This window comes from Triticum urartu, chromosome 4 (assembly GCF_003073215.2).
Source record: "Triticum urartu cultivar G1812 chromosome 4, Tu2.1, whole genome shotgun sequence".
Lineage (NCBI taxonomy): Eukaryota > Viridiplantae > Streptophyta > Magnoliopsida > Poales > Poaceae > Triticum > Triticum urartu.
In genome coordinates, this window is record NC_053025.1 from 359920449 (window position 1) to 359992537 (window position 72089).

The 72089-nt window shown below is 47.4% G+C and overlaps 1 protein-coding gene across 1 annotated transcript; it reads left to right on the plus strand.

Moving 5' to 3' along the window:
* The first annotated feature begins 14331 nt into the window (after positions 1-14331).
* On the plus strand, positions 14332-21420 carry LOC125551678 (protein krasavietz-like). Its single transcript, XM_048714958.1, has 8 exons — positions 14332-14466; positions 17346-17369; positions 17912-18017; positions 18580-18648; positions 19333-19829; positions 19938-20199; positions 20786-20994; positions 21086-21420. The coding sequence occupies exons 1-8, from the start codon at positions 14462-14464 to the stop codon at positions 21150-21152; spliced, it is 1239 nt and encodes a 412-aa protein (XP_048570915.1). The 5' UTR covers positions 14332-14461; the 3' UTR covers positions 21153-21420.
* The last annotated feature ends 50669 nt before the right edge of the window (positions 21421-72089 follow it).

Genomic DNA, 72089 nt, shown 5'->3' on the forward strand with positions numbered 1-72089 from the left:
CAGATATATATCCCAAGTGACTAAAAGAATAGAGCTATGCTCCCCGGCAACGGTGCCAGAAAATAGTCTTGATAACCCACAAGTATAGGGGATCACAACAGTTTTCGAGGGTAGAGTATTCAACCCAAATTTATTGATTCGACACAAGGGGAGCCAAAGAATATTCTCAAGTATTAGCAGCTGAGTTGCCAATTCAACCACACCTGAAAACTTAATATCTGCAGCGAAGTGTTTCGTAGCAAAGTAATATGATAGTAGTGGTAACGGTAGCAAAAGGTAACAATAGTAAAAGTAATGTTTTTGGTATTTTGTAGTGATGATAGCAATAGCAACGGAAAAGTAAATAAGCGAAGAACAATATGTGGAAAGCTCGTAGGCAATGGATCGGTGATGGAGAATTATGTCGGATGCAGTTCATCATGTAACAGTCATAACCTAGGGTGACACAGAACTAGCTCCAGTTCATTGATAGATCCCATCCAACCCATCACCGTCCAGCAAGCCTACGATGGAATTACTCACGCACGGCAGTGAGCATCGTGAAATTGGTGATGGAGGATGGTTGATGATGACGATGGCGACGGATTCCCCTCTCCGGAGCCCCGAACGGACTCCAGATCAGCCCTCCCGAGAGGTTTTAGGGCTTGGCGACGGCTCTGTATCGTAAAACGCGATGATTTCTTCTCCCTGAATTTTTTCTCATCGGAACTCAATATATGGAGGTGGAGTTGGAGTCGGAGAGGCAACAGGGGGCCCACGAGGTAGGGGGCGCGCCCTAGGGGGGCAGGCGCGCCCCCCACCCTCGTGGCAAGGTGGTGGCCCCCCTGGCCTTCATCTTTGGCAGGTATTTTTCTTATTTTCTGAAAAGTGTCTCCGTGAAGTTTCAGGTCATTCCGAGAACGTTTGCTCCTGCACATAAATAACACCATGGTAATTCTGCTGAAAACAGCGTCAGTCCGGGTTAGTTCCATTCAAATCATGCAAGTTAGAGTCCAAAACAAGTGCAAAAGTGTTTGGAGAAGTAGATACGTTGGAGACGTATCAAGTCCCGGATGTGACCACGGACATGACGAGGAATCTCGAAATGGTCGAGACATAAAGATTGATATATTGGATGATTATATTCGGACACCAGATGAGTTCCAAGGGTCAGCAGATATATATCGGAGTGCCGGAAGGGTTATCGGAACCACCGGAGAAGTAATGGGCCTTATTGGGAATAGGGAGAGATAGAGGGGTTGCCAAGGGCTGGCCGCCGCCCCCCCCCATGGGCCTAGTCCGAATTGGACTAGGGGGAGGGGCGGCGCCCCCTCCTTCCTTCTCTTCCCCCTCCTTCCTTCTTCTCCTAGTAGGACTAGGAAAGGGAGGAGTCCTACTCGTTCTAGGATGAGGATTCCTCCCCCCTTGGCGCGCCTATGAGGGTCGGCCGGCCTCCCCTCCCTCCGTTATATACGTGGGGAGGGGGCACCTTAGGACACACAAGTTGATTGTTTAGCCGTGTGTGGTGCCCCCCTCCACAGAATTCCACCTCGGTCATATCGTTGTAGTGCTTAGGTGAAGCCCTGCGTCGGTAACTTCATCATCACCATCATCACCGTCATATGCTTAGGTGAAGTCGTGCTGACGAAAATCTCCCTCGGCCTCAACTAGATCAAGAGTACGAGGGACGTCACCGAGCTGAACGTGTGCAGATCGTGGAGGTGCCGTGCGTTCGGTACTTGATCGGTTGGATCGCGAAGACGTTCGACTACATCAACCGCGTTTCATAACACTTCCGCTTTCGATCTACGAGGGTACGTAAACATACTCTTCACCTCTCGTTGCTATGCATCTCCTAGATAGATCTTGCGTGATTGTAGGAATTTTTTTGAAATATTGCGTTCCCCAACACCGCGCAACCGTTACCCTTCATGGGTTGAAGTCTCCATCAACGTGGATGTACGATAGCACCACCTATCGGAACCATGCCAAAAATCTCCATGTCTTCATTGCGTTTGCACACTCCAGTCTAATCCCTTTACTTTCTTGCAATTAGCATGCTTTACTCTTTACGCTACTCATACTCTTGCCATGCTTGCTTGAAATGTATTGTGAATGCTTAAACCTATGCTAAAACTCCACCTCAACTTGAAGAACCTAAAAACTGCTATTTTTGCTTGTTGAGGGGTCTAATCACCCCCCCCTCTAGACACCTCTTCTCGATCCTTTCAGAATGCTTAGACACTCTATGTCTTCAATCATTTTTGGTCCTTCCTGACAAAAGGGGGAGAAGCATATGAGTTGATAGTCTTCAAGCTTGTCTATATGGGTCAGGTGCTTATTTTTGTTAAGTTTTGCAACTCCCGTTCTTGAACTGTTGGTTTTGACTTGTAACACTTAAGTATTGGTAGTCGTCTGCTACTTTTGCTGCTACCTTTTATTGCGATGATAAATTCCGCAAGAAGTCATTCTGCAGATGCCCATTTTTCATTGTGCATGTCATTATCTTCACTACATTTTTGTATGCATGATGAATTGTCTTCATGAATTGAAGGAGATCTCCACAAAGCAGAACCTGCCATGTGCATTTGCATTCAAAGGCAAAATACTTATATGCACATCTTCAGGGGGAGCCCTTTCAACTTCATGAAGCCAATGACTGTGTTCTTTAACTTTCACGTATCTTCAACCAGTTTGTCGTCAATCACCAAAAAGAGGGAGATTGTAAGTGCATCTAGTGCCCCCCTAGTTGGTTTTGGAGTATTGACGACAACGTGGTTGAGGGATTAATGTGTTTGTGAGAATTGCAGGATAACACAGGTAGAAGTCCCTCAATGATTCGGTTTACCTACTAGAGATGACTCATCAAAATGTATGAAGACATTGAAGACAATGATGGTTCGTGAAGACATTCATGTTGAAGATAATGACGTGTGAAGACATTCACTTGAAGACAATGGAGTGTGAAGACATAGTTTCTTTCGTAGTTTCATTTTCTTCTTTCTTGAGTCACAGGAACCACCAAACTGTTAAGTGGGGTTCAAGTGAACAAAGTCTGAAAACTGATGCGATGCTCAACCCAAATCCTATGTCTTTGAGTGAAGACAATGAGAGTAAATCTTATCCAGAGTTGGATAAGTCAGCTTTGCTTATAGCCCAAGTCAAGCTACCACATGTGTTTGAAATCCGACCGTTGGACACGTGTCGGTTCCTTAGTGACCCAGGGTCATTTTGTACATATCATGTGAGGTTGCCTATTGGCTATAAATAGCCCACCCCCTACACCATAAATTGGTGGCTGCTTAGAGTTAGTGCATGGATTTTGTCGTTTGAGAGCAACCCACCTCCGAAGCCTTTGAGAGAGAATCCTTGCAAGGACAAAACCAAAACACCCGAAGCCTAAAGAGTGTTGGCATCACTAAAGTCTTTTCCGTCTGCGTGATCTGAAGAATTATTACACTTGAAGACTGTGTATCTTCCAGTCGGTTAGGCATCGCGTTCTGCGGATCCAAGAGTCATTGTGGATCGCCGGTGAACGAAGTCTGTGAAGGTTTGGAAGTCTACCTTGAAGACTTACCAGAGTGATTGGGCGAGGACTAAGTGTCCTTAGCTCAAGGGGAATAAGGTGAAGACGCAGTCTTCTGAGTTCAATCTCAGCCTCCCTAACCAGACGTATAGTTGTCACAACAACCAGAATTGGTCTACCAAATCATTGTCTTCGTCAAGCAATTGGTTCTATCACTTCACCTTTACTTACTGTCTAGCTTTGCGAAGTCATTGCTTGGTTGCCCTGTTTGACTTCACTGTGTGAGACATTCTCTCTGATTGCATAATTGGCTTCATATTGTCTTCCTATTCCAATCCACTCTACCTAGCTGCTATTTGTCTTCGTGTTTACTCAGTACTATTTTCTTAGACTATGGCTTGGCTAGTGTAGTTTATATTCCGCTGCATACTGTGTATGTTGTATTTGATTGTCTGTCTTCGAAGACATTGACTATCTTGAAGACTTTCATAAAAACCACCTATTCACCCCCCTCTAGTCGATCACTAGCACTTTCAAATGTACCTTATCCAATGTTGAAGATGAATCAATGATCACTCAATAGTGTAACAAGGAAATAACACAATTGGTACCGGATCTTGTCGATTCCCATACCTACACAAAAAGGCTTTTGAGTAGCTTGGTGAGGGTGGTGGCATAAAATTTATGTGAATGTTAGCAAGATTCAATAATGTTGAAAAAGATTCACAAATTTTCAAGTGCAACAAGTAGACCAATAGCAATATGTGGCACACGGAAACACACGCACGAATAGATACATGGGGTCGTGCAACCAAGAAATGAGCTCAAAATGTGGAATCCACGGAAAATGCTCTTGTTGCACAACACAAGAGAGACGCTAGCACGATTGCTCAATAGACAGATACGAGATTGTGCACAACCTACAAAGCAAAAATGCAACGACTTCTATCCCAAGTATGCTATATGTATGGTGTTCCGGTGATATGATCCAAGATGATCAAGTATGACAATCTTAATGTAGTATGATGCTATGGTTCTTGTTTAAAAGCTCTTTGCTTATCTTTCTCTTTTGCGTAAAAGCTTGTTGGCTCTTTCTCTTTGGAGCTCTCTCTTTGGCCACTAATGCAAAACTTCACGAACCAAGATAGCAATTGTATATATGCGGTGACAACCATATGACACAAGAGATGATACCAAGATGATATAGTATGTATGCAATGGGAATGATGATCACCAATGTGCACAAGTAACTGTGATAGCCTGACTTATTAGGGATGATAGACTACTCATATCAATAAGGAATTCCTTCTTTTCCGGGAGCCCATTCAGAAAGAATTCCAAAGTTAAGCGTGCTCAGCTTGGAGTAATTTCAGGATGGGTGACCGACCGGGAAGTTGCTCCCGGGTGCGCACGAGTGAGGACAAAGTGCGCAAAAAAGACTAGTATTGATATGTGGGGCCAGTCTAGATCCCGCCAGGAGTAACGACCACCGGCGGGTGTGTTCGGAGCGTTACAAGTTGGTATCAAAGCCGACCCTCGCGGTTACACGGATGTTTGCACACAGGTGCGAGGCCATGTTATTCATGACGTTTGTGACCCATTGTGGCACACGACATGGCACATGTACCGGACTGGATGCACAGATGTATGTGCCAAGAGGGAACATTCCTGTGGCCCGACGAGGACGTCGGTTCCTCTGAGTGGGGGTGTATGTGATAGCCTGGCTTATTAGAGGTGATAGACTACTCATATCAATAAGGAATTCCTTCTTTTCCGGGAGCCCATTCAGAAAGAACTCCAAAGTTAAGCGTGCTCAGCTTGGAGTAATTTCAGGATGGATGGCCGACTGGGAAGTTGCTCCCGGGTGCAAACATCCGTGACTAGAGTAACGTTGCCGGCAATACTCACTGGCTTGTCTCGATAGGTAAGTGACGTAAAATGGGCTATGGGTTATCAATAAAATGGCAAGGGAGAATGTACGAGAGTGTCGTCGAGGTTACCACCCTTGCTTATGGTTGATGGTGTCAAAATGGTAAAGTGGTTGTTGTCGATGACGAGTCCGTGGCGAGGATGAGCGTTGGTTGTGTCGATGTCGAACCGTCCCTAGTTAGCCAAAACACCCTAGGAAACGGAGAACCTCAACTCAACTTCTCCAAAGAAAACGTGTCAAAATTGTCGGAGTTGGTAGCGGGTAAGTGTTGGTGGTTACGGAAAGTGGTGGTGATATGCAGAAATGCAACGAGGGGTATTGGAGTGGCAATGCGGAAGTGTGGGCGGTGGCTGAAATTTTTCAAGTGAAAAAAATTCAGTTTCATCAGGTTTGGTCAGACGTCTGGTATCGGTCGGACGACCGGTGGTCGTCGGACGTCGGTAACTACCGGATGTCCGGTGCCTGGCGATTTTGGCTGCAGGATGAACTCGGAGAACTCGGGGTGGAGAAGAAAATTTTGGTCAAAACTGGACGGATTTTGTGGACGAAAATGATGGGAAGGATGGGGGAAAGCTAGATCCACTTGTGGCAAAGCAAATTCATGGATCAAATCCAACAAAACTTCATCATACCAACAAATCCCCAAAAAATTGGGGCTATTTTGTGGGGATTTTTGGAATTGGGACAAAATCAACAAAATTAGGCTAGAAAATGAGGGGTAGGGACTCCAAATTCGTGATCAACCTTGGCTCATGATACCAAGATGATGTAGGGTGAAACCCTAGAGGCCGACCTTTCACAATTTTGAGGGGGATTCCCGAAGAACACGATGAACACACAAGGCAAAATATGAGGGAAAATGAGAGGAAACACTCAAATCAACAAGAAATGATCACACATGTGCTAGATGCATGAACACAAAGAGATATACATGATTCAAATACAACAAAGGGGGATACATAGGTCACTAGTTCATATCCTAGAAGGAGGTCTTGAATCCACTAGGGGATCTTCCCTCAAGAGGGGGGCTTGAATCCACTTGGGGGATCTTCTCCTAGGAGGCTTGGTTTCCAATGGAATAGGTATCAAGTGGACGAGCAAAGCTCTATCTCTAGCATGAGATAAACCAATGCTAAACCCTAATAAGAGGGAGGGGAAGGAGTATATATAGTCTAGGGGGTGAATGGGTACATGGGCCTCGCCACTAGTCACTGTGCGTAGACAAGCGTCGGACGTCCGGGAGGTTACAGACGTCCGGAGGCTCGTGCAGGTCCAGACGTCCGGAGGGCGTCGGTCTTCCGGTCGTCTATCATCCGGAGAGCTCGGATTTTCTCTATTTTCCTTCTGTGATGTGGCACCGGATTACTGGAGGGGCTCAGTCGTCCGGACGCTCAGAGGTGTCGGGCGTCCGGCCGCTGTAGCACTCGCTGGCTGGGTCCTTGGGCTGGTTGGAGTTCCAGGCATCAGACGTCCGGCATGGTCCAGTTGTCCGGTGGCTGTACTTTTCCTGGTAGCTCTTTCTCTTGGTCCTTGTACTTGGTGTGCTCGCCATCTTGTCCATTGGGTGTAGTTGCTCCGTGGCTATCCTCTAAGTACCTGATGACACATAGGGTCTCTGCTTGAGGTAGTAGCCATGCCTCACATGAAGAGTGTGTAAGTTTGAAGAGGAGTGAGTTCACCTTATCTTCGATAGCCCTTGCTCAAGCTCTAGTCATTGGTCCATGTGGTGTCGTGGGAGACATAGATAGGTCCATGGGGATGACCGTAGGATGCTCCTGACAACATGCGACCACCAACATAATAAACTTTCCCACATACACGCAAGATCCTTCTAGTTTTTTTAAAATCACACAACCGTTCTAGTTTTTTTCTAGAAACTCACAACCCTTCTAGTATTTTTTTTGAGGTAAACAACTCTTCTAGTATTTTTTTGAGAGGAAACAAACCTTCTAGTAGATTTTTTTTTGAGACAAACCTTGTAGTAGATGATGATGGTTTGTGCAATTTACTCTGTTTTTTTTGAGTAACTGCAATTTACTCTTTTTTTGAGACAAACTCGCAAAGCTTTTATTCACCCGTCACAAATGTTTACAGGGACGAAATCCAAATTTCCTGGGTGACCTAACCAGACATGGCGGCCAAAACCCAGGAATAACGCATGCTTTGCAAGCTTGTGAGCCTCAACATTCGAGGTCCTAAACTCATGATTAATCAAACAAGAAGAAAAAACTCTAGAGCGGTCTATTATTTCATGTATCACGGCTCCATATTGTGCACTTGTACCTCTCTTGATTGCTTCGACCGCCACTTTACAGTCCGATGCCACTGAAATATCATGGAGGAGCAGGTCCTCAGCAAGGGCCAAAGCTTCACGAATCGCCAAGGTCTCCAACGTCTCTGGATCATCAACATTATTGAACCGGATCACCGACGCTCCTTGGTACTCCCCGCTGCCGTCTCTGCATATGGCCGAAACCGTCCCAAAACCACCATGTCGCACAACAGCCGCATCAACGTTGATTTTCATGTGATTTTCAGGCGGAGGGATCCACTGATTCGGTCTAGGGGCCGGTGCCTTCTTCTCCTTCTCTGGCTTCTCCAAAACCTGTAGAACGCACAGGTAGCTTGATATGAAACCATGAGTTGAAAAGGGTGTTTGGAAAATCCCCTCATGTATTAACTTCCTCCGTGCAGCCCAAATCGCCCATAGGGTGACGATCATTGTGACAAGCTCGTCCTTTGGCAGAGACTCGAACATGGAGAATAACCACTCTCTTGCGTTGTCGCTTCGGTTCATAGACATATGCTGCACCATATCCTCATTTGACAAAGCCCATATGCTCCTGGATAGGGTGCAGTCCAGAAGTGAGTGGCGCCAGCTATCCTGCGCCCCACACACTGTGACGCCCGGGTAGTTAAGCTACAGTAAACCTCTATTAATGATGCCATGTCACGATGGTTACTGTTGCTAATCTCGCGTTAGTTCAAAACGAATCAAATTCAAATTTGAGATTAATGGCAAACATCAAAAGTTTTCAAACGTAAAACTAAAATTTTCGGTTTGCGGAAAATAATCCATAAATTATTTTGGTGAAGTAACCACACTTTTAGAAATTGTTTAAATATTTTGAGATAAATAAAACGGTAGCAGGAACAGATAATTCAATGCCCTATTCAATTAATGAAATATTAAACTAATTTATTTAATTGCCCGAACTAATGGGGCAGTGACATATTTATGAAACTAAATTAGGAACTAGTTTGGTATTTTATCTAAACTATAGCAATGTGAAACTAAAATAAAACAGAGAGAAAATAAACAAAGGAACATAAAAACAAAAATAAAAGAAACCACCCACCTCCCTGGCCCAACTGGACCACCGGCCCAGGCGCACCCCTCCTCTCCTCCCCTGTTCACGAACCACCCCGTGGCCATGGCCGATGCCTGCCACGGCACCGGTCGTTGCCGTGGCGGCCATCCGCCGGCACCCCCACTCCTATAAGGCCTCGCCCCGGGCCAAACCCTAGCTCTCTTCCCTCACTCCCCCCCCCTCCTCAATGGATCTGGGCGCCCCTCGCCCCTCTGCGTTCCGCTCGTTGCCCCCGAGGCCACCTCGTCGCCATTGCCGCGGTCAACCGCCTCTTCTCGCCGTCTCTGCCTGCCCAGGAGCTCCGCCGGACTCCTCCACGTCATCCCCGCCCTCAACTTCAAGCCGGGGCACTGCCAAGCTTGACATCATCTTCAAGCTCTGCCCCGAGCTCGCCGCCTTCGATTCGGTCGTCTCCGACAGCCGCCGGCCTCCCCGACCCCTCGAGCTCGCACGCGTCCTCCACTGTGAGGCCCTCCTCCCGTTCCCCTTGTTTCTCCCCTTGGAATCGGCGCCGTAGACCCGCCCCCACCTGAGTTCGCCATGGCCAGACCCTGCCGTAGCCACACCGGGCGCGCTCCCAGCGCCTCTGCCCGCCTGAGGCCGGCGCCCTCGCGCGTGCGCGTACGCCCGAGGCCGCACCCCCCTGCATACTGCTGCTCTGCTTCTTGCTGCTGCTGCTCTGTTGCTGACGCTACTATGGCGCTGCCATTGCTATTTGCTGCGCCCGCCTGGCCGCGCCGACCGGCCGCGCCCTGCTTCCTTCGCCGCACGCCCTCCAGGTCGTGCGTCACCGCGCCCGGCGTTGGCCGCCAGCCCACGCCGCCCGCTCGCCGGTAGCACCCTCGCCCCGACTGGCCGCTGCTTGCTACTGATGCATGCTGCTGCGCTGCTTTTTTTTTACTGCTCCTGCTATTTCTAGCCGCCGCTGCTCTTGCCTAGTGCTTGCTACTGTAGATGCTACTAGCTAGCTTTCTTATTTTTACAATGACTAACCCTCTATACTGTCTCTAAATGGTGGTTAACCAACTACTAACATGAGCAAAAATAGTATGAGTAGAAAGTTTGCATGACGAACTCCATTTTATTCCATTGGACCAAATCTCTTCGATGCCTGGATTAAATCATATAAAAATCGCAAAATGCTATGTTCAGATAATAGAATCAACTTCTAGCTACGTGATGTGTGTGTGCGGGAGTGTGTGTGGCCAGCTGTGCCATAGCCGTGTGTGGCCGGTCATGCTAGTTAGGAGTAGTTTAATTAGTAGGAGTACTAGTTAATTAGTCTAATAGTAGATGACATGTGGATCCCCGCTTCTAAATTAACTAGTTAAATAAACCTATTAAAATACTAGTCAATGACAGGTGGACCCCCTCTAATTATCCACTTAAAAGAAAATGTTGAATATGTGTCAATGACGCCTGGGCCCGATCTGTAGTTTTGACCAGTCAACAGTCAAACAATTGACTGTTGACTAGACTGTTGACTAAGTCGACTGGACCCCTTGGTCCCACCTGTCATCCACTGTGGCTCCCACGATGGGTATAGAAAGTATATCCTGTTTTTATTTTCGAATTATAATAAATTCAGAATTAAAAAAATCATTTAAAGCTTTAAAAATTAAAATAAAATAAATCGTACCTCGGATGAAAATACTTTATACATGAAAGTTGCTCAGAACAACAAGACGAATCCAGATACGCAGCCCTTTCGTCCGCCACACATCCCTAGCATAGCAAACATGCAACTTTTCCTCTCCGATTCATCTGTCCGAAAACGCGAAACACCGGGGATATTTTCCCGGGTGTTTTCCCCCTTCACCGGTATCACCTCATACCGCGTTAGAACATGTTTAGCTCTGCCTATTGTCCTGATATGCACTTGCTTGCTATGTATTTACTGTTTCTCCCCCCTCTTCTCTTCGGTAGACCCCGTGACGATGCTGATGTCCCTGTGGTCGACTACGTCACAGACGACCCCTCTCTCTTGCCAGAGCAACCAGGCAAGCCCCCCCTTTGATCACCAGATATCGCCTACTCTTCTCTATACTGCTTGCATTAGAGTAGTGTAGCATGTTACTGCTTTCCGTTATTCCTATCCTGATGCATAGCCTGTCCTTGCTATTACTGTTGTTACCATTACCTGCTATCCTACTGCTTAGTATAGGATGCTAGTGTTCCATCAGTGGCCCTACACTCTTGTCCGTCTGCCATGCTATACTACTGGGCCGTGATCACTTCGGGAGGTGATCACGGGCATATACGATTTACTTCACACAGTTACATTACATGTGATACTGTTCGGAGATGGGGGCTGAAGGGGCAGGTGGCTCCATCCCGGTAGAGGTGGGCCTGGGTTCCCGACGGCCCCCGACGGTTACTTTGAGGCGGAGCGACAGGGCAGGTTCAGACCACCTAGGAGAGAGGTGGGCCTGGCCCTGGCCCTGGTCGGCGTTCGCGGATACTTAACACGTTTAACGAGATCTGGGTATTTGATCTGAGTCTGGCCATTTGGTCTATACGCACTAACCATCTACGTGGGAGTAGTTATGGGTATCCCGGCGTCGTGGTATCAGCCGAAGCCTTCGTGACGTCAGCAACAGAGCGGCGCGCGCCGGATTGGACTGGAACGCCACTAGGCTAGGTCTGCTTCCGGCCGTCCACGCAACGTGCATGTGTGCTAAGGGCGATGGGCCCAGACCCCTGGGCGCTTAGGTTTAGACCGGCGTGCTGACCTCTCTGTTGGTCTAGGTGGGGCTGCGACGTGTTGATCTTCCGAGGCCGGGCATGACCCAGGAAAGTGTGTCCGGCCAAATGGGATCGAGCGTGTTGGGGAATGTGGTGCACCCCTGCAGGGAAGTTAATCTATTCGAATAGCCGTGATCTTCGGTAACAGGACGACTTGGAGTTGTACCGTGACCTTATGACAACTAGAACCGGATACTTAATAAAACATACCCTTCCAAGTGCCAGATACAACCGGTGGTCGCTCTCTCACAGGGCGACGAGGGGAGGATCATCGGTTAGGATTATGCTATGCGATGCTACTTGGAGGACTTCAGTCTACTCTCTTCTACATGCTGCAAGACGGAGGCTGCCAGAAGCGTAGTCTTCGACAGGACTAGCTATCCCCCTCTTATTCCGGCATTCTGCAGTTCAGTCCACATATGATACCCTTACCATTTGATACCCATGCATATGTAGTGGAGCTCCTTGCTTGCGAGTACTTTGGATGAGTACTCACGGTTGCTTTCTCCCTCTTTTCCCCCTATCCCTTCTACCTGGTTGTCGCAACCAGATGTTGGAGCCAGGAGCCAGACGGCCACCTTCGACGACGACTCCTACTACACCGGAGGTGCCTACTACTAACGTGCATGCCCGCTGACGACGACCAGAGTAGTAGGAGGATCCCAGGCTGGAAGGCCTGCGTCTCTTTCGATCTGTATTCCCAGTTTTGCTAGCCTTCTTAAGGCAACTTGTTTAACTTATTGTCTGTACTCAGGATATTGTGCTTCCGCTGACTCGTCTATGATCAAGCTCTGTATTTCGAGCCCTCGAGGCCCCTGGTCGTAATATGATGCTGTATGACCTTTTTATTTGTAGAATTGTGTGTGATATCTTCCCAGTGAGTCCCTGATCTTGATCGTACACGTTTGTCGTGTTATGATTAGTGTCCGATTAAATCGGGGGCGTCACAACACACGCCGCAGTTATCCGTCGTGGACATCTTTCTGTGTTGTAGCAAGTCTCCTGTCGGTAGTGAGTGTTGGGCAAGTCTCCAAGTGAAAACTTTGAACTTCGACGGCACCTGTAGCTTCCATAAGGCCGACCAACTCGACATCAGACCCCGAAGATTGGAGGTATGCTCTCCTTCCTCTAACCATGCTTCTCTTCCACTCTTTATGCGGTATATTATTTTGTACGCTGTCCTGACAGAGAAAAGGCCTCTCGGGTCCTCGGACCACGCCCAAAAATCATCAACTTGACAGGTGCAAATGGGAATCCTCAGGATAGCCTCGGCATCCATTGGAGCAAAAACTTGCCTGGTCAAACCTTCCCTCCAAGAAGAGGATGATGCATCAATTAAGTCTGAAATTACTTCTGGAGGGTTATGGATCAAGGAAGAAATCGGCCTCATCATACCTGCCCTTGGAATCCAATTGTGCGGCCAAATATTGGTCGAGCGCCCATCTCCTATCCGCATAATCGCACCCATTTTCATTATGTCCCTTCCATCAACAATTGCTCTCCATATCTGTGATGGGTGTGAGCCCAACTCTGCCTCGAAGATGGATGAGTTAGGGTAATAAGCCGCCTTTAGAATGCGTGCACTCAAGGAGAGCGGCTCTGTCAGGCATCGCCAAGCCTATCTAGATAGTAGAGCCAGGTTAAAAACTTCCATATCCTTAAAACCAAGACCACCCAAGTTTTTGGGGTTTGTCATGACGTCCCAAGATACCCATGCAGGTTTCCTCCTCCCATTTTTTGAGACCCACCAAAATTGCCGAATAATTGACGTTACACTATCACATAGACCCCTCGGGAGGCGGAAGCAAGACATAGAGAAAACTGGTATGGCATGTGCAACTCATTTTATCAACACCTCTTTACCTGCTGCTGACAATAATTTCTGCATCCACCCCTTCACTTTTTCTCACACTCTATCCCTCAGATAACGGAATGTGCCATTCTTTGACTGACCAACCTCTGTAGGCATCCCCAAATATTTTTCGCTAAGGGACTCATTCTAAACATGAAGGATGTTTTTTACTTGGTTCTTCAAAACCTCGGGGCACCCTTTGCTAAAGAATATTGAGGACTTGTCAGTGTTGATTCTTTGGCCGGATGCGTCGCAATAAGTACGAAGTAGGTTTGATACCGCATTTGCTCCCTTCACACTAGACTTAAATAGCAACAGGCTGTCATCCGCAAACAGAAGGTGATTCACCACAGGAGCTGTGGGTGCCACCCTCACGCCATCAAGCACCGATGACTGAGAACTATTTTTTAAGAGGCACGAAAGGCCCTCTGCTGCCAATAAGAATAGGTAAGGGGAAATGGGATCTCCCTGCCTTATACCTCTGGATGGTTTAAATTGCTCCAACTTTTCTCCGTTGAACAAAACCGAGAAAAACACTGATTTTATCATTCCCATTACAATATCAGTCCATGTTGTGGAGAAGCCCAATTTCAGCATGATCACATGTAGGTAAGCCCACTCAACCCTACCCAGCTTCAAGGCACATAGACTGCAATTTACTCTGCTACCGGCGAGTATCCAAGCCTCATTCTTCACGGCAGGCCGGGCTGAACAACCTGTGTTCAGCCCAACATGTTCCACTAGCCCGCACACGGAACTCCCGGTCCCGGTCAATCCCCACCACTCGTTTCCCCTCCTCACCCTGCCCCGTTTATTCCATCTCCCCCCTACGTACCTCCTGCCACCGCCGCAGCACATCCCCGAAAGCTAGGTTTTTATCACTCCATCCATCAGCGCTCGGCGGCCGCCACCGCCCCCCCCCCCCCCCCCCCCCCCCCCCCCCCCCCCCCCCCCCCCCCCCCCCCCCCCCCCGGGCCCCCCCCCCCCCCCCCCCCCCCCCCCCGCGAAGCCCCGATCTCCTTCACCTCTCCTCTCTTCTCCGTGCCAGATCGTTGTTTATGAGGTATGAATGGACTCAATCGCTGCCTTACTAGATCTCTGCCTTTCCTTGTTTGATGGCTGATGGATCCGCGGAGCTTCGTAGGATTGCCTGGATCGGAGGGATGGACTCTTCGTCCTGTTTAGCGTGCTAGTATTAGTAGGTTGTGCTTGGTGGCGATAGTTCATGATTTTCGCGCTCTCGGATGCAGCAATCGATTCTGGGAGTGCGAACAATGGTGTTAGCGCGACATTCCAGTATTCCACACTTGGTTTTGATCAGATCCAACTGATTTTGCGCGGTTAGGTTCTTGTTTATTAATCCGTGCGAGGTAAGTGTTTTCCTGCTTATTAAGAAACGTGCACGGGAGTTTTCTTTCCGACGTTTAGGGTTTCTTGATTTTCCTAGTTAAGAAGGGATTTGATGATCTCTTGATGTTGTGAATCGTTGGATGAAGTTGCTATGATCTTATCAGTTCTTTAGATTCCTTGATTCCTTGGTGCACAGTAATTGGTTTGCCACTATTATTATTATTATCTGAGATGAATATTTTTTCAATTTTTTATGGACACATGTGATTGTTCTATGTTACTTGCTACTTTTTTTTTGGGCCTTGGATTAATTGAAGCAAGGTCATCTGTTACATGAATTCTTATTTTGACAATTCTTACTGGTCTCCGTTTCTCTCGATAAATATTTATTTGGTCCCCCCTTTGTACAACTCCGAGTTTGTATGTGCCGTATCAATATTTCTTTGGTGAGCATATGAATTTTCATATCAACTGATTATTTCGTAATGTTAACTGCTGTGGTTTAATTATAACAACATGGGACTTTATTGGTGAAAACCTGTATTTTTGCGATCTATTGCATTTCATTGTGATCTTTTTATTGACTTGTATGCTAAATCTGCTCATCTTAGTTGTGACGAATGAGTTTCCGAATTTTGTTGCTTTGTCTATCTTTATTATAGCAAAGAGTCCTGGATTGGTGAAAGCTTCTTGCCTTTGCTTGACGTGTATATTTCAAGTAGACGCTCCATAGTTGGTAAGCAATATTTGCTAAATTTTGTACCTAAGCCAACTAAAGGTCGACAAGGAAGCCAATATCTATACCTAATAATAATAATATTGAAGGGAGGATTCTTTCTTCCCTCAAATTTTCGTCCGTTACCCTGCCTTTCATACATCGCAAATTTTCGTCCACCACCTCAACATGCCTTTCGTATGTTGCTGGTTACATCCGCGTTAATGGGTCTGCTTCCCCGCGCTGCTTTGCTAATGAGCCTGCATATCAACGCTGCACAACTCTGTTTGAGCAGCTTTCCCCAGGCCAAGGCCCAGACAGAACAGCATTACTATCCTATAATCAGCTAAAAATAGGCAGCTGTGGGAATCAAACTAGTGACCTGGAGTGGTAAATTCTTACCCGCTAACCATCTGAGCCAGCTGAATTTTGTGAAAACTGTACGAACTTCCCTTATTTTTGTATTGATCAAGTGGTGTTTTGTGAATGCCGCCCTACAACCAAAAGAGACTCTCTTAACTTGCTGCTGCCATGCTTAACTGCTTGCACTGCTCTTAATTGCCTTCTGATAAGCTGCTGCTTGTGTGCTAGATGAATGGATAGCAGGGAATCATATTGAATTGGAAAATATCGAGAACATATGGGCTTGATTGAAAACTTTTAAAAAAGAGACCAGAAGAGTATGTGTCTGAGAAACATCACCTGTTTTAACTCTTGAAACAGGCTTCCTCCTCGCTTTATATATATGAACGCCCCGCCAAGGGCTGAACAGATACAAGGTGATGAGAGAAACCTCTTACAAAGCAGATGAAAGATAAAACAAAAAAATACAGCTGGACAACATATTAACGCACACACCCAGTTGTCACCGGAGAAGGCTGCCTACTGTGTACTCTGAGCTGTGGAGTGTTGATCCTGCCTGCAGACAACAAGGATTGAGAGCGGAGATAACCTTGTCACGTGTAAAGGATAGGGTGCCACCGAGACTGCCTCACACCAACGCCTAAGATCTTTGAGAACCCGTTTTTAACAACTAGCCTCCTTCGTTTTTTTAGCAAAGACTATAATACACTGTAGTTTTATCTACAGTTATAGGAGTTTGTTACCTCTGTGTTTTCTATCGAAGATTAAATGCGAGTATTATATGCATTGTTGACTTAGTTGAAGATTTTAACAAAATTTCTATGAAATTAGTATAGGGTCCCTGATCAAGTTTGCCGGTAGAATAATGTATATATCTTTATTAGCCCGTTGCAACACACGGGCATATGTGCTAGTGTAAAATAATGTTAGCAAGCGAATTGCCAAGTGTGGAATCAAACCAAGTGAAGGACAACTGTTGTTGGCTTGCCGACAATTTACCTGCCAACCAAGCAGCCTCAGATATCTTTGTACGAACTGGTATGTTAGATCTAGGCATTTTAGGAGGGATTGACAAGTAGGAAGTAAGGGCATGTTCGTTGATTTTGTCAACGTTAACTCTGCCACAGCGAAGCTTAGGTAGTGTGTATGACTAAGCAAGTTGGCAAAACACTGACTCACACATGGGGATATGGATAATAAAGTGCAGCAGAGCACAACTGTGGGAAGGATCAATGCCTAAAAGCTTGTGGCGTGCCTACAGATAGCCATGGCAAGGCAAACTGTGGATCAAACCAAATATCCCTTAAGTAAAAGTCCTGTGGTTGTAATTTTAATTTACAACATTTTGTATTTCGGCTCTTTGTGATCTTTTTGTTCAACAAGTAGAAACCAATCAGGCACAATAGTGAATCTGTAGGCCACTATATTCATTCGCCGAGACGAAATTTCTAGCTATTTTATTTCCATATCATTTTTTCCTGGTATGCTCTAATTTGTGTTAATATTCATTGCAGCTCGAAGGAGAAGCCCACCCTCGGGTAATACTCCTGTGTTTACTCGCGCCCTTGTTCACCGTCGATGCTGAGATCATATTAGTTAATGTATTGTTGATTTGTGATGCAACCGGACATGTGTCTGCCCAGCTATTCATATGTGTCTAATAAATTCATTTCACCGATACTTTTTGTCTGCATGTTATGGATTTCTGACTTTTCAGTGCGGCACGCCTTGTGCAATAAAAGGTGGCATTCTTTTTTATTTTTTTGGCCGGAGTGCTTTGGCCTCAAACCCTAGTTCTTCTAACTCGGTTTGTCCCTAATCAACATTTCATGCGACACTTATACAAATTTGTGTTCACAATATCATAGTGTTGTTTGCATTTGTCTTGATATCTTTTTATGTTGTTCCAACTATGCACACTAACATAAGAAACTTTCTTCCTGTTGAACGATATTTGCTTTACGTAGTTATCTTATTATAATATGATTCTGATTTACTTCCTATCTGTTATTGCCTGCAAATTCTTTACGTAGTTATCTCGTGTGTACCATTATAATTTTTTATGTAAAAAATACTGCAGAGGCCAGCGGATTAAGACCCGCAAGCGGAATATCGCAGCTCCTTTGGACCCTTCGTCGTTCTCTGATGCAATTGTCCAGATTTATCTGGATAATGCTGGAGATCTGGTTAGCCACTGTTTAACTTACTGAATTTCACTTGTTGTAATGCTTGTAAGTTGTAAGCGTCTGCAGTTGGGAAACATTGTCGAACATCAAAATGTTACTTCCTCGTGAGATATATGCAGTTAGCATTTTTTGAAACATTGGGACATCTCAGGATTACTTCTATTTGCAATAGGTAGTTTTAGAAAATCCACCTTTGGAGTTTTGCCTGGTAAATTAGCTAAGGACTTTCAGTGCCTATCAATTGAAAATGAAATCGATCAGTGCTTCTCTCTTTGACAACTTATTTCATTAAATATGGTCAACTTCCAGTTCAGTCAATGCAACAGTTTTGTTTACATATCATAGATTTGTGCGAGATAAAGGAAGAGTTGCATATAGTGAATAAAAGCGGGGTCCTTTTTGAAGATTAGGCTGATTAGCTGGACTAGGGCGTTGCTTTTTTCATCTTAGTTAACATCTAATATGTATCTATGACTAATGTTATGAATCTGAAAAACGCCTTTGCCTTCTATCTTATTTTTCTACCCTGAGCAGTCAATATGAATAAAGTGATGTCTTGCAGGAACTTGTTGCCAAAAGTATAGAGTCATCAGATCTCAACTTCTCACGTTACGGTGACACTTTCTTTGAGGTATGCATGGTCCAGTTTCTATATTGAACATTTTTCATGTATGCCTCGTTTGCATATGGTCATGCCTTTCTCCCAGTATCCACATTTATGGACCGCTTAATTGAGCTACACTGATTATCTTTGTTTCTACAGTTTATATTGCAAGAGTCTTGAGATTGTTTGAAAGTGTCCTTTTCTGAATTTTATGCTTGTTTACAGTTGGCTTGTGTAAGATTTGGAACTCCTTTATGAAATTGCAATCTTCATGCTAACATTTTCCGAATATGCATGTCAAACTTTAAAATTGAATAGCTTTGAATTCTGTCTAGTTAAAATTTAAATTGTCTTAAGTGCGCAATTCACTACTTTCAATTTTTTAAGCATACATTTTATTTACAAAAGAATCGATTATTATATGTGAAGCAAAAGGTTCGACACGAGTACTCTTTCGTTATCTGCATGCTAGAAGATTGGTAGACAGTGGATCAAGTTATTGTTTGCTGTTTTTGCTGTTTTCCTTTTTCATTTTGCAATCTGAAATTTCTACTTCTGATTTCCTCTTATTCATTTTCAGTTACCCATTTTTATATGCTCAAACTGACTCATGTTTCAGCATTAACTCTTGCACAGTGGCATACCTATAATAAGTAGCCCCCCTCCATGCAAATCAGAAAGGTTAATGTTTGAGTGAATGCATGAATGCAGGTTGTTTTCATTGGTGTGCGTACTCAGCCTGGTACGATTAAACCCGAAGAAGAGGGAGAGCGCCACCCCTATTCTCTCATTGACTGTGCAGCACAACGTGAAGCAATATTACCTTATGTCCTCTTTATTCAGAAAACATTGCGCAGGAGGCCTTTCTTAATAAAAAGTCTTGAAAATGTTATGCGAAAGTTTCTCCAGTCCTTGGAGTTCTTTGAAGAAAATGAGAGACAGAAACTTGCCATTTTCACGGCACTTGCATTTTCTCAGAAATTATCAGGTCTGCCACCTGAAACTGTCTTTCAGCCATTGCTTAAGGACAATCTTGTTGCCAAAGGGATAGTTCTTTCATTCATTACTGAGTTCTTCAAGGAATATCTGAAGGAAAATAGTTTGGATGATCTGATTGCACTTTTAAAGAAAGGCAAAATGGAGGACAATTTACTTGAATTTTTTCCATCAGGAAAGAGAACCTCTGAGGCTTTGTCTGAGCATTTCACGTGAGTTTTTAGACGCTGTTTCTGTTAATTCAGTTTCTTCATTTGCATGAGAGTGTAGTTTTGTTGTTTATTTTGTTACCGGCTGATGTTTTTACTATTTTGCATCAGCAAAGAAGGTTTGACTAGCCTTGTTGAGTACAATACCAAGAAAATGTTTGAAGTTAAGCTCAAGGAGATAAAGTCAACTCTGACCACTATGATCAATGAAGAAGCTGAAATATCTGAAGTAACTGAGGTTGTCAAGCAACAGGTTAAAGATGCTAAATTTCCTGATATAGAGGTTGTTCGCATGCTGTGGGATGTGCTGATGGAGGCTGTTCAGTGGTCTGGAAAGAACCAGCAGCAAAATTCTAATTCAGCACTTAGGCAGGTAAGATCTGTCTTGGAATTATGTTTTTCTCTTGAAAGTGCTCATAAGTCCTAGGGAAAGAAGTACATCTCAAGTAACAACATAATAAGCTTTCCTACACCAGGATACTGGGTTCAGTTTGCTTTCAGCGTTGCACAATGCTACCTACTTACCTCACATCCAAACAATGCTGTTGGACTCCGTTGATCTTGTCCCATGTGCTATGGATTGTTTTTTTGCTACACATGTCCTTATGAAACGGTAAATTTGTTCTGGCAAGTTACATAGAAGTTGAAAATATAAGACATGTCAAGGATTTTTGTTGCTGTTGATAGGCTTCTAAGTTTCTTGCATTGAGTGCGGGCTGGTTATTTTGTTGCTTTGGAAGTTGGTAGAGTGAATTTGAGCATTCTATTCTTGTGAAAGCTATAACAAGTGTGGCCTGTCATGGGATAATAAGCTTAGGGCATCTGTAGCTTGTTAGTTAGGCATGTAGTCCCTCTAAACAATTGTAAGATGTTTTAAATCACTTGAGGGAGTAACTACTAGTGATGTTATTTTGAAAGGGATTCATCTTATTTGTTGTGTTGTCCTTTTGCATTTACAGGTGAATGCTTGGGCTGGTCTTATGAATGCATTTTGCACAAGTGGAAAGCTAGAACTGGAACTCATATACAAGGTCCAGACACAGTGTTATGAGGATGCTAAGTTGATGAAGCTGTTCCCTGAAATTATAAGATCACTGTATGATCAAGATGTCCTAGCTGAAGATACCATACTTCTTTGGTTCCGCAAGGGTTCAAACCAAAAAGGAAGGTAACTAGTTACTGAGAAGCCATCTGTTAGAAATATTGATAGCATTTTATCTTGATGAAGCTCCTAGTAACTGTAGTTAATCATTCGGCAGGCAATCTTTCGTGAAAGCTCTGGAGCCTTTCGTCAAATGGCTTGAGGAGGCAGAGGAGGAAGAATAAAGAGGCATGGTTGTTGCTTTAAAATGAGTATTTCCTTATACCCCATGTTTGCGGAGGCGGTGGTCATCCTTTTGCTGCTTATTACTGAACAAACCTTTTATATTCGCATGTGAGCATTGCTGTCGTTTTCGACATTATTGTACCAGGATTTGGAAGGAACGTTGCCTACTTTTGTGTCGTGTATTAGTTGTTACATGGATATTTATGCAGAGTGCACATTTTAACCCTGGACTATCTCTTCAATTAAGAAGAGGCGAACACAAGTTTATATTAACTGTCAGGGACCATCTACGAAGCTGGTGATTTGATTCTCGCTAGTTTCGTTCCAAGCTGTCTGATCAGTCTGAGTGCTTTGCTTTTTTTTGCGGCAGTGGACGCTATCTGAGTGCAAAACGGTCTTCATGAACAAAGTTAATCACAGCTGGTCAAAATAAGCTTAAAATTTGAATAGATAAAAGAACTCAAAATCTGAGAGTACTCTTGAGCTCAAATGAGCTTTGATAAACCGTAAAAATGAAAAAAAGAAAATATTCTGACTTCTTTTGGGTAAACTTTGATAAATGGTGTTTGCAAATTTTTATCATGAGATCACATTAGTTGAAGGTGTGGCAAAAAAAAGGAGTGCTGCAAAATGCTTTTGAAAGTAGCATTTTAGGAGCATCAATTTTGTTTCATTGGTCACAACTTCCACAAATTTGATCTCATGATAAATATTTGCAAGCACTTAGAACCTTTTATTTTTTGCATGCAGTGAAGCCTTCTTTTTTGTGCCACATTATCAAAATTGTCTAGTTATGTATGATACTTCCATTGCGGACAACTTAGTACAACCCACTTAGGAGTTGGTTGAGGGGTCACTTCATTAAAATTGTCTTGTTGACATGTATGATACTCCAATTATGGACAACCTTAGTGTTACAGTAAAACGAAAATGAATGGAAGTGAATGGATGATTAGTCCTGGTTCTATTGATTCTTAAGTATATATACATCTGAAAGAGGTGGGGAGAAAGTGTCTGTTTGGAGGCATTCCTCCACAACAGGTGCCTGTTGGAAATAGAGGTGTCTGTTTGGAGGCATCCCTCCACAACACGTGCCTGTTGGCAAGCGACTGTTCGGGGTTGGACACACCCCTTTGCTAATAATTGTTTGTTAATTAGCATGTGCTAATTAACAATAGACATGTACTAATTAATCCACTAATTAATTCCTAACACTCCCCTTGTACAACACCGCTTCTTAATGTTTCATCGTTGAAAGCTTCTTCTATATCGATCTTCCATCTTGAGAAATCTTTTGTATAATCTTGAGTCTCCCCGAAAAACTTTGTGGGAAAATATGAGAATAGAGCAAATATGTTACTAAAACTCCTTTAACCGGGTGAGAAAATTAGTAAGAAGAAAATGATGCAACATATTATGATTATCGTCTCTTTGATAACTCACATGAGAAAAATCTTTGAAGAAGGAGAAAACTCATTGGTGAGTTTGGAAAACATTAAATATGCTTTGTATACTTTCCTTTAAAAACCGTAGTGGGAAAAAAATAGAAAGTATTGCATATGTCGCCTCGTTAAAAACCTATTATGAGAAACTTCGAGAGAAAGCTCATAAGGGAAAAGAGTGGGATCTGATATGCCATTGAAAACTTCTTCAAAACCCAGTGGGAAAAATATAAGAAGAAAATAACATGACATAACATAATATTTGTCTTTTTTAACTCAATATCAGAAAATCCATAGAGTTTAGAGCATAATAAATATGTCGTGTATACTCTCCTAAAACCCCTGGCTGGGAAAATAGAAAGTATGACATATGATCTCATGTTGATATTACCTCAATTAAAACCTTAATGAGAACCTGCAGAAGTAAACTCATAAAGGAAAAAAGAGTATAATATGGTGCTTTGAACCATGAACATGTTTTTGGAATGTTGAAGTTGGTAGAGACTTCATAAACAAATCAAGAAGGTTGTCACATGATTTGACTTGCAAGATGAGCAATATAGTGATATTGCTTACTATGTAACCTGTTTGCACCCGGAAAACACAAGCAACATTATCTTTGAGATAATGGTTGGTGGATGTAGCCACTAAGGTATGTTTCGAAGACTTTCATGAAATAGCTACCACACCTAGTAGGAACACAAAGCTTGTCTACAATATGACATAGTAGGGATCTGATCCACTTATCCAATGATATTGGTGCCAAGATTCCTCTTAAACTGAAAAACTAGGACAAGTTATTTGATGCATTGGAGATATTGAAAGATATTCTTGAGCCTCAACCAATTATGTGTGGTGGGTCCAATGGCACTATGAAACTTTATGTCCCAATATCACATTCTCATCAACTCATGGTTTTAATGGATCTTTCTTTACGTCTAGAGAACGAAGCCATGCGAGTTATTTAGAGACATTATAACCGTGCATTTTTCTTGCCTTGTTAGGCCATCAGCCACTCGAACCGTCTGTTTCCGCGATATGAATGTGTATGCCCGTCCGATTCAACTCTGGTGCGCGACGGGGGCCAGTGTTGATGGGGACGCTGCTCCCGTAACAATTTTCTAGCAACCTGGTTGATGGGCCCCATAGAGCGTAGACTGGACGAGGCCAGTGTCTTCAATCTCTCCAGGACTCCACCGAATGCAATTTCTCTCCTCGTGATCAATCCTCTTCCCAAGCCAAATCCTCTCCCAACGCCATAGCGCCGCAATCTCCCATCCCTTTTACTCTTCCCTTTGTGCCGGCCAGAAACCACCATACCCTATGATGTGCATAAATCTTGGGAGTGCCTAGAACTTATCTAGCTGAGATATAATTTCGTCTCATTCATCTGGAAAACAAGAACATATACAACCCATGTCAGCACACACGCATCTTATAGCATCACATCTAATGGCTATAAAAGGTGAATGAGACATAACTAGAACTCAGCTAGATGAGTTCTAGCAAAACTGTAAATCTTTGATTGGATCCGTAAGTGACCCTCAATCTTGCATCCCCTTTCCAATCAGCAGGCGGTTGTCGAGCTTAGGGTTTGATGTTGATAAGCAAGAAAAGGAGGCGGATTCGGCGATGTCTTATGGCCTACCACCATGGCGTGGTACCGATCTGTCCCCAGTTCTTGGAGCCAATCATCTAGGTGGAACATCACCGCCGGTGAACACCCACCATCAGCCTTGTGGCTGGAGGTGTACAACCGGCACAAACGCATCACCGCAGGCAGAGTCAAGGAATTTGGTTTGGGTCCTGATCTGCAGGTCACGACGACTGATGTTGTCTTCTTCTCCTATGAACGTTGATGTTAAATCCCATCCTCCTATGTAACCAGCAAAATCACCATCATAAATACAACTTTGTTTCTCCCCATGTTTCACTCACCCCACTACAATATTTCATGGATCCGTGAGTTTTCTTCTATATCCACTTGCAGGTCAAACGTTGGTCATAGGCCAAATGATGTATTTATGGAGGGAATTGATGTTTAGGTATAGTAACTCTCCTTCATAATTTTTGAAATGGCATGATTTTTTTGATATGTAATTGGTTGAGGAAAAATATAATGATTGTATTATCAGTTTTAGTAGCATGATGCTATCATCCAAATAGTTGTGTTTTGAATCTTTTTAGTTATGTTCTTTTCAATTTTGCTATGTGGAAGGATCCAACAAAAAAATTAGGAACAGTTTGTTAGTGATCATGTTTCGGTGCTGCATACAAGAAGTTGACCACTCTGAGTTTTAATTTATCAGAAGTAGACTTGAACCTTTGCTATAAATGATTGCAAAGAGCACCAACATAGTTCAAGCAGGTATATGATTCTAGAGTTGCTCCGATCGATAATTATACCGTATACTCTTTTCGTACACTTTTCTTTCTCTCTTCTACTGATTACCTAATTAAGTGCCTGAAAGCAAAACAATTCCTCTATGTATGCTGAAGTTGAAAAATTATCAAGTCCAATATGCTATAGTTGCGCATCTTGAATTTCGGTGCAATATATGTCAATGTCGAAAGTTTATTTTTATACATCCTGAATTTTTGTACATTATCAAATCACGTGGTCCATTTCAGATATCATCAGCAGCAGCAGTACTGCGGGAAGATTATAAAATTAGGTGTGGATGTTTTTGCTCTCTACTTCATGAGTACCAGCGGTAATTACCATGTCATGCCATAGCCATAGTGCGAACCTTATAAATTGCCCTTAATATCACAAAGGTTTATTTTCTTTGGTTTCCTCTACCCTTATAATTACTTATGATGCTCATTGCAGTTCCAAAATATGCCGGGAAATTGAGTAGAAAGCAATATTGCTACAGATTTATGCATTTAGGCCGCTGGTAAGACTTTGCACTGAGATTAGTAATTTTGTTCCACCGTCCATGTTATTGTATGCCTAAACATTTTTTCTACAAGTTTTGTTGAATATTACCCTTCAATACAGGTAAAGTAAAATGCGCGTCCCTCTTTCCATGGTGAAAAAAGTTGTATGCTCATATGTTAAATTTTTTCTGGGTAAAAGCTAGCCAGCTGTAAAGGAATCAAGGTAACTATTATGGGAGATGTAGGCTAAGAGAACACATATGCTTACATAAAAGGTGGCATGTACTAAGATGTCTACCAATAGTCCAGTACTTGTTCGACACTGCATATTGCCAAGAATCCATAACACCTAGCTCCTTTTTGAAGGAAATATGCCCTAGAGGCAATAATAAAGTTATTATTTATTTCCTTATATCATGATAAATGTTTATTATTCATGCTAGAATTGTATTAACCGGAAACATAATACATGTGTGAATACATAGACAAACAGAGTGTCACTAGTATGCCTCTACTTGACTAGCTCGTTGATCAAAGATGGTTAAGTTTCCTAGCCATTGACATGAGTTGTCATTTGATTAACGGGATCACATCATTAGGAGAATGATGTGATTGACCTGACCCATTCCGTTAGCTTAGCACCCGATCGTTTAGTATGTTGCTATTGCTTTGTTCATGACTTATACATGTTCCTATGACTATGAGATTATGCAACTCTCGTTTACTGGAGGAACACTTTGTGTGCTACCAAACGTCACAACGTACCTGGGTGATTATAAAGATGCTCTACAGGTGTCTCCGAAGGTACTTGTTGGGTTGGCGTATTTCGAGATTAGGATTTATCACTCCGATTGTCGGAGAGGTATCTCTGAGCCCTCTCGGTAATGCACATCACTTAAGCCTTGCAAGCATTGCAACTAATGAGTTAGTTGCGGGATGGTGTATTACGGAACAAGTAAAGAGACTTGCCGGTAACGAGATTGAACTAGGTATTGAGATACCGACGATCGAATCTCGGGCAAGTAACATACCGATGACAAAGGGAACAACGCATGTAGTTATGCGGTCTGACCGATAAAGATCTTCGTAGAATATGTGGGAGCCAATATGAGCATCCAGGTTCCGCTATTGGTTATTGACCGGAGACGTGTCTCGGTCATGTCTACATAGTTCTCGAACCCGTAGGGTCCGCACGCTTAACGTTTCGATGACAGTTATATTATGAGTTTATATGTTTTGATGTACCAAAGGTTGTTCGGAGTCCCGGATGTGATCATGGACATGACGAGGAGTCTCAAAATGGTCGAGACATGAAGATTGATATATTGGAAGCCTATGTTTGGATATCGGAAGTGTTCCGGGTGAAATCGGGATTTTACCGGAGTACCAGGAGGTTACCGGAACCCCCGGGAGGTTAATGGGCCTTAGTGGGCCTTTACGGTGAAGAGGAGAGGCGGCTAGGGCTAGGCCGCGCGCCCCTCCCCCCTAGTCCGAATAGGACAAGGAGAGGGGGGCGGCGCCCCCCTTCCTTCTTCTCTCCCTCCTCTTTCCCCCTCCCAAGTCCTAATCCAACTAGGAAAGGGGGGAGTCCTACTCCCGATGGGAGTAGGACTCCTCCTGGTGCGCCCTCTCTCCTGGACGGCCGCACCCCCCTTGCTCCTTTATATACGGGGGCAGGGGCACCCTAGAGACACAACAATTGATCAGTTGATCTTTTAGCCGTGTGCGGTGCCCCCCTCCACCATAGTCCACCTCGATAATACTGTAGCGGTGCTTAGGCGACGCCCTGCGTCGATAGAACATCATCATCGTCACCATGCCGTCGTGCTGACGAAACTCTCCCTCAACACTCGGCTGGATCGGAGTTCGAGGGACGTCATCGGGCTGAATGTGTGCTGAACTCGGAGGTGCCGTACGTTCGGTACTTGATCGGTCGGATCGTGAAGACGTACGACTACATCAACCGCATTGTGTTAACGCTTCCGCTTTCGGTCTACGAGGGTACGTGGATAACACTCTCCCCTCTCGTTGCTATGCATCACCATGATCTTGCGTGTGCGTAGAATTCTTTTTGAAATTACTACGTTCCCCAACACTTTTTTCGGCCGCAAATCAAATCAAGAGAATACAAGAACGAAGTGAAACTTGGAGAAGAATGGATATTTTGATAGATAGATGATTGGGAAAGAAGAGGGATCCATCCCTAAAAATAACAAGGTAGCCTTCTATATGACCATTTAATATTGTTTTGACATAATTTTATAACTGCAATACCAAGCATTATTCCTATGTGATTTGGAAGCTCAAATAATGTGGGTCCAATCTTAGGGCTGCAATAACAAGTTCCAATATGCTAGCTTATTGTGACAGAATCTCACATTTTCATTTTGGTGCTTGTCGGCATTGTTTAGCCTACAAACAGTTAACATTTCTTTAGATTGTCAACCCTTGGTATGTAATTCCTAGATTGAGATAAAAAATCCAAAGAGTAGGTGGGTTTAAAATTAGGACAATTTTTGGTTGTCAATGCATGGGTAGTGATAGTTTATACTTGGGATAGCTCCACACCATATGAAAACAATGAACGCAAGAAGAGAATGATCCAATCAGGCCAGACTGCTATTGCTCAAAATCTTTCGATGGTATTTCAAAAGCATAAAAGCTTGGTTGCTCCCAAATGAATAGATGGTATATTTTCAATGAGGACCGGGGTTAATATTTTATGTTTGTAGGTACTCATGCAACACAATCTGTCTAACTCCCATTGGCATTTATTTCAGTTCTAAAGCATAACAGTTAATGATATCTATCTTGAGCAGCTCATGAAGGATGTACTGGATGAATGCTTGGTGTACTGACAAAGCCTCGTATCACTTGGTTTAGTTCTTCTACTATGTGTGGCTAGGTTATATCTGCTTTCACAAATATTAAAGAAGTCAAAAGATTACATTTCAAGCAAAGCAGGGAGGTTACAATAAAAAAACATCAGTTCTAGGTCCTTTGAAAATCATTGTCTGCTGGATAACATTTGTTATTAAATCATCAATAGAGCTGCCATGCCATTATTATTGGTCTATAAACGTATAAGTTATATTCGTGTCATCATGGGTTAATACACTAAGCTTGTATATTTCTGGCTACTGATACTATCATGTAACATCTACTCAATTCAATGTGTTTGTGTATCAATATATTTGTGAAATGCTGACCATTCAATTGAAAAAATGGACGGGCGTGACAACGCGCGCCATCATGGTCTAGTGGATGCATAAGATTTGTCCACAATGAATTTATCCAATATATTTTAGATATAGACAACACCGTGTACCATAATGTATGAGTGAAGGTGCTCGAGGTTTTACCCATCCTTCATCTCAAAATACGTCATTAGGATGATCATGTGCTTCGTCACTGCGGGAGTAATCCCTATGTATGAAGGACATGCATGGATAATCATCACTGTAAAAGTAATCCTTGTGTATAAGGAACCCACTATGTCGGTTGTACCAAAATATACTGACAACAATAAGTCGTATGGTGACTTATTGGTTTTTCTACACAATGTATGTTGCGTTTTGCATTCCAAATTCATAAGCGAGATTCCATTGGGAAACATCTATGTCTGAATCTAGTGACCACATGGATATGTAATCACTACATCTATCAACTGCATAGATAGACATTTTGTATTGCCAATGATACAAGTTATTGGAAAGAGATTCCACCTCTGGAGAATAGTTAGGTATCTGCGTGAACCCTTCTGCTATAATACTTGCTCTATGTTTCACCACCTCATTGTTCTCATTCTGTCTCTAAAAGAAAACCGGTGTAGGTATTGCTTATGTGAATACCTTCCCTTTATTGAGCAAAATTATTTCTGCCTAGATTATACCCTTTGCTTGAGTTCAGTCCGAGTGTTGTTCGCACTTTGCCACGGCCATGATCTTTGGATATGAATCATTTGAAAGGTTTTTTCAATCTAGTTGAAAAATGTATGTCGATAATTGTAGACTTTTAGTTATATATTTCTCCAGAATCTATATTTGTATATATACTTGATGGAAATATCGTCACCGATGGTGACTGTTCATGATTTCCAATGCGGTTGAGTTGGGTATTCCGATGCCCCGGTCATTGTGTGCACTATGACCTAGGTTGGTGGAGGTTTCCCATCCACCGGGTGCATACTACCCATTAGGTGTCTGCCAATGTGAAGTTGACTTGCATTTACTGATTTAGAGGCCTCGATATCCTTGCTTGCGAGACGCCAAATCCTAGTGTACTATTGCCATACTTCTCCCTATTGTTGTGAACGGGGAGTTCAGTGTTTTTTGTTGGTACCCCCACTCTTTCAGGCATATGTTTGTAGGATTATAGGATTATGTGACACCTTTATGTTCAGTAAATGAATATGGTAGGTTATTTGCAATGTGTTGCAAATCTTCTGAACGCATGGTTCAGATCTTTGAGTACGTGGATTTGAGGCATAAATGTGTTGAACATTTGAAAGTGCAACTAATCCCCGGGTGGTTTTGGTAATTCATAACAACATATAGCTCATTCAACTAATATCCATTCAAGTGTAATATTTCAGAAAGTTCAATGAATGGCATGGCATGGACTAGAGATGTGGACCCCTCAAAATGCTAAGGGCACATATTGGCAAAAGCTCAAGACTCTTCATTTCTATTTTAGTGATCCAAGATCACATTGAGTCCATAGAAAAGCCAATACTATTAAAAGGGGATGAGGTGTTGCTTAATGGCTTTCTTGCTCAAATGCTTAGTGATATTGCTCCAAAACCCTCAACCACTTTCTCATTCCAAATACGTCTAAACCCTAAAATCCAACTCGGTCCCACTGATTCATTCTATCCGGCGCCAACGAGTTCATATGACATAGACACTACCAGAAACCCTAACAGTTCGGTCATACCAGTACGGATCTCGGTCTAACCGAGATGGCCTTACCAATTCTTTGTTGTCTATTGCAATTATTCGGTCTCACCAAAATAGGGATTGGTCTCACCGAGATGGCTTGACCAATTTTTTGTTGCCCTATTGCTTCATTTTGGTCTCGTTAAGTTGATGTAATCGGCGCCAACGAGATGATGTTTTCCCTAAGCCCTAGCTCATCGGTCCCACCGAGTTGTTGCAGTCGGTCCCACCGAGATCCCTAATGTTCACATTTTGAACTAAATCGGTTTCACCGAGTTCATCTATTCGGTCTGACCGAGTTGGGTCAAATGTGTGTAAGGGTTGGATTTTGTGTGGAGGCTATATATACCCCTCCACCCCCTTCTCCATTTGTGAGAGAACCATCAAAACTTTCCTACACTTCCAGCATACATTTTCTGAGAGAGAACCACCTACTCATGTGTTGAGATCAAGACATTCCAATCCTAGCACAAGATTCTTGATTTCTAGTCTTCCCTAAGTTGCTTTCCACTCATCTTTCCACCATATCCAAATCCGTGAGAGAGAGTTGAGTGTTGGGGAGACTATCATTTGAAGCACAAGAGCAAGGAGTTCATCATCAACACAACATCTATTACCTTTTGGAGAGTGGCGTCTCCTAGATTGGTTAGGTGTCGCTTGGGAGCCTCCGTCAAGTTGCGGAGTTGAACCAAGAAGTTTGTAAGGGCAAGGAGATCGCCTACTTCGTGAAGATCTACCCAAGTGAGGCAAGTCCTTCGTGGGCGATGGCCATGGTGGGATAGACAAAGTTGCTTCTTCGTGGACCCTTTGTGGGTGGAGCCCTGCATGGACTCGCGCAACCGTTACCCTTCATAGGTTGAAGTCTCCATCAACATGGATGTACGATAGCACCACCTATCAGAACCACGCCAAAAATCTCCGTGTCTCCATTGTGTTTGCACTCTCCAAACCCTTCCCTTTACCTTCATATGCAATGTTTTACTTTCCATTGCTACATTCTTAGAATTGCATGTGTAGGTTAATTGCTTGACTTGTGCTAGTTGCTAAAATCTGCTCACAACTAAAATGGAGAAAAGGTTAAATTTTTATTTGGTCAAGTAGTCTAATCACCCCCCTCTAGACCTACTTTCAATCCTACAAGTGGTATCAGAGCTTTGGTCTCCATTTGCCTTGATTTCCATAGCTTTGGTGATCATAGCCTTAGTTTCACAACCTAGGAGATTATGGCGTCTAGCGAGGGAAATTACAACCGTAGAGGTCCTTACTTTGATGGTACTAATTTTGCTAGTTGGAAGCTATCGGATTACGGGTTCCGGAAAACCCTTGAGGTTCAAACACTGGGGTGCGCACGAAGATCTCTCCCTAGCTCGCTCTCACAACGATCTCAAGGCCTAGCTCGCCGAACCCAAGGAATAAGAGACACGAGAGTTTATACTGGTTCGGGCCATCGTTGTGGTGTAATACCCCACTCTAGTGTGGTGTGGTGGATTGCCTCATGGGCTAAGGATGAACTAGTACAGTGGATGAACAGCCTCCTGAGGAGAGGTGTTCTTGATCTCGATGAGCTGGTGTGTTTGAGGATGGTCCGAGTGATCCGTCCCCTGCTATGGTGGTGGCTAGCCCTATTTATAGAGGCCGGGTCCTCTTCCCAAATGTTAGGCGGGAAGGGATCCCACAACGGAGACAACTAGTACAAGTTATCCTAACAACAGGTGGTGTTCGCCTGCCAAAGGCTCTGGTGGTGACGCTACCGTGGGCTCCGCGGTGACCTCCATCCTGCCGTCCTGCTGGTCTTGGTCTTGTTGCACCGATATGGAAACCTTTGCCTGATGCCTCGGGACTCCTCGCCTGCGCTTGCTTCCTTAGCACCAAAGAGGAAACTGGCACTCTGCACCCGCTGGCGCCCGCCTGGCCTTGGTCGTCATGGCTCATGTCACGCGGACCTCGCGAGGTGCCCCTTGCATAGATATCTTTGCTCCTCAGGAGTCAGCCTAGCGAGGCCACCCTTGGGGAGGTCTTGGTGTCGTCTGCCTCGCGAGTCTTGGCCCCTCGCAAGGGCCTTGAGTGGTTGCTGATGAAGATGGGCCGTACCAGGCCGTTGGTGGAGCCACGTCCCGGGCCGCAGGCAGGCGAGCCTGGGTACCCCTATTCCTAGGACGCCGATAGTAGCCCCCGGGGCCCAAGGCGCGCCCGGACTTGGCTTCGAGGCGAAGCCAAAGGACAAGTGCAGAGTGTCGCGGGACCCCACCACCCGCGGCCATGATTGACGTGTGGCGATCGACAGGACGTGGGCGTTTTCACTTCCCCACGCCGCCTTGATATCCGCCTGGCTAGGCGGCCACTGTTGTCTACACAACCCCACCTTCCTTGCTGGCAGCGCACTCCCCAACTCCTCCGTCTTCCCGAAGGCAACGGTCTCCTTTTCCAACCCGGCCAGGATCCGACCCTCTCCATCGCCATGGCGCCGAGCCGGAAGAAGAAGGGAAAGAAGAGGCCCCAGGCTCCAGCTGAAGCACTGCCGGCCTTCGAGCCCGCCGTCGAGCGATCGGTGGTGCTCAACCAGGAGGCGATGGACAAGGTTCGCCCAGCAGTCGTCACCGACTTCAATGAATGGGGGAAGATGGTGGTTTGGCCCGCATCCCGTGCCGCGGTCGACAGGACAGCCACCGAGACCCCCATTCACCTTCACGCCCTCTGGGCTGGCCTGATGTGATAGCCTGGCTTAATAGGGATGATAGACTACTCATATCAATAAGGAATTTCTTCTTTTCCGGGAGCCCATTCGGTCAGAACTCCAAAGTTAAGCGTGCTCAGCTTGGAGTAGTTTCAGGATGGGTGACCGACCAGGAAGTTACTCCTGGGTGCGCACGAGTGAGGACAAAGTGCGCAGAAAAGACTAGTATTGATCTGTGGGGCTAGTCTAGATCCCGTCAGGAGTAACGACCACGGTACAGGACCTCATGCCTCTCGTTTGCAGTGCTGAACGATGCCTTACCGCCACGATTTCCATGATGTCATACGGGGGGAAGCTTTCATGGCTTAATGCAACCGTCACGTCCTTGCTTATTTATGCCATGTGCACCCTAAAGTTACACCCCCAAATAGTCGAGATGCTGGACAAGATCCGTCGCCGCTGCCTTTGGAATAAGAAGACCGAACACGGAGATAAATGCAACTCTCTAGCCGCTTGGAATTTGGTCTGCAAGCCCAAGAAATATGGAGGCCTCGGCGTGATCAACCTGAAACTTCAAAATGAAGCTTTACTCATGAAATTCCTTCACAAGTTCTATAACAAGAAGGATGTCCCGTGGGTGCACCTGCTTTGGGACACTTACTACGCGGGTAAAATTCCGCACGCGTTGGACGTGGTGGGCTCGTTCTGGTGGCGAGACGTGCTTAAACTTACACCTAAATACCGCGGCGTTTCACGTGTCCAAGTGGTTGATGGGACAACTACTCTCATTTGGAAAGATCTATGGCTTGACGAAACCCTTGAGACATCACACCCTCGGGCCTTTTCCTTCACCTTGCATGAAGATGCTTCCATTAAGGACTTCTTGGAGAGCACGCCACTGCATGACCTCTTCCACCTGCCGCTCTCTCCCGAAGCTCTTTCGAAAGTCTGTGATATGCAAACCCTAACCACACACATGCGCCCTTCCACGACTACCACGGACATTTGGCACTATACCTGGGGACAAACTGAGTTTAAGTCTGCTGATTACTATAAATTCTGCTTTAGGCTGGCCCCGAGACATCCAACTTTCAGGCTACTGTGGAAATCTAAAAGTACCATGAAAATTAAAGTCTTTGGTTGGCTGCTGCTTCTTGATCGTCTGAATACAAGGAACATGCTGAAGCGTCGCCACTACAACATTGGTGAGGTCTTTGATTGCCTTCTCTATGGTCAACATATTGAAGAAACAGTGGACCACATGATCTTCACCTGCCCGTTCAGTAAGGCTTGCTGGGAGAAGATCGGCATTGCATGGCCGGGGTTTGATTCTAGGCTTGATCTAATCGCACAAACTAGTGAGTCTAACCGAAGACCTCTCTTCATGGAAATTTTCCTCATAGCAGCTTGGAGTTTGTGGAAGGAACGCAATAATAAACACTTCAGAGGGGTCAGCACCAGCACTGGCTCCTAGTTGGCACGATTCAAGGGTGATTTTGACCTCCTCCAATACAGGGTGAAGGAGGCGCAAAAATCTTTTGTAACTACTTTTTGTGACTCGCTAGCCTAAACCCCATCCCTGACCTTTCTGTAGTAAACCTTGTTTTGGTACCCATCTTAAACTCCACCCCATCAGGGGTGAAAAGGGATGGCAGGCCTCTGCTATGTACTTTACTCTGTAACACACATGTAACTAGCCACAAAGGAAAGAATATATACAACCAGTAGGAGCCTCTCCTACTGTCTTTTCAAAAAAAAAACGACCACCGGCGGGTGTGTCCGGGGCGTTACAAGTTGGTATCAGAGCGGACCCTCGCGGTTACATGGATGTTTGCGGACAGGTGCACGGTCATGTTGTGCATGATGTTTGTGACCCGTCATGGCACACGGCATGGCACATGTGCCGGACTGGAAGCACAGACATATGTGCCAAGAGGGAACGTTCCTGTGGCCCGACGAGGATGTCGGTTCCTCTGAGTGGGGGTGTATATGATAGCCTGGCTTAATAGGGATGATAGACTACTCATATCAATAAGGAATTCCTTCTTTTCCGGGAGCCCATTCGGACAGAACTCCAAAGTTAAGCGTGCTCAGCTTGGAGTAGTTTCAGGATGGGTGACCGACAGGGAAGTTGCTCCCGGGTGCGCACGAGTGAGGACAAAGTGCACAGAAAAGACTAGTATCGATCTGTGGGGCCAGTCTAGATCCCGCCAGGAGTAACGACCACCGGCGGGTGTGTCCGGGGCGTTACACATGATTCCCCTTTCTCCGCCTTCTTCAACGCCGTGCGCTCTCACTACCATATCAATATGCCGCACCTGGATCCTCAACCCATCATCCTTCTCGCCGTCTTCGCCTTTGTTTGCGAGGCCATGGTGGGCATTGCTCCCTCTGTGGCCCTACTTCACCACTTCTTCTCATTGCATCCGACTGACCCCCGACAGCACTGCGGATGCCTGAGCTTCCAGGCCGTAGCTGCGACGGTCGGTGCGGGAATTGACTTAGAGATTTCACCGTCTGTGAGCGGGTTCCGGAGGCGGTGGGTGTTCGTGGACGTCGGCGTGCGCAGCCCCTGCTCTTGCTTCCGACGGCACCAGCTACTCCCAGCTCCAGCTGGGGGCACGAGAAGCTCACTAACCCGCGCCTTGCCCATGTCTGGTGCCGGCTCACTAGGCTGAAGGACCTCGGCGTGATGGCGCCCATGGTGGTGAAGGAGTTCATCCGGCGCTGCATTGCCCCACTCTAGCGCCATTCTTGTCCAATGTGGGCCTTCTCCGGTCGCAAGGACCGCATTAGGCTTCATGAGCCCGGGCTTCCTCTTGAGGCGCAACACACTGTGCTTGAGCTCCTGACGGGCAACCCGTCGCCAGCCAATATGCCGGAGGAGGGCTGCCTCTTGTACTACTGCTCGAAGAAGGTGGAATTCGCGAGGCAGATGCCCCCTTTCGACGAATGGGGACTACGCCCGGCTGGCCTTGAAGGGCCTCACGAGAGCCCCGTCTTCGTGGCCCCCTTAGTCGCCGCCTGCACGGTGCTCGCCCCTGAAGTGGGCGCAGGCGAGCGGTCGCCGTCGAACACTGGCGGCGCGACCGCTGAGGAGCCGACATTGCTCAGGCTCCTGAATCGTCATCAACTCGGGCTCGAGAGAGCCGTCCTGAGGAGGCAGCTGCGGGGGCGACACGGTTCGATACTCCTGAGGCCGAAGCCCCCGGGGCCCTCGCGAGTCGCCACGAGGTGGGGACCGGGGACTCCACGCGGCCCAGCATTCCTGAGGTCGCCTCCTCAGGAGCCACGCCAGGCGCGCCCAACATCGGTGATCAAATCCAGGGCTTCGGCCGGCTTTGACCGAACTTCGAAGCGCTCCGCAAGAGGAAGGGGTCTTCAAGCTATAGTGGTGACGCCTTCCGGCCATTGAAGCAGAGGAAGTACATTGCCATAGATGAGTGAGTATCTTGTCTTTGTAATTTTTTGAGTGCGGCTTCTCCTCCTGACCGCAGTTCCTTAGGGCCCCTCCTGCCAAGGCGACGTAATCTCTTGAGAAGCGACCTCCGCCTGCTTCAGGCCCTCCGCTGACCCTGAGCGCCTCATGTCGGCCCGCCATGCGTGGCGCGGGGCCTGTCGAGGAGGTAGATGCGCCGGCCTGGCGCCTCGATCCTGTGCTCTTGTCGTTCCTCCTTCATGGTCCTGCCTGGGGCGCGGGGAGTGTGCCGAGGGCCCCGTCATTGGTCATTGCCCATGGCTGGACGACCTCGGAGCTGGCCTCATCTTCGAGCAATGAGGCCCCGCCTCACCGGTCCTCCCCCGAGGTCCGAAGGGCGGCCGGAAGGGCGCCGACCTCCAGCCCCCTGCCGGGAGCAAGCGAGCCGCTTCGAACTTCTCCATCGACCCCTGGCACGGAGGATGGGCCTGGCCGCGCGTTTGAGCTTGCGCGCAAGTGCGGCGCCGTCCGACATGAGCTCTCCATGAGGCAATGCGCGCGCTGAGTCGGCTCGGGGAAGAGCTTGTGGATGTTGATGCCCGTCTTGAAACCGAAGGCCTTCGGCTGGCGGACGAATGGGATCAGCTGAAGGTGGCCGTCGACCTCGGGCGTCTCCAGCACGAGCGCGCTAGTGTGCAGGCCGAGGCATCCCTTGCTACCTCGCCCGAAGCTAGCGCCCGAGCCTTGGAGGAGGCCAGGGAGGCTGACCACCGCCACGAGGCTGAAGAGAAGCGAGAAGGTGAGCTTCGAGCTCTGAATGCCTCCTTGGAGCAGGAGGTTGAGGCACGCTGGGCTGCCTTGGCATCGATGAAGGGGGCACCTTCCGAAGAGGAAGAGATCTTGAAGCGCAAGGAGGTGCCGATGCTGGAGGCCACAGAGCGCAGCCTCGAGCTTGAGCGGTTGGAGACGAGGGAGCGCCAGGTCGCCCAGGCGGAGGATGCGGCCAGCACGCGCGAGGCCAGGATCCAAGAGGAAGTCGACCGTAGGGTGGCGGAGGCTCGTGCAGACCTCGCCAACAAACACGACCTGAAGCTGAAGCTCGTGGAAGCCGAAGCTGAGGGTAGAACCACCGCCCTTAGGTCGTGGCCGGAGGAAGCGGAGTAGCGCGAGAAGGCCGCTACGGCAGCCCTGGTCTCCGTCCAGGCTGAATTGGCCTTTGCCCGTGCCGAACTGCTCCCACTTCAGCGGCGGGTTGCTGATGCTGAGTCGCTCGCGCAACAGAGCAGGGAGGAAGTGCTCCGCTGGTAGACGTTGCAGCACGAGCACACTCCCATGCTCCGGGCCCTCAGAGCAAGGGCCAACTAGGCGCTGGGCGCCATCTGTGATGAACACGCCCCTCACCCCCACGCAGAAGACTATGCCAGCCACCTTTGCTTCTTTACTAACGTTGTGACACGCCTGGAGGACCGAGCCGAGAGGGCTCGCGAGCTTGTTGAGGAAAGGAGCCGAGGACTCCTTAGGCGCGCATTCTCCCACGTTTTCAGTCATCTCCAGAGCATCGATCCCCACTTCGACTTCAACGCCGCCATTGCTCCAGTGCCCGGAGCCATCTGGGACAACCTGGCGCGTTGGGTGGATGATAATGTGGATGCTCTGGTTAGGGCCTTCGCTTCCTAGGACGACGCAGTGGTGGTCATGGCGGATAAAGCCGGCACGCTTTATGATGGCGACGATGATGCTGGCGACATCGCCAGCAGCGTGTGTGGAGCGATTCGGAAGATGCTGCGAGCGACATGTCCGATTGAGCCCCCGCTCCTTTGCTTCGAACCTGCACGCGAAAGCTTGGGCACGACCCCTCAAGGTGTAAGAGAATTTTGGGGATGGGGAGCCCCTCATGTAATTAGACTACCGTTTTATTCCTTAAGCCAGACTTAAAACGCGCTTTTGCGAGCCCACGAGCTCCCCCGCGGCTTGTTGTTGTAACTTACCTCAGCCCAGGCGGGCCTCGAACTGGTCTTGTAGTTGCCGATGTGTATTCCTCCCGAGGGGATTTCTCCGCGGGTTCCCGAGAGGAGTCCTTCACGGGCTCGCGAGATTTTGGGCTTCTGAAGAGCCTGCTAGTTCGCCCGAGAGGGCCTCGCGAGAAACGAGCGCTAGACTATGGCAGGTTGTGCGTGTAGCGCGCGCATACCACGCCCAGCCCCTGCTCGTGAGGCGCTCGCAAGGGGAAGGGGGTAGCAGGCGTGAGCCTCGAAACAAGGCGCTGAACCAGAAAACTCAGAAAATCAACACGAACGAGAGAATACGCCCCCACACTTGCAAATGAAAACACGAATTCAAGTTCAAATCCAAAGGCGGCAAATCGAGCTACAAAAAGGGGCTGAAAGCAAATGGCCGCCTCCGGCACCTAGCTAGTCTTCTTGTCTTCCCACCAGCGTGGAGCTAAGTTCTTTCACTAGCTATGAGCATAGTCATTGCGGGACAATGTCGACGGCCAGCGCGGAGCATGGTGCTTCCACTAGGACGTGGGTGGGAGCCCCCGAGGCCCGAGGGCGGCACTCCAGAGACTCCAGGGCGCGTACAGCCCCACTCATTATTATGTGTGTTGAGGAACGCAATATTTCAAAAAATTTCCTACGATCACGCAAGATCTATCTAGGAGATGCATAGCAACGAGAGGGGAGAGTGTGTCCACGTACCCTCGTAGACCGAAAGCGGAAGTGTTTAGTAACGTGGTTGATGTAGTCGAACGTCTTCGCGATCCAACCAATCAAGCACCGAACGCACGGCACCTCCGCGATCTGCACACGTTCAGCTCGGTGACGTCCCTCGTACTCTTGATCCAGCTGAGGCCGAGGGCGAGTTTCGTCAGCATGACAGCGTGTTGACGGTGATGATGAAGTTACCGACGCAGGGCTTCACCTAAGCACTATGACAATATGACCGAGGTGGAAAACTATGGAGGGGGGCATCGCACATGGCTAAAGATCAACTTGTGTGTCTATGGGGTGCCCCTCCCCCGTATATAAAGGAGGGGAGGAGGAGGAGGGCCGGCCTCAAGGGGCGCTCCCAAGGGGGGATTCCTGCTCCTAGTAGGAGTAGGTTTCGCCTTTCCTAGTCCAAGTAGGAGAAGAAGGAAGGAGAGGGAGAGGGAGAAGGAAAGAGGGGGGCGCCCCCTCCTAGTCCAATTCGGACCAGCCCATGGGGGGCGCGCTGCCTCCCCTTGTGGCCCTTCTCTCCTTTCCACTAAAGCTCAATAAGGCCCAATACTTCCCCCGGTGAATTCCCGTAACTCCCCGGTTCTCCGAAAAATACCTGAATCATTCGGAACCTTTCCGATGTCCGAATTGTAACATCCCAAATTTTTAATTTGGAATGTTATACATTAGGTCATCATTGCATATCTTATTTTATTGCATTTTGGTTTGATCCTAGAAATTCTACGCAACTCAATGACCCACGGAGAGAGTTGGGAATTTCGATATTTTCATATTTGAGTTTTTCTAGAATTTTGAAAAGAGGATCATTTGATTTTAATTATTTTCTCTTCGAATATTTCTTTTATAAAAATAAAAGAGATAGGATAAAATGACTTCCTCAAAATAAAGAAATATTGGAGATTTAATGTTAAAATCAAATAAGATTTTTATTCGGAGTTTTATCATTATTTTATTTGAATTAGGAAAAATATGCGTTTTTCAAAATTGCATTAGAGTCCCAAATAAATGTTCACCTTGTTCGGTAGATTTTTAGAGGACGGGGAAAAATTATTTTAGGATTTTTGGAGTCCGTTTAGTATTTCTTTTATTCGTTTTTCCGGGCAGAATATTTTTTAAAAAAAAAGAGGAAACCGACTTTGGGCTGTATCCGCGTGGGACTCCGCCCGGGGGAAGGCTTTATAAGCCGCCGAGGCATAGGCCCGCAGCCCACCAGCCCGCCCGCCGAAACCCTAAGCCACGCTAGCCCGCCGCCGCCGCCCCGCCGGAGCCGCGCGCCGCCGCCTCGCCACCTCGCCGCCGTCGCCGGAGTTCGCCGCCGGTTTCTTTGATCGGTTCGGTTTTTCGGTAAAAACCTAGATGCGTTTTTTATTATTAGATTGGTTTTATTTTTTTCCGGTTTAGTTATATAGCGGACATTCGTCCGTACGTTCGTTTTAACGAACGGTTTTCGCCCGTTAGCCGCAGATAGCGAACGTTCGTTCGTTAGTCTGTTCATCAGTTTTTCATTTTCTTGGATTTTTCGCGATTATTTTCGATCGTGATTTCTGATCCGATTTTCGTTTTAGTTTAACTTTTCGCTCGTTTGTCGGAATCAGGCGATTCAAGCGCCTAGAGTTTCGTCTCGAAGCCCTCTTTCTGTTTAATCAACTTAAACAAGTTTTTGTTACTGTAAAATTTGACTTTAGTCCAGATTAGTTATCAAAGCTTGCTTCTTTCGCAGTTTGAGTTTTGTTGCTTCGTTTGTTTTGATTCCTTTTGCAAACGGAGTTCTTAAGTTGAACTTTCTGGTTAGATCTTCTTATTTGAGTTTTACTCATGCGTCTTGCTTGATTGCTTATTGTATGCTTGTTTGATTGCGATAGAGTACCCGGAGTGCGAAGCATGCTACTACGAGTCTCTAGGTTTCACGGATCATCAGCAAGGCAAGTAACACTTTGATCATACCCCTTTACTACCTAGTTTTATTGCATTAGATCAATCCTCAAACAATTGCATGATTAGGATCTGATTAATATTGTGGGTTGGGAAGTAGATGAGGTAGTACCTATTCACCTGTTTATTATCAAACCTATGGGAGTTACTGCTACGTTGCTTATATTGCTATGCTATGCTTGTAGACGTGGTTTGGGTTTGAGTGTATCCATGACATATGTGAGTTTTGTTAATTAATGGTTAACTTAAGGTGGCAACTTTAATACACATCTGGGTGGATTGAGGCACCTGGGGAACCCAGTGTTGTCTGTATTTTTGGAAATCCCGGGGTACCGTGTGATTCTCCTATGGACTGCCACCCAGGCTCAAAGGGATCATAAGATTATTCATGCTAGAAACTTCCGTGTGCAACCACATGCCATTATGGGCTCTGGCATAGTTGAGTAAGTTGTGGGAAACCTTTCCATGATGGGCTAGCAGATGTAGGGGATTGAAGGTGTACATGCCTATCTATCGGTTAAGGGGACCTCTTCGGAAAGACTGTGTCTCGGTCATCCGTTTCTCAAACACCATGCAGTGCGAGAAATACAACGGAGGAGATCGAGTCTTGTGGGGAAAAGTGCACAAACCTCTGCAGAGTGTACAAACTAATCATGGTTAGCCGTGTCCCCGGTTATGGACATCTTGAGTATCTAGTTCTTGGATTATCATGTGGATCTCATCACTCTTAACATAAATTTGGTTGGGTTATTAATTACCTTTTTAATTGGGATTGAGATGGGGTTTACCATTCTCATTGTTTTTCAACAAACTTTGTAGTTAAATAAGATATATTCCTTTGTACTGGGGAAAAATTGGCTTTCCGCAAAACATATTAACCATACAGCCTCCACCAGCCATATATGCATGTAGTGATAGCATTATTCTGTTCATTACTCTTTTGTGTTGCCTTGCCAGCATATTCCATGTGCTGACCTGTTTCAGGCTGCAACGTACCATGTTGCAGACTTTTCAGACGACGAGTAGGGAGCCTTAGGTCGTGGTCTTTCACTCAGTGATGCCGTTGGAGTTGATGGACTCACTTTATCTTCCAAGCCTTCCGCTATTATCATATTAGATGGCCTTAAGCCATATTTATTGTAATAAGTTCTCTTTTGAGACATTCGATGTAATAAGTGTGTGATTGCTACTCTATTATAAATCCTCAAGTACTGTGCGTGTCATCATTACCGATCCAGGGATGACACTGATGCACAGAGATCAGACCGTTTGAGATCTGGTCGCTACATGAATATAGCCTTCCAATATATGAATCTTTACCTCTCGATCATTTTGAGACTCCTCGTCATGTCCGTGATCTCATCCGGTACTCCGAACAAACTTCGATCATCAAATCACATAACTCATAATACAAATCGTCATCGAACGTTAAGCGTGCGGACCCTACGGGTTCGAGAACTATGTAGAGATGACCGAGACACATCTCCGGTCAATAACCAATAGCGGAACCTGGATGCTCATATTGGCTCCTACATATTCTATGAAGATCTTTATCGGTCAAACCGCATAACATAACAACATACGTTGTTCCCTTTGTCATCGGCATGTTACTTGCCCGAGATTCGATCGTCGGTATCATCATACCTAGTTCAATCTCGTTACCGGCAGGTCTCTTTACTCGTTCCGTGATGCATCATCCTGTGACAAACTCATTGGTCACATTGCTTGCAAGGCTTATAGTGATGTGCATTATCGAGAGGGCCTAGAGATACCTCTCTGATACACAGAGTGACAAATCCTAATCTCGATCTATGCTAACTCAACAAACACCCTCAGAGACACCTGTAGAGCATCTTTATAATCACCCAGTTACATTGTGACGTTTGATAGGACACTAAGTGTTCCTCCGGTATTTGGGAGTTGCATAATCTCATAGTTACAGGAACATGTATAAGTCATGAAGAAAGTAATAGCAATAAACTAAACGATCATAGTGCTAAGCTAACGGATTGGTCTTGTCCATCACATCATTCTCTAATGATGTGATGCCATTCATCAAATGACAACACATGTCTATGGTCAAGAAACATAACCATCTTTGACTAATGAGCTAGTCAAGTAGAGGCATACTAGGGATACTTTGTTTGCCTATGTATTCACACATGTACTAAGTTTCTGGTTAATACAATTCTAGCATGAATAATAAACATTTATCATGATATAAGGAAATATAAATAACAACTTTATTATTGCCTCTAGGGCATATTTCCTTCAATGTGAGAGTGTCACGAGCGGAGACCTTCACACACGCGCGAGCCTTACTTCATATCGCTAGGTGAGGGCCCCACACTACTGTAACGCCCTCGATGCGGTTATAGCTCCCACGTGTCGAAGCACGACTTAGAGACATAACCGCATTGAAAGCAATGTCGCAAGTCAGGCAATCATTACAACATCCCATGCAATATATAATAAAAGGGGGAGATACATAGTTGGCTTACACTCGCCATGTCACATCAGAGTACATAAATAACATCCATCATACCAACACTCATGGCCCGACTACGGCGCCAAAATAGAAGAAAACCCAACATGCGACAAGGCCCTGAATCGAACCCCAACTAGGCACCACTACTGATCATCAGGAAAAGACACGTAGTAACACTGAGAGTCCTCGTCGAACTCCCACTTGAGCTCGTACTCTTCAAGAATCTGGTTGACACGCTCGACTTGACCGCTTGTTTGAGGATGGAAAGCAGTGCTGAAGCGGATGTTGGTGCCCATGGCTTTCTGAAAAGAATCCCAAAACTTCGAGGTAAAGATGCTGCCACGGTCTGAAGAGATCATTTGAGGAATACCGTGCAGAGAGACAATACGAGAGGTATAGAGTTCTGCCAATTGAGCTGCAGTGATCGACTCTTTGATAGGCAGAAAGTGAGCCACTTTGGTGAGTTTGTCGATGACAACAAATATAGCATCATTGCCACGCTTGGACTTTGGAAACCCAGTCACGAAGTCCATTTCAATGTGGTCAAACTTCCATTCTGGAATGGCAAGAGGTTGGAGGAGACCTGCTGGCCTTTGGTGTTCTGCCTTCACTCTTCTGCAGACATCACATTCATTCACGAATTGAGCGATCTCGCGCTTCATTCGAGTCCACCAATAAGCTTGCTTGAGGTCCTGATACATCTTCGTACTCCCAGGGTGGATGGAGAGGAGAGAATTGTGAGCCTCGTTCATGATCACTTTACGAAGTTCACCTTTGGGCACAACAATACGATCCTCGAAGAAGAGAGTGTCCTTGTCATCAAGGCGGTAGCACTTGTACTTGGACTGACTCTTGGCAATCCCAATCTTCACCTTTTTCACCATAGCATCAAGAAGTTGGGCTTGGCGAATCTGCTCTTCTAAGGTAGGAGAGACTTGAAGGTTGGCAAGGAAACCTTGAGGAACAACTTGCAGATTAAGTTTGCGGAAAGCTTCACAAAGCTCGGGTTGATAAGGCTTAAGAATCAGACTGTTGCAGTAGGCCTTTCTGCTCAAAGCGTCAGCAATCACATTGGCCTTGCCTGGAGTGTACTCGATACTCGGATTATAGTCTTGAATCATTTCGACCCATCAAGTTTTCCTGAGGTTGAGATTAGGCTGAGTGAAGATGTACTTGAGACTCTTGTGATCAGTGAAAATGTCCACTTTTCTTCCCAATAGAAGATGTCTCCAAGTCAAAAGAGCATGCACAACTGCCGCCAACTCGAGATCATGAGTGGGGTAGTTTTTCTCATTAGGCTTCAACTGGCGAGATGTATAAGCAACAACTTTCTTCTCTTGCATCAAAACTGCCCAAGACCTTGGAGAGAGGCATCACAAAAGACCTCGTACGGCTTGGATTCATCAGGCGGAGTCAGAACTGGAGCAGTGATCAATTTCTCTTTCAAAGTGTTGAAAGCAATATCACACTCCGGAGACCAAACGTACTTGACGTGCTTCTGAAGAAGATTTGAGTGAGGCTTCGCGATCTTAGAAAAGTTTTCAACGAATCTTCTGCAATAGCTTGCGAGACCGAGAAAACTGCGGAGTTGCTTCACATTCTAAGGAGGTTCCCAATTCACAATTGCAGACACCTTCTCGGGATTCACGGAAATGCCCTTGGCAGAGATGATATGACCAAGATAAAAAACCTCATCGAGCCAAAATTCACACTTGGAGAACTTGGCGTAGAACTGATGTTCTCTGAGCTTATCAAGAACCAAACGCAAATGCTTGGCATGATCTTCCTTGTTCTTCGAGAAAACCAGAATGTCGTCGAGATAGACCAAAACGAAGTCATTGGTGTAGGCGTTGAAGATGAAATTCATCATGCGAGAGAACGTCGGAGGAGCGTTGGCGAGGCCAAAAGACATGACAATGTATTCATATGAACCAAAGCTTGTTCTGAATGCTGTCTTGGGAATATCTTCTTCACGAATGCGAATCTGGTGATAACCCATACGGAGATCAAGCTTGGAGAATACTTGAGCACCTTTGAGTTGTTCGAACAGCTCATTGATGTTGGGAAGTGGGTATTTGTTCTTGATGGTCTTCTTGTTCACCGGACGGTAATCAACACAAAGTCGGTCCATTCCATCCTTCTTCTTCACAAAAAGAACACCACAACCCCACGAAGAAGAACTAGGCCGGATGAGACCCATTCTTTCTTGCTCATCGAGTTGCTTCTTCAGCTCCTTCAACTCTTCAGGTCCGAGCTTGTAAGGACGTTTGCACACAGGTTCCGTGCCAGGCTCAAGTTCAATAACGAACTCAACTGGCCGGTGCGGAGGCATTCCTGGGAGCTCTTCTGGAAAGACGTCTTGATATTCGCAAACGCCTGGAATTTGAGAGATGGCATCCAATTCACCCTTCTCATTGAGGGAAAACAGACGGATGGTATTATCCCGAGCGGCAAAGACAATTACATCCTCAGACGAATGAGTCAATTGAATCTGTCTGGCTGCACAATCAAGCCGAGCCTTGTGCTTAGAAAGCCAATCCATTCCAAGAATAAGATCAATATCCGAGTCACCAAGAACATTTGGATAGGACAAGAACTTATAGTCACCCAAAGTGATAGTAACATCCGGAACGCATACTCGAGATGTCATTTGACAGGCCGGAGAGACGATAGCCAACGACTTCGGCAACACTTGAGTAACAAAATCATGCTTAGATGCAAAAGGTCTCGACATGAAACAATGCGATGCACCAGTGTCAAAAAGAACTTTTGCCGGAATATCATTAACAGGAAGGTTACCCATGATCACATGTGACGAGTCCTCTGCCTGAGCTGCATTCATCAAATTGACCTTGGCATGCTTGGGATTATGCTTGACCACAGCTGTACTTGCCGATCTGACAGGAGGAGGAGGAGGAAGACGCCTCTTGTTGAAACACTTGTTGGCATAGTGACCCTTCTGTTGGCACTTGTTGCACGTGACCTTTGAAAGCGGACGGTGATACGGAGCACTCGATCTTGGAGCTTGAGACGGAGTCTTGTTCTGAAAGCCAGGGTTGGGTGGGTGGGAAGAACCACTACCACCTTTGCTCTTCTGCTGATACGGCTGACGGAACGGAGGAGGAGGAAGCCAAAACTTCTGCTGCTTGGCCACTTGAGTAGAGGAAGAAGGAGTAGCATCTCTGACTCGCTTCCTGGAAGCATCACACCTCAACTGAGCAGCCTCTTGCTTCAGTGCCATGTTGTAGAACTCATCGTATCTCAAGGGCTCGAAGAGAACAAGAGCGAGCTGAATTTCTTCTCTGAGACCACCCCTGAACTGATATATCATGCTCTTCTCATCAGGGATGTCCTGCTTGGCAAAGCGGGCGAGCTTCTGGAACAACTTGTTGTAGTCATAGACAGACAAAGAGCCTTGCTTCAGATTGCGGAATTCCTCACGCTTGCTTTCAACCACGCTCTGCGGAATATGATGAGCTCGAAAATCTCGACGGAAATCATCCCAAGTGATAACACGTCCACCTCTGGAATCCTTGTACTGCTGGAACCATTCTGCAGCTTGATCTTTGAGTTGGAAGGAAGCGAACTTGACAAAGTCCTCAGGCCTGACGTTACTGCACTCGAAATGCTTACACAGATCCACAAGCCAATCGTCAGCATCGGTTGCCTCAACACAATTGCTGAAAGTCTTTGGCCCGTTAGCAAGGAACTGGTTGTGTGTAGCAAAGTGACTCTGATTGCTGCCTTGATTCCCTTGACTGCCTTGATTGCGCTCTTGAAGAATTTGCATGATCAGCTGTGTGTTTGCATTGGTTGCGGCCATCACAGCTTGCCATGCCTCTGGAGGAGGTGGAGGCGGTGGCGGATCAGGATTCAGAGTCATGCGCGTTGGAGGAGCCATCCTGAAGAGGTTGACCACCATTAGCACATTGATAGATAAATATTGAAGCTGAATCCAACGGAATGAAAATTGCAACATATAGTCTTCACATCCGAACAAAATGAACGTATGCATTCCTCTTGAAATGGTCACATATCCATAAATTGAGAAGCCACGTAGAATTAAGGTAGAGAAATAAATCAACAAGGTATGGATCAAGAACGAATAATCGGTAAGAAATCCCAATCTCAAACCAATATCCGTGGAAGAAGAACTAGAGCTACTAGAATTCCCACCTATGAAACTCCCGAACCTTTCCGGTTATGCAATCAGGTGTTGGGGATACAGGGGAAGCATAATATCTCACCCAAACTAGCAAATCCTACATCCAGCTGTATCCATCCTTCAACACATAACCAAGAAACCTTCGGAAACCATCTACCTCAACCTTCGAAAAGCATCCGTTATACAAGTTATGGAGATACTCCCGAACTCCCGCCCCAGTACTGGGTGGCATCGAGGTTATCTCACCAACGAACTGCATAAAAGAGATTTTCGATGTCGGCAAAAATATCTCAAGTATTCCAGAATTGCAACGATAAAATTATGATGACAACACCTCAGAGCTCAACTCCCCGGGACACTTCCACTAAACCCCTAACAGGAGGCACCAAGACAATGTTCTCATCATAAGCCATCGGAACGATTCCAAGATACTCGCGTGATCGTAAATTTTTTTTAGTGAAATTTGAGAAGAGAAGAGTCAAAACTCTACGTCAGGATGCCTTACCAGAGCGATGAGGAGACTGGGAAGTAAAAAGAATTCCTAAACTCTCCGATATATAATTCCTAAAGACTCAAAACATTTTTCTAGACACAACTCGACTGCTAAAAACGATCAAGCAATGGGGCTCCTAAGGTCGGGGAAGGCTCTGATTACCAACTTGTAACGCCCTCGATGCGGCTATAGCTCCCATGTGTCGAGGCACGACTTAGAGACATAACCGCATTGAAAGCAATGTCGCAAGTCAGGCAATCATTACAACATCCCATGTAATATATAATAAAAGGGGGAGATACATAGTTGGCTTACACTCGCCACGTCACATCAGAGTACATAAATAACATCCATCATACCAACACTCATGGCCCGACTACGGCGCCAAAATAGTAGAAAACCCAACATGCGACAAGGCCCTGAATCGAACCCCAACTAGGCACCACTACTGATCATCAGGAAAAGACACGTAGTAACACTGAGAGTCCTCGTCGAACTCCCACTTGAGCTCGTACTCGTCACCTGGAGCGGAATCACCTGGACCTGCATCTGGAGTTATAGTATCTGTGAGCCACAGGGACTCAGCAATCTCGCACCCTCGCGATCAAGACTATTTAAGCTTATAGGAAGGAAAAGGCAAATATGTGTGGAGATGCAGCAAGCGACTAGCATATATGGTGGCTAACTTATTCGCAAAATAGAGCGAGAAGAGGAGGCAAAGCTCAAGCGAGAATCTAGAGGAACAACCTGCGCAAGCATAACTCCAACACCGTGTCCACTTCCCGGACTCCGCCGAGAAGAGGCCATCACGGCAACACACTCAGTTGATTCATTTTAATTAAATAAGGTTCAAGTTATCTACAACCAGACATTAACAAATTCCCATCTGCCCATAACCGCGGGCACGGCTTTCAAAAGTTCAATCCCTACAGGGGAGTCCCATCTTAGCCCATGACAAGCTCTCACGGTCAACGAAGGAATAGACCTCCTCCCAAGACGTTCCGATCAGACTCGGTATCTCGGTAATTCAAGACACTTCGACAGGTTAAAACAAGACCAGCAACACCACCCGAATGTGCCGACAAATCCCGATAGGAGCTGCACATATCTCTTTCTCAGGGCACACTCAGATAAGCAATCCGTACAACTAAAACCAGCCCTCGAGTTTCCCCGAGGTGGCGCTGCAAGGGGCTCTAGTTTGGACCAACACTTAGAGGAGCACTGGCCCGGGGGGGGGGGGGTAAAATAAGATGACCCTTGAGTCTGCAGAACCCAAGGGAAAGAAAAGGCTAGGTGGCAAATGGTAAGACCAATGTTGGGCATTGCTGGACAAGCTTTAATCAAGGCGAAACATCAAAGGGCTCCCATTATGAAAAACAGATTCCAGACTTTGTGAAATTAACACTAGTCTGAAATTTCAGATCACGAAGCCCTCTTCGGAGCAGCAAAACAACATGATACATGACCTGATTAGGACAAGTAAGAACATGGAATGGAGCTACTCAACAAGCTTAACAAAAGACCCAAAGTGACCTGGGGCCAAAAGGGTTCACAAAATATACTAACGGGCACACAAACATAGCTAAAACACAATCAGTTTTCAGACTTAGTGAAAACTGAGACATGCTGAAATATAACTCACGAAGGCATGTAAACGAGCTCGATGCACTCACCACGGTGCAAGTCATGGCAAGGCAGGCATACATACATTAAGAAGGCACATAATACAAGCTAGACATGGCAAGAACAATGGCATAGCATGCACGGATCAACTACAACAACATCGGCAAAATCGCAAACGAGTTGACGATCTGCCCAGATTCACAATGAAGCAAAAGTAGAGCTCGATTGACTCAAGCTAGGGTGCTCCATAATTGCAAACAAAGACATGGATGGAAATAGAATAACATGATTAACAAAACTACTTTACTGATCATCCTCAAAAGAGGCACGGATCACTGGGAAACAAGCTGAACATATGGCATCATGGACTAAATAATCCCAGACTTAGTGAAAACAACTAAGTCTCTGAAAACAGATCTTCTGGGTGCCTCTCTTTGCAAGCTTGCACAAGTCACCACACACATCCTAAAAATGCATGGGTTGCACCTCTGGAAAGAAGACAAAATCCTTAACAAAACATATGAAGGACTCACAGGCATATCATGCTCACAATAATCATGGCAAAAATGACAAAAGTCTAAGATGAACTAGCAGATCTGACAATTAACTCATGAAGCCTCCTTCTAACAGCATTTTTGGCATCAAGATGAACTCAAATGAAAATGATGCAATGGAATGAAATGATGTACTCGTCGAGGCGAAAATTTTGATATACTATATGTCCAAATCGGAGCTACAGATGCAAAGTTACGGGGCCTCGAACAGGAGCATATGAGCTAAAAATCTAGGGACTTAGCGAAAAAACAACCCCGCGGATTAGGGTTACTGTAGCAACCGCGGATCTGGATCGGGCGAGCTGGATCCGGCGAGGTCGCTCGCCGGCGACGACGGGCGGTGGCGGCCGGAAGGAGGGGAGGCGAGGCCGGGGCCGGCCGGCCTTGGCGGCGAGGAGGGGCGGTGCGGCCGGGGACGGGCGGCGGCGGCCCGGCGACGAGGCGGCGGAGGCGGCGCGGGGCGCGGCGCGAGCTGCTGGCCGGCGTCGATGGCGGCGGCGGCGGTGGCGGCCTCGGGGCGGAGCAGGCGGCGGCGCGGGGCGGACCGGGCGGCGCGGCGACCTCGGGCGCGCGGCGGCGAGTGGCCCGGTCGGGCGCGGGAGCGGGCCCGCCTCGGGCCTGGGCGGGCCGGCGGGAGCGGCGGCGGGGAAGTGGTCCGCCCGCCACGTGGCGGCGCTGGATTGGCTGCGGCGATGCGTCCGGTCGGATCGGACGTGTCCGGCCGGCGCGGGGATCCTGTTTTTTTAGCTAGGGTTTTGGGGAGGAAGAAGAGATCCGAAAACGGGGGGGCTATTTATAGGCATAAGTGGAGCTAGGAGAGTCCAAATGAGGTGCGGTTTTCGGCCACGCGATCATGATCGAACGCTCTAGGACATGGAGCAGAGTTTGGTGGGTTTTGGGCCAAATTGGAGGGGTGTTGGGCTGCAACACACACGAGGCCTTTTCGGTCCCTCGGTTAACCGTTGGAGTATCAAACGAAGTCCAAATGACACGATACTTGACAGGCGGTCTACCGGTAGTAAACCAAGGCCGCTTGGCAACTCTCGGTCCAATCCGGAAATGTTTAATCCCCACACACGAAAGAAAGCTAGAAAAGACCATCGGAGGAGAACGAAGCGCCGGAATGCAAAACGGACAACGGGGAAAATGCTCAAATGCATGAGATGAACACGTATGCAAATGCAATGCACATGATGACATGATATGAGATGCATGACAACGAAAACAACACACGGAGGCAAATACCCGAACCCGAGAAATAAATATAACTTAACGCCGGAAACGGCAAGAGTTGGATTACAAATAGGGAAAGTTACATCCGGGGTGTTACAACTACGCCACCCTCGACCACCATTGGGGCGTCCAGAAACCAGGACGAGACCAAGGGGCAAAGAGGATGCTGGCGGCACCCTCAGCGACCACGGGTCCTCTGCTGGGGGGGAGGCTCGCCGGTGCTTTCCCCTACAGAGGGCCTACCTCCGTGCAGCGCCTTGCTCCGCGTGGCGTGGGGGAGGGCCTGGCTCTGGGCCTCTCCCGCGCAGCCCCGAGAGCACCACTCCTGCCGCTGGCTGGGCCACTGCCCTGAGGTCTCTAACTACTACCGCGGCCTGGTTCTCCTGCAGTTCGGGGTTAGCATAAGCTTGCTCTTGAGATATTGACCATACCCCGCCGTCGTCGTTGCTGAAGGGGTCGACGAAGCCTCCGGGCGGCTCGGGGAAGACCTGTGCTTCAAGCCCTCTAGCCGCCCATCCTAGTCCGGGGAACGGATTGGGGCCTTCCCCCGGCAAGTATTCCGGGTTCACCATGCGGGGCACGTAAGCATCCGTGATCATCTCACCAGTGCCGCCGCCCAGGTGCCCCTCACCTTGAGCCGCGAGTAGCGGCGCTTGGCCCTGGTGGCCGCTGTGTGGCATCCTAGCGCGTCCTCGCGGCGGGCCGTCAATGCTTGTCCCTCCTAGCGATGGCATGGCTGCGGCAGGACGGCCCGCGCCAGGACCCGCGCCAGTGTCGTCGGATTCCCCTGATGCCCCAGGGGGTGCGCGGGCTCGCCCGGGCCTCGCGCTCGCTTCCACCATGACCTAGGGTGTGGTTAAGGAGCAGAAAGGCAGCATACCCCTGCAAGCGGCGTCCAGTAGCTCGGTGACTCGTTCCAGTAGTGCATCGCACCGCTCTCCGCTAGCATGCACCGCAGCAGCTCCCGTGCCACGATGAGCGTGGCTCGCATGTTCGCCTGCTCCCGCCGGGTGTGTGGTGCCGTTTCCGCAGCATAACCTGAGGACCGCGCGGCTGCGCGCGTGTGCCGCGGTGTGAGGGCGGCGGGCGCCGGCCCGCGCTGCCCGCACCCGCGGGTATCAGGAGGCGCGCGGGCCGCCTGGAGCGTGAAGTTGAGGTCTTCTGGAGCGGATGGCAGCGCCCGGGCAGGCCAGGCCGCCCAGTGGTCGGCTTGGATCCTTGGGCCGTCAGACATTCGAGTCATAGGGCAACGGCGAGTCGGTCGATGGAGAAGAAAACTTCAGCGCACCCCTACCTCATGCGCCAAATGTTGGATTACGGGTTCCGGCAAACCCTTGAGGTTCGAACACTGGGGTGCGCACGAAGATCTCTCCTAGCTCGCTCTCACAACTATCTCAAGGCCTAGCTTGCCGGACCCAAGGAACAAGAGACACGAGGGTTTATACTGGTTCGGGCCACCTTTGTGGTGTAATACCCTACTCCAGTGTGGTGTGGTGGATTGCCTCGTGGGCTAACGATGAACTAGTACAGTGGATGAACAGCCTCCCGAGGAGAGGTGTTCTTGAGCTTGATGAGCTGGTGTGTTTGAGGATGGTCCGAATGATCCGTCTGAAGGAAATATGCCCTAGAGGCAATAATAAAGTTGTTATTTATATTTCCTTATATCATGATAAATTTTTATTATTCATGCTAGAATTGTATTAACCAGAAACTTAGTACATGTGTGAATACATAGACAAAACAGAGTGTCCCTAGTATGCCTCCACTTGACTAGCTCGTTAATCAAAGATGGTCAAGTTTCCTTACCATAGACATGTGTTGTCATTTGATGAACGAGATCACATCATTAGCATACATGATCGTTTAATTTTATTGATATTGCTTTCATCATGACTTATACATGTTCCTCTGACTATGAGATTATGCAACTCCCGAATACCGGAGGAACACCTTGTGTGCTATCAAACATCACAACATAACCGGGTGATTATAAAGATGCTCTACAGGTGTCTCCGATGGTGTTTGTTGAGTTGGCATAGATCGAGATTAGGATTTGTCACTCCGATTGTCGGAGAGGTATCTCTGGGCCCTCTCGGTAATGCACATCACTATAAGCCTTGCAAGAAATGTGACTAATGAGTTAGTGACAGGATGTTGCATTACAGAACGAGTAAAGAGACTTGCCGGTAATGAGATTGAACTAGGTATTGAGATACCGACGATCGAATCTCAGGCAAGTAACTTACCGATGACAAAGGAACAACATATGTTGTTATGCGGTTTGACCGATAAAGATCTTCATAGAATATGTAGGAACCAATATGAGCATCCAGGTTCCGCTATTGGTTATTGACCGGAGATGAGTCTTGGTCATGTCTACATAGTTCTCGAACCCGTAGGGTCCTCACGCATAACGTTCAGTGACGATCGATATTATTAGTTTATGTGTTTTGATGTAACAAAGGTAGTTCGGAGTCCCGAATGTGATCACGGACATGACGAGGAGTCTCAAAATAGTTGGCACATGAATATTGATATATTGGAAGGTTATGTTTGGACACCGGAATGGTTTCGGATGAGTTCGGGCATATACCGGAGTACCGAGAGGTTACCGGAACCCCCTGGGGAGTTAATGGGCCTTGATGGGCCATGAGGAATAGAGGAGGAGGCGGCCAAGTGGTGGCCCCCCAAGGCCCAATCCGAATTGGGGAAGGGGGTGTCGTGGATCTAAGACTGACAGTAGAATGGGGGGTAGGTATGAGGAGGCAAGATCCTAGCTATGGCGAAGTTGTACACACGAGTTTTACGAGTTCAGGACCTTCGCGGAGGAAGTAACAACCCTATGTCTCGGTGCCCGGAGGCGGTCGAATGGATTATGTATCAGTGTGTTTACAGGGGGTGCGAACCCTTGTGCCAGTGGAGGGGGGTTGCTTATATAGAGTGCGCCTAGACCCCAGCCAGCCCACGTTACAAGGGTTTTAAGGTACATCAAGAGGGGGGCGTTACTGGTAACGCTAGCAATAAAGTGACATAAATGCTTATTAAGTCTATGAAGTAAACGTCTGACCGTTGTTGTGCAGAGTGACTTTAGATCTTCTGTCTGTCGAGTGATAATTGTCGTGGTCGAGTGACTTTGAGTCTTCCGAGTGGAATGCTTCATAGTCGAGTGGATGATGCTATCCCTCGAATGCTTCTGGTTTTAGGATGATGTCCTAGGGGAGGGTGTCTAGGTCAGTGCTATGACCCTACCCTAGGTACATAGCTTCATCATTAGCCCCCGAATGGTTCAGGGTTCAAGTGGAGGAGGAGTTGAGAACACCTCCGATTCAATTTTCGCGCTTCGGAAGCGTCTTATTGGGACCAAATGAGCAATCATGCTGACTTCAACTTCTTTTTCAGTCGCCTTGATCCATTCTTGGTTCTACCGAGTGAACTTTTACTGCTAAGCTTTGAGTGCTGATATGGGAAAAATCTTCCGTCTGACAGGTTGCTCTGTTGCTCGCGGATATTGTGGGATTCAAATTTCGGGAAGCACGCGGGGCGGAGGATGCCGCAGTAATTGGGTTGGATTAGGCAGGGCTGCCTCGATCACTGCGCCACCTTTTTTGCCATGTATTGCGCGCGCGACTATTGCGGGATTTGATAGGATCGCCCGGACCCACAAGCCAGCCACTCAGAAACGACCTCATATAAGGTGCCGAATTGGGCTTTTTTGCACTGTGTGTTTCCATTCTTCCTCTTTATCCCCCGCTTTCTCTACCACATCCACCTCTGCTCCTGGCGCCGCCGCTCTGTTCGAGCTCCGCCCGCTGCAATGGGGAAGGAGAATACGGTGGCCTTGGAGCGCGAGAAGAAGGCGGCAACAAAGGTGAAGGGGAAGAAGTCCAGCCGGGGCAGATCTTCGTCGAGGTCTGTCCTGCCGCATGGCTAGATCCAGGGCGATTGGATTCGGTCGATGATTCGTCAGGACGACATCGACAATCTGGTTGAGGGGGGACTGATCCCCACGAATCGGCGCGGCTCCCGGAGGGCGAGACCGAACCACATCCGCAGGAGGGTGAGTGCGTTCTCCTCGCCACCCATGTTGACCGCGGGTTTTCTTTGCCTCCCCATCCTTTTTTTCGAGGCTTCTTGAACTTCTTTGGAGCACAACTCCACCACTTTTCCCCCAACACCATCGTGTACCTCGCTGCCTTCGTGTCCATGTGCGAGAATTTCTTGGGTTGTAGACCACACTGGGGCCTCTTCAAGCACATTTTCATGTGTCGTTCTCAGTCGGTCAAGTAGGCTAACCCGAGTGATGAGAGGACGCACGTGATCCAGATGTGTGGGGGTCTTGGGATTCAAATGAGAGGTAAAAGCACTTTCCCAGCCATGATCCTTCCTGAGTCAGTCCGAGGGTGGCAGTCGACCTGGTTCTATTGCAAAGACCAGCCGACTCCAGGCCAGTCGACCGGATTTCCCCCCTTTTCCATGGCTCGAGTCGAGAAGCCCTCCGCCTTGAAAGTGACCCCGGAGAAGAAAGCGGAGGTGAAGGTGCTAGTCGAGCGGGTGGTCCAACTCGTCCGTGATGGCATGACTGGCATGGATCTGTTGGAGGTCTTCCTTAAGCGATGCATTCAGCCGCTTCAAGCTCGTGACCATCCGATGTGGATGTATTCGGGCATTGAGGATTCCACTTGGATCCACCCAGAAGAGGTCGACGAGGATACGGTGGAGAAGTGGCTGAGGGGTATCACTGGCAACAAAGATAACCCCAGGGGGTCTAGGAGAGTCCCTCCAGTCGACAACTCGCGCCAACCAGACAAGGTCCAACTCTAAATTGCCGAGCGTTCTCTTGATTTATCATGTAACTGCTTGTAGTCAAACGACTGATTTTTTGCTTCACTTGTTGTCTTTCAGGCCCTTATTGAGATGTACTCGATGCCCAACGAGGAACAGGAGCAGGATCCGGAGGGGGAGGCGAGCGGAGGCGAGAGTGGTGAGTGGCACTCTGATGAAGAGGAGGACAAGGAGAGTGACGACCCGAGTGTTGAAGAAGAGGTCAACTCATCTCCCCGTAGGGAAAAGCGATCCAAGCACACTCACGATGTGACAAGCATCCATGACAAAGCGACCACGCCGACTGGGCAGTCATCAAAGCGCCCTCGGACGTCTTCTCCAGTGCCGACTGAGAAGGAACCGTTGCAACCGAAAGTTGCGCCGGCTGATAAGGCACCGAAACAACCGAAAGCTGCGTCGTCAAAACTGCAGAAGGCCTTTCCCAAGATCAAAGTGGCCATTCCTACAGTTTCCGGGTAATAGTCAGACCTGATTTCTTGGTTTAGTACGAGTCGAGTTTTGGTCGACCCACCGTGATAGACATGACCGACTGAATCTTGAAATTTGCAGTGCTGCTACCTCCGGGACTTCCACCCACAAGTATGAAGATGAAGAAATGGAAGATGCAGTCACTTCCAACCCGGGTACAACTCTCGTAATCCTGTCTTCAGTTACTCGGCCGTTTTATCGGTCGATTAAATTCTGGCGATTGATCTGGGGTCGACTGCATCCCGGTGACTGATCTTTTTGCAGCTGCTCCCAATGTCATTGAACTTCCAACAACAACGAGGACGTGCCACTGAGGCCTAGGAGGAACAAGAAGGCATCAGCTGGCAAGACATCCCAATCGGTGCTGGCGGCAGAGTCAGCGATTCAACAACCTGAAGATGTGACTTGGGCTTCTGTTACTTTTGCTGATCCAGTATCGAGTGAACGCCCCACATCGTCGACTATACCAGTGCTTGCTTCAACCGTCCAGCTGCATGCATCGGAACTTCAAGCTGCTACGTCTGCACCGTCAATCCCATTCTTCACCACTCATCACGTCCTAGAAAGCCAAGCGGACGCCGCTGCAGAAGCCATTTGCCAAGCTGGCATAATGATGGAGCGAGTGAAGGTGGTGCACGAAAATAGTCAGGCTGCTTATGACGCCAACGCGACCCTTCAAGCCAATGTCCAGGTAAGTTGGCTTCCGACTGAACTCTTATCTTGTTGTTTGTTCTGCTAGGATATGCTAGCTGATAACCTTTCTCCGTGCAATTTCTTGTTATCCTGCACTTCGCATCTGCGCACCCAGTGGGCGTTTGACATCTTTGTTGTTTAACTCTTCCACTCGATCTGGGCGGACCATGTCGAGTGGAATCTGAACCAGTGGGGGCACGCTAAGTGCACCCACTGGGCGTAGTCCCCGAGACCGCAGTCGACTGCTGGCAGTCGGTTGGGGTCTGAGTATGTCTTTCTCTTTTCTTCTCTCTCTTTTTTTTCTTCTTCCACTCAGTCTGGGCAGACCATGTCGAGTGGAATCTAAACCAGTGGGGGCACGATAAGTGCACCCACTGGGTGTAGTCCCCAAGACTACTGTAGAATGTTTGATTCTCTAGTAGTCTTAAAGTTTTATTCACTCGAAAGTAAATGATCTTTCATCTTGTCCATTGACATGTATTTTGCTAATTGTAGAAATCCTGTGCGCTTATCTCCAAGTTCGCTGAATTCGAGGAAAAGCAGAGACAACTCAACCTTGACTTGGAGCTGGCCCATCAGAACTTGAAAAAGGCTAAAGATGAAGTGGCTGGTACGGAAGGTAATGACCTGTCGACTGTTTATTTTGACCATCCCTCAAGTTATTTCTTCGTTCTCCTACCTGACCCAAGTGTATATCTTGCAGAAAAAATGAGGCAGGCTCTAGCGAAGAAGGACCTCGATCTTGCAGCTGCACAAAAGGAGGCCCAGGAGAAGACTGCACTGGCTGACAAGAAGCTGGCTTCGGTCGGTGCGCTAGAGGAGGAAATCACCAAGCTGAAGGCGTCTCTTACCGAGTCCAACTGAGAGGCGACTCGTCTGAAGAAAGATAAGGTGACTCTGAACGAGCAGGTGGAAAGCATGCCTCGTAGGAGAAAGGACCTGGAAGCTTATCTGAAAGCACTCTCCAAGAAGCTCTTCCTTATGCTCGAAGGTACTTTTCTCTATCCGACCGATTTTACTGTTTGCAAGTCACCATGAACCGGTCGACTCATTAACTCCTTGAATCTGCAGAATTCTGCCAAAACTTTGAAGAAGAAACTGGACGGACCGAGACAGGCTTTGACCCCATCCTTTCTCCTGTCGGCGATGAGGCTGCCATGAACGTGCTCCGACTGGAATCTCGTGTTGCTAGCGTTACGAGCTATCTTGCTCGCCTGAAGGTGGCGGTGTCGCGCATTGATACATCACTTTCGCCAAGGGCAACGCTTCAAAATGACCTCGAGTCCCTGATGACTCGACTCAATGAGGTTCCTGGTCGAGTGCAGGAATGGAAGAAGTCTTCTGCCCGATGTGGTGCTGACGTGGCTCTGTCGCTGGTTCGGGTCCACTGCAAAGAAGCTCGAGAAGAGAAGTTGGCAGCAATCAAAGTTGCCAACACCAAAAGGCATGACTTCCAATCCTTCATGGAAACCTTCATTGCTGCTTCCACTCGGATCACTGACGGAATTGATCTGGACGAGTTTGTCGATCCTGCAAGCCCTCCTCCTGCGGAGTGAACAAACTTTATACCTCGCCTTAAATTTGCCTCGGAATGCCGAGTGGTTTTGTAACCGTTAGACTCCTTGGGGCCTGATGCCCAAATACTTTTATCCGTGTTCTGGAACTTTAGGATTTATCTGAACTTGGTTTATCTTCTGAAAATGCTTGTGTTTGCCTACGAGTGGAACTTTTTTTTGAACTTTGGGACAGTGAGGGCACCCCCCACTGACTTTGTATTAAACCTCCACACAAAGAGTTACATGATTGAGATTACATGAGAGGAGGGGGTAGTGATTAGGAGAATCCCTATACAACAGAGTATAGAGGAACTAGCTAGGTCAGGTTGGCCACCTGCCGAACAAAGGGCACTAAGGCCTCTTTGACTCTATGTCTCATCATACCAAAGTCCCACTTGAACCTCGGGCTCCATCCATCCACAGTGGGCATGATACCTCTAAAGTGTTTATTGTTACGTTCCTTCCAAATACTCCAAGCTGCCACGATGAAAATGTCCATGAACATCGGTCTGGACCACACACTTTTCACTGCATGCAGAAGTTGTAGCCTATTGCCCTGGCACGGCCAAGTGATCCCCAACTTCCCCCAGCATGATCTGGTAAAAGCACACTGAAAGAACAGGTGTTCCACTGTTTCCTCGGGAGGTTGGCGGCATAACATGCATGCATAATTGTCATCCCTCAGTTTCATATTCTTTCTTCTGAGCAGTCCTTGAGTGCTTAACCTATCAGCGAGAAGCAGCCAAGCAAATACCTTCCACTTGTTAGTGCATTTTGTCTTCCAGACCCACTTAAACGCCTCATCTGCGTCCTCGTCTCGGAAGCAGTGGAGATAAAATTTGTTGGAAGCGAGCCCGTCCGATCCCCACACGGCCTTCCAAACATCAGCCCGCTCTGTCAGCTCCACCGTGGCCAAGGCATTCTGGAGATCTTCGAGCTCTCCTCTAGCCTGAATCGAGAGCGGCAAGTGGAAGTTTTGGTCCAGCGTTGGTGCTGTTAGCAACTTCTGAACGGAAACATCTTCATTTTCAGCAATGGAGAATAGACGGGGGTGGCTGTCTGCCAAAATTTCGCCACACCAGTCATCTTTCCAGAACAGAACTGTACTCCCATTCCCCACCTTGACGGATGTGACGCCTCTGTATATTGGCGCCAGGGCCATGACATCCTTCCACCAAAGCGATCCACATGGATCAAAGGCATGTGGCACACTGTCCCAAACTAGCTGAACCCATGGTATATCCATGTGGTTATAAAACTTATGCAGTTGCTTCAGTAACAAACCTTGGTTTTGGACCCCAAGGGCAGGTACTCCGAGCCCCCCTTTGTGTTTAGGTCTGCAAACCAATCCCCAAGCCGCCATTGAAGCTGCTTTCACACCATCATCCGTGTTCTTGGCCCAGAGACATCAGCGTCTTAATTTGTCCAGATGGTCAAGTATCTTCGGCGGCAGTCTAATGGAGCACATAGCATAGATCGCCGGCGATGTGATCACCGAATTCACGAGTGTAAGTTTGGAGCCAAGATCCAGAAGCGAAGCGGCCGTAGAGAGTTTGCACTCGACAGAGGACACCAAAGGCATGAGATCAGTCACCGTCGGCCTGGTTGTGCCCATTGGCAACCCAAGGTATGTGAAAGGCATGGATCCAATCGAGCATCCGAATACTTGAGCCAGGCGCGAGGTCATGTCAGCCTCAGTATTGACGGTTATAAGTGTAGATTTTTGGAAGTTGATACGCAGTCCTACTGACGACGCGTAGTCTTGGAGGATAATCTTTGTACTTGAGATGCAATTCTAAGGAGGATGTCCCAGTCGACCTGCACCTTGTCGTCCTTGCAGATTAAGATGGAGCGCATGTTGTATTTGTGGCGCAACTCTGAAGAGAAGGCTGCAGTCGACCTGCATCTCATCGTCCTTGCGAATGAGGATGGAGCGCACGTTGTATTTGTGGTGTAGCTCCGAAGAAAAGGTTGCAGTCGACCTGCACCTCATCGTCCTTGCGGATGAGGACAGAGCGCACATTGTATTTGTGGCGCAGCTCTGAAGAGAGGGTTGCAGTCGACCTACACCTCGTCGTCCTTGCGGATAGTGATGTGTTTCAAACTTAGGCGAGTACTGGACTGCAGCTAAGCCCCCGAGTGTGAGGGTCGCTCACCACTCGGTAGGATTTTTTTAAACTTAGGCGAGTACTGGACTGCAGCTAAGCCCCCGAGTGAGAGGATTGCTCACCACTCGGTAGAATTTTTTAAACTTAGGCGAGTACTGGACTGCAGCTAAGCCCCCGAGTGAGAGGTTTTCTCACCACTCAGTAGGATTTTCAAACTTAGGCGAGTACTGGACTGCAGCTAAGCCCCCGAGTGAGAGGGTTTCTCATCACTCGGTAGGATTTTTTTCAAACTTAGGCGAGTACTGGACTGCAGCTAAGCCCCGAGTGAGAGGCTTGCTCATCACTCGGTAGGATTTTCCAAACTTAGGCGAGTACTGGACTGCAGCTAAGCCCCCGAGTGAGAGGCTTGCTTATCACTCGGTAGGATTTTTTTCAAACTTAGGCGAGTACTGGACTGCAGCTAAGCCCCCGAGTGAGAGGCTTGCTCATCACTCGGTAGGATTTTTCAAACTTAGGCGAGTACTGGACTGCAGCTAAGCCCCCGAGTGAGAGGCTTTCTCATCACTCAGTAGGATTTTTCAAACTTAGGCGAGTACTGGACTGCAGCTAAGCCCGCGAGTGAGAGGGTTGCTCATCACTCGATAGGATTTTTTTCAAACTTAGGCGAGTACTGGACTGCAGCTAAACCCCCGAGTGAGAGGCTTGCTCATCACTCAGTAGGATTTTTCAAACTTAGGCAAAACGAATTCGCAGCTAAGCCTCCGAGTGAGAGGCTTGCTCAACACTCGGTAGGATTTGATTTTTTAAAAACTTAGGCGAAATGGATTCACATCTAAGGCACCCACTGGGGGATTTAGAACATAAAAAAGGAACAAGAATCATTTAAGAGACTGTAAAACTGTGTCTTTGATAATCAAACTAAAGGGTATTTCTTATTACATCTCAATAGTCTGAATGCTTAAGTGTAAAAGGGGCGGAGCAGCTCCGCATTCCAAGCGCGTGGCTCGTCTTTCTTGTGCTCGACATTGTACAAGTGGTATGCTCCATTGTGGAGCACTCTGGTGATAATGAAGGGGCCTTCCCAAGTAGGGGCGAGCTTGTGTGGTTTCTGCTGATCCACTCAAAGAACCAAGTCTCCTTCTTGAAATGCTCGACCCCTCACGTTTCTAGCGTGGAATCGACGCAGGTCTTGCTGATAAATGGTCGACCAGATCAGGGCCATCTCTCTTTCCTCTTCCAGGAGATCAACTGCGTCTTGTCGAGCCTGTTTTGCTTCATTTTCTGAGAAAAGCTTGACTCTGGATGCATTATGAAGCAAGTCACTCGGAAGAACAACTTCAGCTCCATAGACCAAGAAGAATGGAGTTCGGCCAGTCGACCGATTAGGAGTTGTCCTCAAACCCCAAAGCACTGATGGAAGTTCATCGACCCAGGCGCCTGCCGCGTGCTTGAGATCACGCATCAGTCAGCGTTTCAGTCCTTTGAGAATCAATTCATTTGCTCTTTCAGCTTGTCCGTTTGACTAGGGATGGGCGACTGAAGCATAGTCGACTCGAGTGCCTTGGGAAGCACAGAAGGCTCTGAACTCATCAGAATCGAAGTTCGACCCATTGTCATTGATGATGCTATGCGGAACACCATATCTGAATGTTAACTCTCTGATGAAACTGACCGCAGTACTGGCTTCAAGACTTTTGATAGGTTTGGCTTCAATCCATTTGGCGAACTTGTCGACTGCCACGAGTACATGAGTGAAGCCGCTCCTACCCGTTCTCAGGGGTCCAACCATGTCCAAACCCCAAACAGCAAAGGGCCAGATGAGTGGAGTGGTCTTCAGGGCTGACGCAGGCTTGTGAGACATGTTGGAATAAAACTGGCAACCTTCACATCTGTCGACTATTTCTTGTGCCATCTCATTTGCCCGTGGCCAATAAAATCCCGCTTGGTATGCTTTGGCCACAATGGTCCGAGAGGACGCATGGTGACCACAGGTCCCCGAGTGGATGTCGTTGAGGATCACTCGACCTTCTTCTGGTGTTATGCATTTCTGGCTGACTCCAGTTACACTTTCTCTGAACAGCTGCCCTCCTATCACAGTAAAAGCTTTAGATCGGCGGACGATCTGTCGGGCCTCTTCTTCGTCCTCTGGGAGTTCCTTCCTAAGAATATACGCGATGTACGACACTGTCCAGTCGGGAGTGATGACCAAAACCTGCATGATCAAGTCGACCACGACTGGGACTTCGACTTCAGTCAGATCAGTGTCGCTCTTTGGTTGTGGGAGCTCTTCAGTGAAAGGATCTTCCTGGACTGAAGGTGTATGGATATGTTCCAAAAACACATTACTGGGAATGGCTTCCCTCTTGGAACCTATCTTCGCCAAATCATCCACTGCTTGATTTTTCAGTCGGGGTATGTGATGGAGCTCTAAACCCTCAAACTTCTTCTTGAACTTTCTCACTGCATTACAATAGCCAGTCATAGCCGGGCTTCTGACGTACCACTCCTTCATTACTTTATTAACCACCAAATCTGAGTCGCCGTAGACCATGAGGCGACGGACGCCTAGTGAAATGGCCATACGCAACCCGTACAAAAGTGCCTCATATTCAGCTTCATTGTTGGAGGAATCAAAATGAATCTGGAGAACGTAGCGGAGCTTGTCGCCTCGGGGGGATACCAATACTACCCCAACACCAGAACCATTCATCATCTTAGATCCATCAAAGAACATGGTCCAATGGTCCGAGTGAATATGAGTCGGCAGTTGTTGTTCGATCGACTCGGCGAGGAAATCTGCTATTGCCTGGGACTTGATAGCTTTCTTTGCCTCAAACTTGATATCCAAGGGGAGGAGTTCAATCGCCCACTTTGCCACTCGACCAGTTGCATCTCTGTTGCTCAAAATTTCTGACAATGGTGCGTCGCTGACGACTGTAATGGAGTGGTCAGAGAAATAATGTGCAACCTTCTTCGTGGTCATGTAAATCCCATAAACAAGCTTTTGATAATGTGGATATCTTTGCTTGGATGGAGTCAGAACTTCAGAAACATAGTATACTGGGCGCTACACTTTATAGGCTTTTGATTCTTCTTCCCGCTCGACTGTGAGTACTGTACTGACAACTTGTCCAGTGGCTGCAATATAAAGCAGTAAAGGCTCTTTGCTGATTGGGGTAGCAAGCACCGGCTGGGTGGAAAGTAGGGCTTTGAGTTCTGCAAACGCTGCATCAGCTTCAGGAGTCCAGTCGAACTTGTCAGATTTCTTCAGTCGGTAAAGAGGCAATGCCTTTTCACCGAGGCGAGAAATGAATCGACTCAAGGCGGCCAAACAACCAGTAAGCTTCTGGACATCATGCACATGCACAAGACGCTTCATCCGGAGTATGGCACCAACTTTCTCTGGGTTCGCGTCGATTCCTTGTTCGGAAACGAGGAAGCCGAGTAACTTTCCGCCAGGAACTCCGAATGTGCACTTTGATGGGTTAAGCTTGATATCATTTCTTCTCAGGTTGGCAAAGATTTCAGCAAGGTCAGTCAGCAGGCCGGAACCTTTACGCGACTTGACCACAATGTCATCCATGTATGCTTCCACATTCCGACTGATTTGAGTGAGCAGACAACTTCTGAATCATCCTCATGAATGTAGCTCCAGCATTCTTGAGACCGAACGACATGGTGACATAACAAAAACACCCGAATGGTGTGATGAAAGCTGTTTTTATCTCATCGGGTCCATATAGTCGGATCTAATGGTACCCGGAATAGGCGTCTAGAAAAGACAAATGCTCACACCCCACAGTCGAGTCGACAATCTAGTCGATGCGGGGGAGAGGAAAATGATCTTTCGGGCAGGACCGATTGATATGCTTGAAGTCAATGCACATGCGAAGTGAGTCGTCCTTCTTGGGGACCATAACAACATTGGCGAGCCACTCGGAGTGGTAAATCTCTCGGATGAACTCAGCTGCCAGGAGGCGAGCCCCTTCCTCACCAATTGCTTTTCTCTTCTGTATGGCGGACCATCGAAGATGTTTTTTGACTAGTTTTACTTTCGGGTCAACTCACAAACGATGCTCAGCCAGTCCCCTAGGTATACCCGGCATGTCAGAAGGTTTCCATGCAAAGATGTCCCAGTTCTCATGGAGGAACTGGATGAGCGCTTCTTCCTATTTGCTGTCGAGTGAGGTTGAGATATGAGTAGGAGCAACATTAGGATCGGTCGGGTGAATATGAATCGGCTTGGTTTCACCAGGCGACTGAAATGCAGAATCCGTGGCAGGCTTCTTGGAGCGCAGCAAATCACTCGGATCTGCATTTTTTTGGTATTCTTGCATTTCGACTGCTGCCATTTGTGCATCGGCGATTTTTGAGCCATTCTGGAAGCACTCTTCTGCCTTCTGCCAATTGCCAGTGATAGTGATCACTCCTCTGGGACCAGGCATTTTCAATTTGAGGTACACATAGCACGGTCGAGCCATGAAATGTGCATAGGCAGGCCTACCCAGAATAGCATGATAAGCACTCTGGAAATCCACTACTTCAAATGTCAACTTTTCCTTGCGGTAATTCTTGGAATCACCGAAAACCACATCAAGGGCGATCTGGCCGAGTGATTCAGCCTTCTTGCCAGGTATAACGCCATGGAAACTCATATTACTTTTGCTGAGCTTAGACATCGGAATCCCCATTCCCTTCAAGGTTTCAGCACAAAGGATATTCAGGCCGCTACCACCATCCATCAGCAGTTTAGTCAGTCGAGTGCCTTCGACAACTGGGTCGACCACCAACACTTGCCTCCCAGGGGTGGCTATACGTGTTGGATGGTCAGACTGGTCGAACGTGATGGCAGTCTGGGACCACTTCAAATAACTTGGTGTTGCCAGAGCAACCATGTTCACTTCTCTGTTGATAACTTTCAGTCGACTTTTGCTCTCAACATTAGCAAAAATCATCAGAGTGGAGTTGAAGTTGGGAAAACCATCATCATCATCTTCCTTATCCTCAACCTTGTCTGACTCTTTTTCCTTCTCATTGGGTTGTTTCTCTCGGAACTGCTGGATCAGGAGTCGACACTACCGAGTGGTGTGTTTAGGATAAATCAGATTACCCTCTTCATCTTTCTTGGTGTGAATGTGACATGGCAAATCCAACACATCATTTCCGTCTTGATCTTTCACTTTCTTGGGGTTCCAGGGCCCTTTGGGCTTCCCCTTGAACTTTCCTTGAGCCACAACTAAAGCCTCACCAGGAGCAGCTGGCTCGCCCTTACGCTTCTGTTTCCGATTGGAAGTACCTCCACCGGTGTCCTGGGCGACTGTTTTATGCTTGCCACTCTGGAGTCGGTCTTCTTCTTCGTCGTTAGCGTATTTGGTGGCAATCTCCATCATCCGAGTCAGGGACATATCTCCTATTCGACAGAATTTCAGATTCAATTCCCGATACTTAACGCCTTCCTTGAAGGCACAAACTGCTTGGTGATCTGACACATTCTCCACTGTATGGTGTAACGTGATCCATCTCTGGATATAGTCTCTCAGGGTTTCATTCGGTTTTTGCACACAATGCTGCAATTCAGTCAACCCCGCTGGTCGCTTGCAAGTACCTTCAAAAGTCCTAACAAACACTCGGGCGAGTTCCTCCCAACTGAATATACTGCCAGGTTCTAACTGGTTCAGCCATGCTCTGGCCGAACCTTCCAACATCAGAGGAAGGTGCTTCATGGCGACTTCATCATTGCCACCACCAATTTGTACAGCTACTCGATAGTCCTCAAGCCAAGTGTCAGGCTTAGACCTACCCATAAACTTGCTGACTCCTGTCGCCAACCTGAAATTGGGAGGAATCACTATGGCCCTGATGGCTCCGCTGAAACACTCGGGACCTGAAACATGCACTCTGCCGCCAGTTGGATAATCTCTGTCATGGCCTTCTCTGTGTGCTCTGTTCCTGTCAACCAGACCTTGAACGAGAATAGATCTCGCATCAAAGCCTGGCTCCCTTAGGTCGACTGGTATTCTTTGCTCACCGCTGTGAGGGCGTCTGTCATCATGCCGCCGAGGCACATACGACCCACTCCTCGGAGGAGGCGTGGGCACTCGACGACGGTCATCATGGCCGAGGAGGTGATCATATTGCTCATGGTTTCTGTACTGGTCTTGCTTGTGCCCACGTCCTTCACGTTGCGGGGCGATCTTGGGCTGTGGGCTGACTGTACTATATCCGCCACCACAGACCTGCTATGAATCCTATTCCGCGACTGAGACACTACCGTGTTCTGCTCTCCAGCTGCTCGGAGCAAGACCTGGATCTGTATCAAACCTCTGCGACCCTCCGACTGGGAAGGCTTGATTGACTCTGCTATTCGGGCTGCAGCTGTGAGATTTTGAATCAGAGTGCGATACACCTGAGTTTGAGGCAGAAAAAGCTACCATCGACTGGATTCAGGGATCCGCTGCCGAGCACGCTTGTCGAGTGCATGCTGCAGGTTCTCCAGTCGAGTGCGCTCAGCCAAGTTGGCCAGGCACGCTTCCTCCAAGGCCCCGGCCTTGGGTGTTTCTCCAACGATAGGAGTGTGAAGTGCATCCATATTGCGGCGGCGAAGCTCTTCCCTCCGCTGCGAAGAAAGGGGATCGGGGCGGTACTCCTCATGAACGCGCGATGGATCACCGCCGCCATCACCACTGTCGTCGCGGGGGAAGCCAGGAGGATTGGGTGGTCCATTGACCATCAAGACATCCGCCGTGGGATTGCTGCTGTCGCACTCGGATGCGGTCTCGATGGAGCCAGTCGACAGGTCGAACAGGCTGTAGAGAGTTTCGTCGGGCTCGATTGCCGCGACTTGTGAGGTGGCCGACTGGCAGGCCACCGCGTGTCTCACCCTCCGCTGGAGCCGCGACCAACCGGAACGCTTGCGCCGGCGAACAGTGAGGGACATGGACACCATAGGAGGCGACTGATACTGGGTCGACGGTTGCGGGAGAAGGACACCGCGGACGCACGTGTGAAAGTGCGTCGCCCCGCGGACAGGGAGCGCATCGACGTCGAGTGGAGCTTGCCGAAGCCAAGCGGAGTCGTCGGCAATGAAAACGAGCACGCCAAGACGGATTTCGTGGCCCTCAACCAGTCCGCCGGCGGAAACCATGATGACGAGAATCGGAAAAAATCACAACTCCACCAAAAAGTCGCTAAGACACCTGCCCCATGGTGGGTGCCAACTGTCGTGGATCTAAGACTGATAATAGAATGGGGGGTAGGTATGAGGAGGCAAGATCCTAGCTATGGCGAAGTTGTACACACGAGTTTTACGAGTTCAGGCCCTTCGCGGAGGAAGTAACAGCCCTATGTCTCAGTGCCCGGAGGCGGTCGACTGGATTATATATGTGTGTTTACATGGGGTGTGAACCCTTGTGCCAGTGGAGGGGGGTGGCTTATATAGAGTGCGCCTAGACCCCAGCCAGCCCACGCTACAAGGGTTTTAAGGTACATCAAGAGGGGGGCGTTACTGGTAACGCTAGCAATAAAGTGACATAAATGCCTATTAAGTCTATGAAGTAAACGTCCGACCGTTGTCGTGCAGAGTGACTTTAGATCTTCTGCCCGTCGAGTGATAATTGTCGTGGTCGAGTGACTTTGAGTCTTCTGAGTGGAATGCTTTGTAGTCGAGTGGATGATGCTATCCCTCGAATGCTTCTGGTTTTAGGATGATGTCCTAGGGGAGAGTGTCTAGGTCAGGCCTATGACCCTACCCTAGGTACATGGCTTCATCAGGGGGTCGGCCCCCCTTTCCTTCCTCTCCCTCTTCCCTTCCTCCCCCCTCTAGTTTGACTAGGAAAGGGGGGAAACCTACTCCTAGTAGGAGTAGGAATCCCCCTTGGGGCGCGCCATAGAGGTCGGCCTTCCCCTCCTCCACTCCTTTATATACGGGGGATGGGGGCACCCCATAGACACACAAGTTGTTTGTTTAGCCGTGTGCGGTGCCCCCTCCATAGATTTCCACCTCGGTCATATCGTTGTAGTGCTTAGGTGAAGCCCTGCGTCGGTAACTTCATCATCACAGTCATCACGCCGTCTTGCTGACGAAACTCTCCCTCGACCTCAGCTGGATCTAGAGTTCGTGGGACATCACTGAGTTGCACGTGTGCAGATCACAGAGGTGCCGTATCTTCGGTGCTAGGATTGGTCGGATTGTAAAGACGTACGACTACATCAACCGCGTTGACATAACACTTCCACTTACGGTCTACAAGGGTACGTGGACAACACTCTCCCCTCTCGTTGCTATGCACCACCTAGATGGATCTTGCGTGTGCGTAGAATTTTTTTTGAAATTACTGTGTTTCCCAACAGTGGTATCAGAGCCAGGTCTATGCGTAGATGTTATATGCACGAGTAGAACACAAAGGAGTTGTGGGCGTGGGTATATACATATTGCTTGCCGTCACTAGTTGTTTCTTAATTCAGCGGTATTGTTGGATGAAGCGGCCCGGAACAACATTACATGACCGCGTTCATGAGACTGGTTCTACCGACGTGCTTTGCACACAGGTGGCTGGCGGGTGTCGGTTTCTCCAACTTTAGTTGAATTGGATTCAATGAACAAGGTTCTTTTTGAAGATCAAAAAGCAATCACTATACCACGTTGTGGTTTTTATGCCATAGGTAAGAATGGTTCTTACTAAGCTCGTAGCAGCCACGTAAAACTTGCAACAACAAAGTAGAGGACGTCTAACTTGTTTTTGCAGGGCATGTTGTGATGTGATATGGTTAAGACGTGATGAGACATTAGTTTTTCTATAAGATGATCATGTTTTGTTAAAGTTATCGGCAACTGGCAGGAGCCTTATGGTCGCCTCTTTATTGCATAAGATGCAAACGCCATATAAATGCTTTACTTTATCGCTATGCGATTGCAATATTTGCAAAAGCAATAGTTGGCGAGACGACCATGTGATGACACATTGATAAAGATCAAGATTATGGAGATCATGGTGTCATGCCGATGACGATGGAGATCATGACAGTACTTTGGAGATGGAGATCAAAGGCACAAGATGATGATGGCCATATCATGTCACGTACTTCGATTGCATGTGATGTTTATCTTTTATGCGTCCTATTTTGCTTAGTACGACGGTAGCATTACGAGATGATCCCTTACTAAAATTTCAAGGTATAAGTGTTCTCCCTGAGTATGCACCGTTGCGATAGTGCGTCGTGCAGAGACACCACGTGATGATCGGGTGTGATAAGCTCTACGTTCACATACAATGGGTGCAAACCAGTTTTGCACACACAGAATACTCGGGTTAAACTTGACGAGCCTAGCATATGCAGATATGGCCTCAGAACACTCAGACTGTGTAACGCCCATGATGCGGCCATAGCTCCCACGTGTCGAAGCACGACTTAGAGGCATAACCGCATTGTAAGCAATGTCGCAAGAGGGGTAATCATTACACATCCCATGTACTGAATAAGAATGAGGTACAGGTTGACTTACAATCGCCACTTCACACAATACATGAATAAAGCATTACATCATTCAGATACTAACAAGGTCCAACTACGGAACCAAAATAAAAGAAGACTACCCCTGATGCTACAGATCCCCGATCGACCCAACTGGGCTCCACTACTGATCAACTGAAACGAAACAACACAATGAACAAGATCTTCCTCGAGCTCCTCCTTGAGCTCGATTGCATCACCTGCACGGTATCATCGGCACCTACAAATTGGTTTTGTAAGTAATCTATGAGTCACGGGGACTCAGCAATCTCACACCCTCGCGATCAAGACTATTTAAGCTTATAGGTAGGGAAAAGGTATGTGAGGTGGAGCTGCAGCAAATGCTAGCATATATGGTGGCTAACTTACGCAAATGAGAGCGAGAAGAGAAAGGCAAGGCGCGTTCGAGAATCTATGATCAAGAAGTGATCCTAGACTACTTACATTCAAGCATAACTCCAACACCATGGTCACTTCCCGGACTCCACCGGAAAGAGACCATCATGGCTACACATGCGGTTGATGCATTTTAATTAAGTTAAGTGCCAAGTTCTCTACAATCGGACATTAAAAAATTCCCATCGGCCCATAACCACGGGCACGAATTTCAAAAGTTCAAATCCCTGCAGGGGTGTCCCAACTTAGCCCATCACAAGCTCTCACGGTCAACGAAGGATATTCCTTCTCCCAGGAAGACTCGATCAGGCTCGGAATCCCGGTTACAAGACATTTCGACAATGGTAAAACAAGACCAGCAAAGCCACCCAGATGTGCCGATAAATCCCGATAGGAGCTGCACATATCTCGTTCTCAGGGCACACCGGATGAGCAAGACGTCGGGTTGGCATAAACCCTGGTTTCCCAGGGGGCGCCGGACATTTCTCAGGTTGGACCAACACTTAGAGCAGCACTGGCCCCGGGGGGGGGGGGTTAAAATAAAGATGACCCTTGAGTCTGCATAACCCAAGGGAAAAAAGGCTAGGTGGCAAATGGTAAAACCAATGTTGGGCCTTGCTGGAGGAGTTTTATTCAAGGCAAACTGTCAAGGGGTTCCCATTATAACCCAACCGTGTAAGGAACGCAAAATCAAGGAACATAACACCGGTATGACGGAAATTAGGGCGGCAAGAGTGGAACAAAACACCAGGCATAAGGCCGAGCCTTCCACCCTTTACCAAGTGTATAGATGCATTAATT

Excerpts from the sequence above, each read along its gene's own strand:
- LOC125551678 (XM_048714958.1), top strand. Across the intron at positions 18,018-18,579 it reads TGGATAATGCTGGAGATCTG|GAACTTGTTGCCAAAAGTAT; the intron begins GTTAGCCACTGT and ends GATGTCTTGCAG. Across the intron at positions 20,995-21,085 it reads GGTTCAAACCAAAAAGGAAG|GCAATCTTTCGTGAAAGCTC; the intron begins GTAACTAGTTAC and ends ATCATTCGGCAG.